Source organism: Lissotriton helveticus, chromosome 5_1 (genome assembly GCF_964261635.1).
Source record: "Lissotriton helveticus chromosome 5_1, aLisHel1.1, whole genome shotgun sequence".
NCBI lineage: Eukaryota > Metazoa > Chordata > Amphibia > Caudata > Salamandridae > Lissotriton > Lissotriton helveticus.
Genome location: NC_136065.1, coordinates 1,874,400,575 through 1,874,472,663, shown reverse-complemented (window position 1 = coordinate 1,874,472,663; position 72,089 = coordinate 1,874,400,575).

The following is a 72,089-nucleotide window of genomic DNA, read 5'->3' as shown; positions in this document are numbered from 1 at the left end:
TGAAGAAAAAAAACAACATTAAGCACTACATTAGCATAGCAGTTGACACCAGAACTGTTTTCAAACTGAAATCCAACAACATCTTCAACAGAATCCTTTTTCTTTCTACTTACAATTACAGTTTCATCTACTTTTTGTCTTTTTGCTACTACCTCACTGCAATTATTCTCATTTCTTCTTTTTCGGCCTACCACACGTTTTTCAAACAGAGGATATTGAGGCAAATGTGGAGCATACTCTCTTCTTAACTTATTGTATTCTTTAACACAATCTAGATCAGCACAAATCTTTGTTTCATCACACTCAATCAAGTACAATCCTGATAAAGTTCTGACTCGTGATAATGCCACATATGCCATACCCTCTTTAAACACAGAACTTCCAATGTTCACCAAAGCACTATCTACACTTAAACCTTGAGATTTATGAATTGTCACCGCATGTGCCAAACAAACAGGAAACTGTTTTCGGCGAACATATAAGTCTTTCATAAGCAAAAATCTAGCTGAACAATGACAAATTTGTTCTATTTCGTCAATGCCATCAAATTTAATTTTTAAAATTTCAATTCCATCTCTATTTTTGTAATTCACAAAATCAACAACAGGACCCATTGCTCCATTTACCAGACCTCTTTCAACATTTAAATTCCTTCTCAAAATGATACGACAATTTAAACACACATTCAGAGTCTTTTCAAAACCAGCAGTTTTCGATATACTCTTCTCTAATGAATCCAATTTTGATTTCAAATTTTCAGACAAAATAATTGTTGCTCCCATATGCTCTATTTTATCTATAGCTTCCAGTTTCACAATCTCTTCATTTTCTAACTTTAACATTTTGTTATTGAAAATGGAACATTCTTTCAGAGTTGGCATCAAACATATTCCAGATTTGTTCTCGTTAATTTTCTTTAAAATATTCTCTGGAAGAATGTTTTCATTTGGATACAAATTTGAAATTAATCGTGCATGTAAAGTTTCTTTCCCATGCTCACTTACTTTTCCGATTCTTACATCTTGTAGAATATTTTTATAATCTTCATCCTTCGCCTGTCGCATATTTTGAAGTAGTTCTGCATATTTTAAATTTAACCATATATTAACGTTTCCAATGCTTCCTAGGCACTTCCTGGTATCTTCATGCGCGACCATTTTAAACACTGGCTGTCCTTTCACTGGAGTCAACTGCAGTAGATCTCCAAAAACAATAATGTGTTTTCCTCCGAATAAGACATCATAGTCTGTTCTAAGAATTTCTTGCATTCTCAAATGCACAAAAGCAAGCATTAAATTTGAGACCATGCTTACCTCATCAATGATAAGAAGTTTCATTTTCTTCAGGACTCTTGAAACTTCAGAACAAGCATCTCCAGATCGCTTGTGGTATTGTAATTTGTTATCATGCTCAACTGGTAGCATCAGTAAACGATGTAAAGTAATCCCTTTAATGTTATGTGCTGCAAGCCCAATTGGAGCAGTAACAACACAAGACAACGCTGATTCAGTCCTTTTCTGCAAATAAGTTGCAATTGCTTTAATCAGAAAACTTTTTCCAGTTCCCGCTTCTCCACTCACATACAGTCGGACAGGCTTAAATGATGTACATGAGCACTCTTTTTTCTCATGACTGAATCCATGTTCAACCTGTTCTGTGACTTCGTCATATATCTGTTTCTGCTCAATGTTTAGTTGTTTCACCAAATCTTCTAAGTTAACTACATCCTCTTCAGCTTGTTCCATAGCTCTTTCCACCTCATCCATGTCAGTGGCAGCCTCATTTTGAATAATTGGTCCCCCTAGTGGATCCTGACTCAATGAAGTAGAACTCTGCCTGTCTTGAGAACTGTCTCTCGCAATCTCTGCAGCAATTGTTGCTTCTTGCTCTATTTCTTCGTTCAACATTTGCAGATAATTTGGAAAAACAGGACATTCTATGGTATCCTTGGTTGCATTAAAAGAGTCTTCATAACAGAGAAAATCTCCAAGTAGTTCATCTTCTGTACGCCATGGTTTAAAGAGTTGCAAAAGACCCAAATAGTAGAATTCCCTTTTGTCTGGATTTTTGCAACTCAATTTTCGATGATTAATCAAATGACCTTTTCTCTGTTTCACTAGACATCCTTCACATCCAATGACAGCATGTATTCCATTATTGATATCTTCTCGGATGTTCCTCTTATAAATATATCTTTGCAGAACTTCATAGAGACAAGCGTTCTCAAGGTAAGGACTTCTATTTGGATAGTATGTATCCAACATGTTTGTCTTCAAAATATCTGTACTTTCTGGTTCTTTCTCTGCCAAATACTCTATATCTTGTACAGATTTCAAAACTCGGTTTCGTGTTGCAGCAAGACCTAGACTCACCCAAATGATGGTTCTAGATTTGGCATGTAGACTTGCTGATGACAATCGATCAGAACATTCATATGCTCCAATTTCTCGATGTGACAACATCTTCAGACTGTAACTGTATAATTTCTTGCTTAGACTCTTTTCATGTGAAATATCCTCCCACATTTCCTTCAGTTCTGTCTTTTCTTTTTTTGTGATGTAAGACGTCACATATCGAGCCACAGCAATAGAGTTGTCAGCAATGAATTGAATATCCATGTTAGCATTCCACATGGACAAAATCACTGGGTTGTAGTCGTTGATGTACTTGGATTCTTCGTTTCTTTTTAAATTGTATGTATTTTTGGGTGATTTCCTCGTCACAGTATGTCGTAGAGAAGACATCAAATTATTTACTCTTCCTTTAGAAATCACTGGTCGTGGAAAGCTGAAACGACATTTTGTGTAGAACTTTTCCTTGTTTTTGAATTTTCTACGACAATACTTCCCACAACGATGGGATTGAAAGCGTAAAACTTGTTGCCTTAAACTGTTTTCCTCTGTAGTTTTCGGAACAGCACATGTTGAATACTCTTCAATGAAACTCATCACTGTTTCATCCGAATCTGTTCCAAATTTGGGTGCATCTTTAATCCATAACAACATATGTATGTGAGGAGCACCTCTCGCTTAATACTCCTTTCTCCAAAAGAAATCCAAAACCTCTCCAAGGGGAGGATTTTTTTTGTTGGTAATGAAAGACATGATAGCTTCAAATCTATGATTGAAATATCTGCATACATTCACTGGATCCAAAGAACACAGTACTCCAGGTGTTTTGAATTCTATATTTTGTATGTTTGCTTTTGCCTCTCGTAGAAATTGAAGTAAGTCATTCCATGCATACTCAGCACAGCGAAGAGTGAGGAACCATGTAGGAGTTCCTAAGTTTCTTAGCATACATTTCAATTCCCCATGACGACGGTACCAACACTCGTTTGTACCACGCTGACATGCCATGAGATTGATTAGATGAGATTCCAAAATATTGTCTTGCAGATTGACTTTCTCCATAAAGTCCCTCGCCGAAACATTTTGCAGATGTGCTCCACTTTTCAGTATATGGTTTACTGCATAAGAAAGCCCAGACAAGTCACTTTCATACAGTAGATGAAACAAATATGGGATGCATTGACGAAACCTTGGATCTTCAGCATATAATCTTAAAGTCCGATATTCAGATGCTGGAATTTGAAGTGGTCGATCGTCATATCGTCCACCTCGACCTGTTGGAAATAGCTGTGGAAAACAACGAGCTTCCAAATTTTCTTCCCATACACTAATGGGACTTCCTTTTGCTGATTTCATTTGAAACAAGTCAATTGCATTCCCCATTACTTCTTTGGAATGCAAAGGATGAACAGTATAATGTTCATATATTTCTTCACTTCTAGACACATCAACTTTTTCAATTTGGCCAGCTGAACAATCACTGTCTTCATCTGCAGCTGTTTCCTCTGCTCCAACACATACATGTTTGTAGTACTCATTGTTTTTGACCAAATACAACGTTGCCTTTTTGACTTTCCTAACATCCACTAAATCTTGCCAGATTTTCTTACTCTTTGTCGGAACCCCATTAACTAGAATAACCAGAGGTTCCTCTTCCACTTTCTCTACACCAATTGTATCAATATTTTTCTTGAAATCTAGAGGCAAATAAACAACTCTTCCCTTTAATCTTCTCTGTAAATCTGAAGGAGGCAATTTCCCTATCTTAGGCTCCATGCGAACAATTGCCTGAAAAGGATGGACACATTGAATCAAAATAGACTCATATGTATTTAAATCCATCAATTCAGGAGGAATGTCTACCAACTCCAGATTATTATGAACAGCTCTAGCAGGCATTCTGTTTTGATTTAATTTATCATAACAATATTTACAAATACGCTGATCAGAACTCAAATCAAAAGAATTCTCCACCCACAAATAAGTTGCAAAATCCTTCCACTCATAATTATTTATCTTTTCACTTTTTACGTATAAATCAACTAATCTAGTTTGATGTTATAATGAGTTTGTCGACAACACACACAAGTATAATTCGGCCTTTCACTTGATTTCACCTTAAACCTGATAATTTCCTGGTCAAACTTTTCTGTACTTGAAATCTGTACATTGTCTTCCACATTACCTTGAATTTCTGTGTCAATTTCTACACTGTCCTCTTTTTCACCAAAATAACAAATCTCAATTTCTTCACAAATCTTCTTCACATCTAATTCAGTTCCATGCAAAAGAACACTGTTTAATTGTTTAAGCTTAAGTGCTGGACTTTTTGCATAATACAACCTTCTCACTAATTTCCTCATTTTGTTATGATGCACTGCTAACATCCTAAAATGATGAAAAACACTCTGACAGACTTTTCTAGAAAGACAAGCCAGTGAATGCCCTTGCAAACCTGTGTTTTCTCTCACTCTGCAAGGATCTAAGTCTTGCAACATCTTCATTTTCTGTTTTAGAGTTTTCTTACTATATGTACGTAAGAAATTACAAAACAAATCGATTGATTCCTGTCGCACACTACAAATACTACTACACTTCTAAGTGTACACTGGACCCTTAGTACGTCTCCCTAAAACTTCATCAGTTAACACCTCTTCTGGTTCTCTAGGCACAAGTTTCTCTTTTTCAATCGGACAACCGTCTTTCACCTCATATGCTCGACCACTGGTGTCAACTGCATGCACTAAATCATTCTCCTGAAAGTAACTCTCCTCATTAAAAAATGGCTCACAACTTGAACTGTGCATCCATTTTCCAGAAAAAACTTTACAAAAATTAGTCCGATTAATTACTCTTTTCCATTTACTGTTTGATTTGAAAACATCAATTGTCTTGTTAAGTGTCCTAATTCTATTGATTATTAAAATAAATAATTTTTTCTTAACTTCAAAAGCCTGGTCAACAATCTTCTCTACACTTTTCTTTGTCTTATAAAAAGCAGATCTCTGTTTACTTTTTTAATATTTTTTAACAAATTTAAAACCACCCTATTGCGAAACATTCGTTTACGAATGTCCCTAAATTGATTTTGCCTTCTATTCCTATACATATTATTGTCTCCTGCTGCATTAGTAACATTTTTTGGGAATCTCTCCTTCCTCTTCAAATTTGCTCTCTCCTTCTCTCTTTCTACATTCTGTCCAACATTTTTTTTTGATCTACATAGTGGAGTGGTGTGGCTCACTGGTAAGAGGCGGCAGACCCGGAAGCAGAGGACGGCCCGGGACCAGGGTTCAATTCCCAACGCGGCAGGGTCGTGGACCAGGGTCAGCGGACTCGATAATTCTCGCTTCGGTGCCTACTCTAACTAGGGATCACACTCTGCAACTCTGTGCATTAGCTTGCCTCATCTCCACAACGGCCCCCCACATACACCGGGGATGCCTGGTTTCACCTTGGAGATACCCAGCAGGGATCATCTCACAGGGAAAGCCAGGACGGGTTTCCCAGTGATCTACAGCGCTGGGACGCCCCATTGCTGGGGTAGCCATGCGCTTTACAAGACAACATAACAAAACATATGTTCCGTAAGAAAGACTTAGTTGTCTTACCAGGAGATTTTTTCCTGTTTTTTGAAGTATTTGTTGTAGGAGACTGCTTTAATTCCATTGCTGTTTTTTATTTTTTCCGCTTAGCATCTTTTCGTCTCCTTTGCCTTGAGGGCATATTTCCTTACCATTGAAATCTTGATTTTAATCTGTGGAAAACAAAAAAATAAAATAAAAAAATCATTATAGACCACTATTACCAAACAACAAAACAATGACAATAAGCAAACAATATAAACACTATAATACTTATACATATGACCTTATCTCTGTTTTTTAAATATAATTCTAAAAAAATATTTCGGGCACATGAATTGGTTTTACATTATTGACAAGGATTAGATAGTATCTGCATGATTAAAAAAATATATTTGCACATTTCACAATCATATCACCTGTGTTTCCTCAGATTAGTAAACAGATTGTACACATGAGGTAAGGACTGTCCTGGGGAGCATAGGTGGTGAGGCCGGTGTCTAAGAGTGCACTGGACAGCACTTCATGAAGCCTATCCCCCACTGCACTCTTAGACACAGCCCTCACCTCCTTTCCACCCCTGGACAGACCTCTCTTCCACTACACTCTTCAACACAGGCATCACTTCCTATGCACCTCATGACAATCCTCACCTCATCTGCAACCCTGAATAGACCTCAACACATCTGCACCATTAGACAGGCCTCAGTTCATCTACACCCCTGGACACGCCTCATCTCATCTGCACCCTGTTACCATCAATTATACTCAATGTATTGAGGCCTGTCCAAGGTGCACAGATTAGATAATGCTTGTCTAAGAGTCAGAGGAGGTAAGTCCTCTCAATTGCACTCATGGACACAGGCCTCAACTCCTTTGCGCCCCTGGACATGCCTCATCTCATCTGCACAATCCACTTCCTAATTTGAGGAAACACAGGTAACATACATTTCCTCTCTCTTGCAAACATTCCTACCAAGCATTACCAAAAAAATGACACAAACCAACAGCAAAGAAGCTCAGTCTGCTTCCTAATCTGAGGTAACACAGGTGACATGATTGTGAAAGGTTCAAATATTTTTATGTAATCATGCACACACTATTTATTCCTTCTCAAAAATGTAAAAGCCATTGATTTGCCCCAAAATCGTTTTTTGAATAACATTTTAGAAACAGCGCGCAGGTCCTATGTACAAGCATTCCATTTCAGTACTGAAAACGCAGTATTTTACAAAATACATTTCCTCTCTCTTGCAAACATTCCTACCAAGCTTTACCAAAAAAATGACACAAACCAACAGCAAACAAGCTCAGTCTGCTTCCTAATCTGAGGTAACACAGCTGACCTGATTGTGAAAGGTTCAAATATTTTTATGTAATCGTGCACACACTATTTATTCCTTCTCAAAAACGTAAAAGCCATTAATTTGCCCCAAAATCGTTTTTGAATAACATTTTAGAAACAGAGCGCAGGTCCTATGTACAAGCATTCCATTTCAGTACTGAAAACTCACTATTTTACAAAATACATTTCCTCTCTCTTGCAAACATTCCTACCAAGCATTACCAAAAAAATGACACAAACCAACAGCAAAGAAGCTCAGTCTGCTTCCTAATCTGAGGTAACACAGGTGACATGATTGTTCAAGGTTCAAATATTTTTATGTAATCATGCACACACTATTTATTCCTTCTCAAAAATGCAAAAGCCATTCATTTGCCCCAAAATCGTTTTTTGAATAACATTTTAGAAACGGAGCACAGGTCCTATGTACAAGCATTCATTTTCACTACTTAAACCCATTGATTTGCCCTAAAATCGTTTTTTAAATAACATTTTAGAAACAGAGCACAGGTCCTATGTACAAACATTCAATTTCACTACTGAAACCCATTGATTTGCCTCAAAATCGTGTTTGAAATAACATTTTAGAAACAGAGCGCAGGTCCTATGTACAACCATTCAACTTCACTACTGAAACCTCACTATTTCACAAAATAAAAATCCTCTATCTTGCAAATGTAGATACCAAGCATGATCAAAAAGCATGACACAAACCAACAGCAAAGAAGCTCAGAGCCTCATTTATGAGGCCCTGAGTCAGTTTTGCGCTGGTGATGCGTCACTTTTTGTGACGCATCGGCGGCATAAAACATGTGCCTTGTTGCGCCATATTTAAAAAATGACGCATCTAGGTAGATGCGTCACTTTTTAAACCCCTGCGCCACATTATACCTGTGTCAGGTATAATGTATGCAGAGGGGGCGTTCCCCCGTAAAAAAACCCTCGTAATAGTGACGCAGTGAAATCTATGAGATTTCACTGCGTCACTTTTAGGACGCTGTTACGTCAAAATCTTGTGCCTGCCTCACAGCAGGCGTAAGACTGACGCAAGCCCTTTCACATGGGGCTTTCCCCATTTGAAAGGACGCATTGCTGGAGTTGCGTCACTTTTGTGACACAATCCAGCAATGCGTCACTTTTGCGCTTACAGATATGTCAGAAATACTGACTTATCTGTAACTCCTTGCAACATGATGCGTCATACATTAAATATGATGCATCATTGGTGTCGCAAGGAGTACGCAGTGAAAACTGACGCATCGCTGTTTTCATAAATAAGGCCCTCAGTGTGCTTCCTAATCTGAGGTAACACAGGTGACATGATTGTGCAAGGTTCAAATATTTTTATGTAATCATGCACACACTATTTATTCCTTCTCAAAACTGTAAAAGCCATTGATTTGCCCCAAAATCGTTTTTTGAATAACATTTTATAAACAGAGCGCAGGTCCTATGTACAAGCATTCCATTTCAGTACTGAAAACTCACTATTTTACAAAATACATTTCCTCTCTATTGCAAACATTCCTACCAAGCATTACCAAAAAAATGACACAAACCAACAGCAAAGAAGCTCAGTCTGCTTCCTAATCTGAGGTAACACAGGTGACATGATTGTGAAAGGTTCAAATATTTTTATGTAATCATGCACACACTATTTATTCCTTCTCAAAAATGTAAAAGCCATTGATTTGCCCCAAAATCGTTTTTTGAATAACATTTTAGAAACAGAGCGCAGGTCCTATGTACAAGCATTCCATTTCAGTTCTGAAAACTCACTATTTTACAAAATACATTTCTTCTCTATTGCAAACATTCCTACCAAGCATTACCCAAAAAATGACACAAACCAACAGCAAAGAAGCTCAGTCTGCTTCCTAATCTGAGGTAACACAGGTGACATGATTGTGAAAGCTTCAAATATTTTTATGTAATCATGCACACACTATTTATTCCTTCTCAAAAATGTAAAAACCATTGATTTGCCCCAAAATCGTTTTTACAATAACATTTTAGAAACAGAGCGCAGGTCATATGTACAAGCATTCCATTTCAGTACTGAAAACTCACTATTTTACAAAATACATTTCCTCTCTCTTGCAAACATTCCTACCAAGCTTTACCAAAAAAATGACACAAACCAACAGCAAAGAACCTCAGTCTGCTTCCTAATCTGAGGTAACACAGGTGACATGATTGTGAAAGGTTCAAATATTTTTATGTAATCATGCACACACTATTTATTCCTTCTCAAAAATGTAAAAGCCATTGATTTGCCCCAAAATCGTTTTTTGAATAACATTTTAGAAACAGAGCGCAGGCCATATGTACAAGCATTCCATTTCAGTACTGAAAACTCACTATTTTACAAAATACATTTCCTCTCTCTTGCAAACATTCCTACCAAGCATTACCAAAAAAATTACACAAACCAACAGCAAAGCTCAGTCTGCTTCCTAATCTGAAGTAACACAGGTGACATGATTGTGAAAGGTTCAAATATTTTTATGTAATCATGCACACACTATTTATTCCTTCTCAAAAATGTAAAAGCCATTGATTTACCCCAAAATCGTTTTTTGAATAACATTTTAGAAACAGAGCGCAGGTCCTATGTACAAGCATTCAATTTCACTACTAAAACCTCACTATTTTACAAAATACAAATCCTCTATCTTGCAAATATTGATACCATGCATTTTCAAAAAGCATCACACAAACCAACAGCAAAGAAGCTCAATGTGCTTCCTAATCTGAACTCTCTATCTATATTGAATGAATCATAACTCACCTTTACAAATGGTTTGGGAGATTAAGAACAGTGTCAGATACACACACCAATATTTCTTTAGCAGAGCAAAAGGTATGTACTCCAGGCACTGCAACCATGAATGGCACAGAAAACCTCTAATTCTACACACATATCCCTCATGTTAACCAATTAAAACTCTTCCCTCTCTATTTTCAAATCAACACCCTTCCCACCCTCAACCCTTTCTACCTGTTACCATAGCAACTCCCTCCTCACTGAGCTCTCAGGGTTAAAAGTTTATTCTACAATGTTGCAAATGAACTCAGCAAGGATGTTTGACCTCTCAATACACCAGCTTATCAGGTGCAATCTTTCTTTTAATGACTTTTTCTTAACCATTCAAATTACTTCTTTCACAGAACAGAACCATGCACCCTAACTTTCAGTTTTCAACTATCTGAATCCACCAATCATTGCTTGTGATTCAAGAGCACTGAAACTCCACATTTGTTTTTGTTGCAAACTCCTACTGTTCCAACTGCCATTTCATTCCTACACTTCATCTGACTGCACCAGAACCTCCTCTCACCATGTACTCTGTCTGGATTATTGGACATAGCTACATTCACTGGGCTCAAAGGTATGCAGCTATCAGAAATTTTCACAACCTTGATTTACCAAATGTGCACATAAAGTGGATTGACCAAAAAGGATTGAGATGTCATCAATTGATACCATTGGTGAAAACCTTTTACCATCTGCCACACCCTGACCTCATAATTTTGCACTGTGGTGGAAATGACCTAGGCACTTTGACTGGGGTAGGTCTGGAGATGGTTTTAAAGGACACCTTTGGGCAATTGATGATACTTTTTCCACAAACTGCCTTGATATATTCCAATATATGCCAAAGACAGAAATGGAAGTGGTCCAACCAATTTTGTCCACAATTTGAGAAAGCACGGAAACATGTGAATAAATCTGTTTCTGCTTACATGAGAGACTATGGAATGGGTTCAATATGCAACAATAACTTGCGTTACAACATGCAAGATATCTACAGAGGAGATGGTGTGTACTTCTCAGATGAGAGGAATAGAATATTCCTCCTAAATTTAAGACTGTGCATTGGAACCTACTTGTAGGTACCTAAATCAGCCACAGAACCCAAAAGCTCTTTTCAGGGCTACCCTACATCTGATCACTCAAAATGATTATTTTACTCTAACTTTTTTCACTAATTTTCACCAAAGTACGCTCCCGGTACGCTCCCCGGTGCGCATACCGGGCGCTCCCCCCGCGAAAAATTTTAAAAAAATTGTTTTTTTTGGCCTATATGGGCCTCCTAAGCCTCCCTCAGAAAACCTAGGGGGTCAGGGGTGTCTACCGTGTCCCCTTTTACCCATTCCCAACGTTGTTTGTCCTCCATCTTGTGTCTCAAATCTACCGAAACACAAGATGGAGGACTCCCGTTGCGCTGCCGGTACGCTTACCGGGGCGCGCACCGGTAAGCGCTCCCAAATTTTTTTAAAAGTTCATTTACATAAAAACCACTGGAGACACTTTCACCAAATATAGAATAGGCCCTACTACATACCAGTCCCTACCATTTTCCCAAATTTGGTGGAATTCCATTGAGCCATTTGGGCTGTAGCCCTGTCTAAATATCCTGAGGTAAATTACATGACAAAAACACACATGAAGTGTTAGGATTTACAACCAATTAAAATGTTACTTTCATTTTCTACTTTTTTTTCCTGACATTTGATTGGTTATGTACATGAATATAAATGAAAAATGAGAGGGAAACACGGCCATTTTGACTACACCTACCTGAGGTACATCTTGACATTTTTTTCTCCATTTATCTTCATAGTTCAAGTTCAAGTTCAGGAATTTATATAGCGCACTACTCACCCAGAGGGTCTCAAGGCGCTTGGGGAGGGGATTCATTATTTATCGAATAGCCAGGTTTTAAGTTCTTTTCTGAAGGAGATGTGGTTCTGTGTAAGGCGGAGGTGAGTGGGGAGTGAGTTCCAGGTCTTGGCCGCCAAGTAGGAAAAGGATCTACCTCCCATGGTGGATCTTTGGATACGCGGAACTGCGGCGAGGCATTGATTGGAGGATCTTAGTTGGCGGGTGGGTGTGTAGAAGGATAGTCGAGTGTTGAGGCATTCGGGCCCTAGTTTGTAGAGGGCCTTGTGTGCGTGGGTGAGGAGACGGAATGTTATTCTCTTGTTGACGGGAAGCCAGTGTAGGTCTTTCAGGTGGCCGGTAATGTGATCTTGGCGAGGGATGTTCAAAATGAGTCTCGCTGATGCGTTTTGGATGCGTTGGAGTTTTTTCTGTAATTTGGCTGTAATTCCGGTGTAGAGGGTGTTTCCGTAGTCTAGTCGGCTCGTAACCAGTGCGTGGGTGACAGTCTTTCTTGTCTCGGCGGGGATCCAATGGAAGATTTTTTTGAGCATACGAAGTACGTTGAAGCAGGAGGATGAGACGGCGTTGACTTGCTTGGTCATCGAGAGTGAGGAGTCCAGGATGAAGCCAAGGTTACGTGCGTGGTCTGTGGGCATGGGGGCTGAGCCCAGATCCGAAGGCCACCATGAGTCGTCCCAGGCAGAGGGGGATGATCCTAGGATGAGCACTTCCGTTTTGTCTGAGTTAAGTTTCAGGCGGCTGTTTTTCATCCATACGGCTACTTCTTTCATGCCTTCGTGAAGATTGGTTTTGGCGGTGTTGGGGTCTTTGGTGAGGGAAAGGATCAGCTGGGTGTCGTCAGCGTAGGAGATGATGTTAAGGTTGTGTTGACGCGCGATGGAAGCGAGTGGACTCATGTAAACGTTGAAGAGGGTGGGACTGAGTGATGATCCTTGTGGTACACCGCAGATGACTTCAGTGGCCTCTGATTTGAATGGGGGAAGTCGGACTCTCTGAGTTCTCCCAGCTAGGAACGAGATGATCCAGTCCAGGGCTTTTCCTTTTATGCCGATGTTGCTGAGGCGTTGTATGATGGTGCTGTGACAGACAGTGTCGAAGGCGGCGGAGAGGTCGAGTAGAATGAGGGCCACTGTTTCTCCGTTGTCCAGTAGTGTTTGGATGTCGTCTGTTGCTGCGATGAGGGCGGTTTCGGTGCTGTGTTTGGCTCGAAAGCCGGACTGTGAGGGATTGAGGGAGTTGTTGGATTCGAGGAAGGCGGCGAGTTGGCTATTGACGGCTTTCTCAATGACTTTGGCCGGGAATGGGAGGAGGGATATGGGGCGGTAGTTTTTAAGTTCAGAGGGGTCTGCTGTGGGTTTCTTCAGGGGGGCGCTGATTTCGGCATGTTTCCAGCTTTCTGGGAAGGTAGCAGAGTTGAAGGAGCAGTTGATGACATCACGGAGATGGGGTGCGTCGATGGAGTATGCTTTGTTGAAGATGTGGTGGGGACATGGGTCGGTTGGCGAGCCAGAGTGGATGGAATTCATTAGGCGGATGGTGTCTTCAGTGGTGATTGGGTTCCAGGCGCTGAGGTTGTTAGAGGGCGGTTTAGGTTCTGAGGGGGGTGGAGAGGATTGTTCGTTGGAACTGTTTTCGAAGCTGTTATGTATGTTGGCAATTTTGTTGTAGAAGAAGGAGGATAACGAATCGCAGAGGTCTTGGGAGGGAGTGATGTCGTTTGAGGCTGCGGTGGGGTTGGTGAATTCTTTGACGATGTTGAATAGTTCCTTGCTGTTATGGGCGTTGTTGTCTAGTCGATTCTTGAATGCTGATTTCTTGGTGGATCGAATCAGCTGGTGGTGTTTGCGGGTGGCTGCCTTGAAGGTGGTCATGTTGTCGGTGGTTGGGTTTTTTCTCCATGTTTTCTCGAGAGTACGGCATAGCTTCTTGGATTTCTTAAGGTCATCGTTGAACCAGGGGGCCTTTTTGCTGTCTTGTTTGGTGTGATGGTTCTTCAAGGGTGCTAATTCGTCAGCGCTGTGAGTGATCCATTGTTTGAATTTAATGCCAGCTTTGTTTGGGTCCAATGAGAGGGCGGGTGGGTTTTGGTTGAGCGATGTGAGGAGTTGGTCGGTGGCGATTTTGTTCCATTTTCTTCGGGGAATAGGTTGTGGGGGGTTGTGGGTCGAGGTGGTTTTGTAGCTGAAGTGAACACAGCTGTGGTCCGTCCAATGGAGAGCTGTGGTGTGATCGAAGGAGATGTGTTTGCTGGAGGTGAAGATTGGGTCGAGCGTATGTCCGGCTACATGGGTGGGGGTGTCAACAAGTTGTTTGAGGCCGAGATTGGCCAGGTTGTCAAGAAGGGTGGTGGTGTTGCTGTCCTTTTTCTTTTCCAGGTGGAAGTTGAGGTCTCCTAGAAGAATGTAGTTCTCGGAGGCGAGGGCATGTGGATTGATGAAGTCAGTGATGTCTTTGCTGAATTGTTTACGGGTTCCTGGAGGCCTGTAGATGAGGGTGCCTCTGAGTGTGGTCCTAGGGTCGGTGTGGATCTGGAAGTGAAGGTGTTCGGCGGTTGTAAGGTTATCGTCGGAGCTGGTCGTGATTTTGATGGTGTTCTTATGGACGATGGCGATGCCTCCTCCTGTTTGGACGGTGCGTTCTTTTCGGATGATCTTGTAATTGTCCGGGATGGCTATGGCGATGTCGGTGTTGATGATGCGTTCATCCATGTTTCAGTAAGGAAGGCGACGTCCGGTGATGTAGTGTCGAGTAGATCCCAGAGTTCGGTGGCGTGTCTGTGGATTGGAGTCGGAGCTGTGTTTGGGGTTAGTGGAAGTGGTATGGGTCTTGATGCTGGTAAATTTGCAGGAGTGGCAGGCGAAGGGTCCATGGGTGTGGCCTGGGGAAGCTACGCAGCATAGAGGGGAGCGTCCGGGGTTAAGGGCTAGGAGGGTGGCGGCGTCATACGTTATGCGGGAGGAGAACGGTTTGCGAGGGCCAGGGTGTCTGGCACTGGGCGCGGTCCAGGCGTGGACGGGCGTAGACGGGCTTACCTTTGGCGCACCTTCGGCGCGCATGGGGCACGATCGCTGCGCGTGAACGCTGCACGAAAAGGCATCTGTCATATGTGGATAGTGGAGGGGGAGGGGCGAGGGAGGGTCAGCTGGGAAGGCGGGAGCGGGGTGGAGACCTGGGCAGGGCGACACAACAACAACAACAAAATGGCCGGCGGCGTAAAACCGAACAAGCAGCCAATATAGTGCAAAAAGGCAGTGTCCCCGGTCTACTCGGTCACGCCTCGATGTCACAAACACATAAATTAAATGGCAGCAGCCCAGCGACGACACAGAGCTTCATGCAGTCAATTAGCAGGCGAGGTGGTTCATCGCTATTCGGCAAATTAATACAATTGATTCAGCATAAAATGGTTTAGCAGTATGACACAGTGCAATACAGCAATTACAATATAAGGCAGCAATTAAAATCAGCAATTTCTGTCAGAGCAGCGGAGATGCGCAACAATACCAGGCTGTGAGGCGAGGCAGGTCAGGGAGCAGCGTGGGGGAGCGACCGCGTCTGTAGTGAACAGGACGGTCACCTTTTATCACCTTTCATCACCTTTTAATAAGGTAAGTTGTTAATTTGTAAGGGGCACTTTAAGTTAATTTGTAAAAACGTTTTCTCATAGTTATTTACTGTCCCTCTGTTATAGTTATAGATTGAGATAGGCTTCTCTGTTATAATTATGGATTGAGTTAGGCTTCTCTGTTATAATTATGAAATTACTTAGGCTTCTTCACATACACTTTTTTGATATTTCTACTTCCTGCCTGATACCATACACTGCCCAAAGATAACTTCACTGTTAAAAACTCAGAAGTACCTGTCTAAACTTAAACCCAACACTGCCCTAACTCTACTGATATATTTATTTTTAATGCAATTTACAGCAAGAAAATGGAAGGAGAAGCAAATATTTCTTTCGAAATAGTTCTTCAAAACAATCCTGAGGAAGACTTTGACTTTATGGATCAGTCTCTAGACGAAGAGTTAGTTAATTGTGTGGAAGAAATTGAATCATGGACTGAAAATGAGGACATTCCTGACGATATAATGTTAGAAGTGTTATTAAATTTTGAAAAATCACAGCAATAAATTATTATTTAATAATTAAAAATTGTTCCAGACATTATTCTTTTTTATATGTAATTCATGAAATAGTACCAAAATGAATATAATATAATGTGAGACTTATAGTATACTGTGCAACTTTTTTATGTTACATAGTAATTTTGCTCATAGTTACTTCCTTTCTCCCACTATATTATCTTCAATGTGCATTTGACATCTCTTTTTCATCTCCTGCCTCCATGTTGTTTCTACTTTCCTGACAAACTATGGTATGGATTCCATATACCACAATAACTCCTGTAACAACATGCAAATTATCTACAGAGGAGACAATCTACATTGAATTTAAAACTCTGCATTGGTACCTACATGCTGGTACTTATATCACCCACACAACACAACAACTCTATGCAGAGCTACTCTACCTCTAAGCACTTTAAATTATTATTTTACTGTTTCACTGGGTTTGCCTCTTGGTACGCTCCCCAGTAAGCTCTCCGGTGCGCATACCGGACGCTCCCCCCGCGAAAATCGAAAAACAATTACATTTTTTTTTGTCCCACGGGACCCTTTTATGGCCCCCACATCAAACCTAGGGGGTCAGGGGGGGTCTACCCTGCCCCCTTTTGGTCATTTCCCCCTTTGTTTTTGCCACCTCTTGTGTCTCAATCCTACCGAGACACAAGATGGCGGCCGCTCCGGACTGTTTGGAATGTTTACAGACACCAGAGAGCCAATCAGCTTTCCGCGTGCGAACTCGCGTTGCGCGCTGGTACGCTGCCCGGTGCGCGTACCGGGGTGCGCTAATAGATATATATATTTTTTTTAACCTAAATTATTCAAAATCCTCTGGAGCGCATATCTTGAGACATAGCAAATGCACATCGGGCTACCAGTCCCTACAATTTTGCCAAGTTTGGTGAAAATCCATTCAGCCGTTCGAGTCCAACCGCCCTATGGAAATTAACATGGGGAAAACACACTTCGGGACCCCCCTTTTATCTCGGCCCCCGCTTGACGAATCCCCCCCAAACTTTCAGGAAAGGAGCGGAGCGCAGCGAGGCAAATTTGAGGAAAATTACAGGCAGATCCCTCAATCTGCGCCAAAGTTATTCTCAATAGAATGTTGCGGATTTCCTATGGAAAACAATCCTAACTATAACTACCTACTGGCGACCGCCAGTAGGTAATATATATATATATATATATATATATATATATATATATATATATATATATATATATATATATATATATACATACTTCTCCCAACGCTGCAAATTGACATAGGGGCATTTTCCGCAAATATAAAGCTGGTTTCGTTTGTTACAATGTCTAGAATGTATGACATTATTCACTGTACCTGTGAAAATAAGAGGGATTCCACATATGGTCACCGAGAAAAAAGAGTGGAACAGCACATTAAGCGATATGTTTTATGCTGTTTTTTGCCGTTTTTTTTGCTGCTTTTTAATAATAATCCTTCAATTGCATACAGTAATGATCCAATTGCTAGCAACAACTTGTGGAGACTCAAGGGACCTGCCAAAAAATTCCAGCAATAGACAATGTGATTCGTAATTGTATTATAGCAAGGTATTAGATTTGATGAAATGTCATGATTCAGTTGCCAGAAATATCCTATGCAGATTTAAGGAATTTTACATGTTGACATTTCGGCAATAGACAATAGAATTATTGCAAGGTACTTGATTTCATTTGATGAAATGTCATGCAGGTCTATTTATGCCTAGCCGCTACATATCTTAATTGATGCAATCAACATATGTTATCATGCGTATTTGTTTGTAGCCGTATTGAGTGGCAAAACATGAAACCGGCTTCATGCAGCGATTATTTCTTAATTGTTTTGTTTGTATCCGAAATGAGAAATTGAATTAAAAAACTTTATTGATACAAGTTGGGATCCTTCTAAAACTACATGGACATGATTTAAAAATGATAAATTTATGAAATCAGATATCCATTGATAATCACAATCAGAAGTATATGAAGGAATATGCCACTTTCTTCTTCTCTCATTATCGGAATATATGTGTAAACAAAAGATTGCGGAAATTCTTCTATGTCTATGTACTATTGAACCTATTTCTAGAGGAAATAGATATACGGAAAAACGCTTGACAAAGGCTGACGCCAAAACGTGCCATCCTTCACTTGGTGCACAATAAATAATTGTGCTGTCTTCTGGTGTGCCACCTCTTACTTTATCGTCGATTGGAGTGATTCCCAGGAAATCCTACAAATATATATATATACATATATATATATGTATATATATATATTTACATATATACAAATGGGGGATGGCATCTCCGAACTCCCCTATAGCCAGGTCGGCGCTCGTAGAAGCGGACACCGCCACTTATTAGATTTGTAAAAATCCTCACCCAACTGATGGTAAAGAAGATGAGCCACTATAAGTTGTAGACATCAATACATCTGATTTATTGAGCATAAAGACGAATTTCAACTCCTCTCTGGGTCTTGGTCACATGACCATACGTAGAGTTCCCAAACATTAAATAATCATTACGTCCCACATAACGTGGGAACAACATAAAGAAAAGACTTTGGTTAGTGTAAATACAAAATGAGCCAGTTCACTTCACATCAGTGCAAATTAAATTTAAACATAATACAACATTACCAATCAATTATTCACCATAACATTGCGTATTGCATTGCAGCCCTAGAGTAAATAATTTAAGTTGGGGAATTAAGTCCCCTTGATTACTGAGGGTCCCTGGGGGCCAACTTGCCCACCAGGTACCACCAGTAAGCGCCAAACAGCTGGATTGCAGACATGTGGTCTGATGCCATTCCCCTTTTTACACCACTCTGCCAAAACGCCTCTTGGTGCACTGCTGGTGGGGCGATGAGGTCCACTTGTGTCCTGAGGACCACAGGACACAAGTGGACTTCATCCTTTGGGCAGCAGTGCACCGGGAGACGTGTTTGCAGAGTGGTGTAAACAGGGGGAGTGGACTCAGACCACTCTCAGCAATTTAGGTGTGTGGCGTTTTCTGGAGGTACCTGGTAGGCTAGTTGACCCTCACGGACCTCCAGGAATGAAGGGGACTTAATACCCCTACTTAGAATGCGCCAGGAGGTGCGTTTACAGAGTGGTGGGGAAAGGGGCACTGGCATTTGTCCACCTCTCAGCCATCCCACTGTGTGGGGCTTACTGGAGGTAAGAGGTAGGCTAATTGGCCCCTAAAGGACCCCCAGCAGTGAAGGGGACTTCAATCCCCATTCAAGAGCGCGCCAGGGAGCGCGTTTGCAGAGTGGTGGGCAAAGGGGGCATGGCCTGCTAGGAGAACTTAGCATTCCTGCTCTGTGGGACTTACTGGAGATAATAGGAGGGGTAGTTGGCTCCCAAGGATGTCCTTGGGGGTAAACTACCCCTCTTGTTACCTCCAGTAAGTCCCACACAGTGGGATTGCTAAGACGTCTTCAGAGGCAATGCCCCCCTTTCTCCACCACTCTGCAAACGCCCCTCTTGGCAGACTACGGGACGGGGGATGAAGTCCAAATTACCCCGGAGGGACTTTGGGGGCCACGAAGCCCTCCTGGTACCTCCTGTAAATCCTATGCAGTGGAATTCCTGAGCGCTGGTGGGAGGCCCAGCACCCTTTCTCCACCACTCTGCAAACGCGACTACTAGTTAAAGAAGTGTTTGCAACATAATAGGTTGGATGTACGTTGTTACAACGCAGGTTGTAACAACGCATACCTTTACCACGCGGCCGCTACAACGCAAGTCGTTACCACGACTTGCTTTGGAGGGCGCGGATTTAGGATTTTTATAATTTTATATTCCAACACCAGTCCCCGTAACAGTAGGGAAGGTGTTGGAATATAAATTTATAAAATTCCTTATCCCACAGCGCCCTCCAGCGCAAGTCGTGGTAACGACTTGCGTTGTAACGGCCGCGTGGTAAAGGTACCGCGTGGTAAAAACTTCGTGGTAAAGGTTGTTTACCAATAGGTTTTGCATATGCGAGAATTAGAGCTGTTGCTGTTGTAAATGCTAAAGTTTTTACTTATGTTTTTTGGAGTGGGGTGGATGTACATTGTGTATAGTGGAATTATGTGGTATGTTGTGCAGTGAAATTATGTGGATAGAAAGTATGTTGAATTTAGTGTATAGGAATTATGTAGAGTGGGATTATGTGTTATGGAGAGTAATTATGTGGTATGGTAGTCTGTGTTGTGGAGTGGAAACCTCAGGTTTAGTCTTCCTCGTTTCCATAGAAGCTCAACTATGAACTCAATGAGAGAAAAAAAGAAGGAATCACTGAGGAGCACTTGTGGACCTAGTCAGAGGTATGAGCAGGGCCACTGGAATTATGTGACTCTTATTACCATTTCAAGCTGGTTTTCGTCCCTGTAATAGTTCTATCGATCAAGTCTTCTATTTTATTGCACTTTATTGGAGGAATGTTGTTTTAACTAAAGGGTCACTCTATGCAGTCTTTGTTGACCTGAAATCGGCTTTCGATTTAGTCCCCCGTTCTAAACTCTGGAAAGTTCTTGCTGATTTGGGTATGTCCCCTGAGCTATTGACCTTCCTTGTCCGCTTACATGAGAACAACTTCGCTAGAATTAGATGGGGGGTACAGGGTGAGGTTACCAACTCATTCCCTGTCGAGCGTGGCGTTCGGCAGGGGTGTGTTTTGGCCCCCACCCTGTTTTCCTTATATATAAATGGAATAGTGGACCATCTTTGTAGTTCCCCCACAGATGCCCCTGTTCTAGCTGGGGTTCGTGTACCCGTCCTCATGTTCGCGGACGATACCCTGATTGTCTCTCGGACTCCGAGTGGGCTGCAGAAGGCTGTCAATGCCTTCGGGGAATTTTGCCAACTGCGTGGACTTGAGATTAACACCTCAAAAACCAAGTTCATGTCCCTGAATCAGCACAAATCTTTTAAGTTAAAATCCTCCTCAATGACATACCCTTAGAGCAGGTGGAGGCCTTTACCTATTTAGGTATTTTACTCCAGAGTAACATGGGTTGGAAAGGTCACAGAGACATGGCCATTTTAAAATTCCAAAACAACAGTTGATGGACAGAATGCAGAACAATGTCATACATTCACCCCAGTACAGAGATCTGGGCCTAAATCCATCGCTTTTTTGCACTCCACACCACCCCAGTTCAGACATGGCCATATGCAAATCAGCCTTGACCCTGTGCCTCATGGGAACAGTCCAGCCCGAACTGCCAAGCCATGTCTTTCCTGGACCGGAATCAAGCATCCTAGGACCGGTTTCTGGCTATCAGCCGTCTTCAGCCAGGATAGCGTGACTCCAGTGGTGTGGAGAGCATGGGACTCACTTCTGAGCATACCCATCCCACTCGGGGTAACAAATGCAAAACAACAGTTGATGGACAGAATGCAGAACAATGTCATACATTCACCCCAGTACATAGATCTGGGCCTAAATCCATCGTTTTTTTGCACTCCACACCACCCCAGTTCAGACATGGCCATATGCAAATCAGCCTTGACCCTGTGCCTCATGGGAACAGTCCAGCCCGAACTGCCAAGCCATGTCTTTCCTGGACCGGAATCAAGCATCCTAGGACCGGTTTCTGGCTATCAGCCGTCTTCAGCCAGGATAGCTTGACTCCAGTGCATTTTAAAATTCCATTAGCTTGCAGGTGCCCAATCCTCCAAACACAAATCTTCTCTCACAAAGCTAATTACACCTGCTTTGGAGATTTATAATATGAAAGTAATAAGTGCTACCCTGTATGGATCAGAGCTTTGGGGATTTTCAAACCTGAGCCACCTAGCAAAATCGGAGAATAAATTCTTACGTAGTTTAGTTGGTGTCCCCCAAAGCACTCCTACTGTTCCGCTCCTACTCGATCTAGGCAGGAAAAATGTGATAGACATAGTAAGGCTACGGCCACTATTGTACTGGAGACGCATTTAGACCACGCCTGAACTTGCTCATTACGCCCATGCATTGAAGGACATGCTCTCGGTAGATGGCTTCCACACAATCCAGTGGCTCTAAGAGCTTAGGTCACTTTTAAAAAAGCTGGATCCTAGTCATTTATGGGACGAACCGGATATATCATCTTTCCCATCTAAAAAACAACTGAAAGAAAAATATTGGGAAATAGCCCTGGTAACATCCCATAGTGCTAGTAATATCAACAACTTAACTGGCCGTTTCTTAGATCATAAATCATGCCCTTTTTGGGAAGCGTACTGGGATATCACTGAGAGCCCTTTAGATCGCAAACTGTACTTTCAATTCAGGGTAGGGACCCTTTCAGTTAAAGCTTTTACCTACAAATCGGCGCCATCCGGAGATGAGAAATGTCATAACTGTTTAAACTCGGTAGAGACTATAGCACATTTATTTTTTGTATGCCCCATTTATGTTGCCCCCCGACGCAAATGGCTTAAACCCATTTGCTTAAATCTGGGCACCCGGAGGCACACAGAAGCCCTAAGGATATTAGAGTCAGACTGTTCACCCTGTATAATGGTTGCTGTAGCTAAATTCTATAAGTGGGCTTGGATTATACGCACACGCACTTTTCAGCCACTTGATGCTAGCTAGTACATTGTATGATGTAATTAAAGCTGTTTTTAATTCATGAAATAACTTTTATTAGTTTATAAATTATTTTTTAACTTGCTTCTTAAACGACAGTAACCAAGGAATTTAATAACTTTTTACTATGTGTTTTGTTATGTACTATTTATTGTGTTTTGTGTTTGATGTATTGTATGTTGCTTTTATGACTTTCTGTCGAATAAAGCTTTTGAAAACAAAATTGTGACTGTTTGGCTGCACCGACTTACGCACAATTATACATTTTCTGCATTAGCCACATTATTCATCATCTGCACCCTAATCTGCAGATTTGAACAAAAAAAGCCTGGTTTCTAGTTCAAACATTACCAAAAATTCAGCGACAAGTGTTACAGCGTGGTGAGAATCCCTTTGCAAACCTAGAATGGTCACCTGTTACTTATTGCTAAATGTGGGTGTTAAATTGGTACTAATGGTGTGCAAGCCGTCTTTGCATCCCTCTGCACCTCTTTTGCCTCTTTCTGTCTTTCTGTTGCTTCTTTCTGCACGTTTCTTTCTTTTTCTGCACTTCTCTTGCCTCATTCTGTAAATCTCTTGTACTTTCTGCACCTCTCTTCCCTCTTTCTGCACGTCTGTTTCCTATTTCTGCACTTCATTTGCTTCTTTCTGTACCCCTCTTATTTCTTTCTGCAGCCTTTTTGCCTTTTTCTGCACCGCTCTTGCCTCTCTCTCCATCCCTCTCCCCTCTTTCTGCACTTCTGTAGCTTCTTTCTGTACTTATCTTGTTTCTTTCTGCACCTCACTTGCCTCTTTCTGCACCTCTGTTGCCTCTTTCTGCAGTTCTCTTGCCTCCTTCTGCACTTCACTAGTCTCTTTCTGTAACTCTCTTGCCTCTTTGTGTACCTCTCTTGGCTCTTTTTGCATCTCCCTTGCTTTTTCTGCACCCCTTTTGCCTGTTTCTGCACCCTTCTTCCCTCTTTCTATACCTCTCTTCCCTCTTTCTGTACCACTCTTGCCTCTTCTATACTTCTGTTCCTTCTTTCTTCGTCTGTCTTGTCTCTTTCTGCACCCTTCATGCCTCTTTCAGCACCTCTGTTGCTTCTTTCTGCAGTTCTCTTCCTCTTTCTTCACCCTTCCTGCCTCTTTCTGTATCCCTCTTGCCTCTTTGTCCACCTCTCCTACCCCTTTCTGCACCCCTCTTGCCTCTTTTCCGACCTGACTGGCTCAGAAGCGGTCGCTCCTTGCACTGGTATCGTAGCACTTCACTGCGTGTGCTCCACATACCTCGTAGCGCTTCCCTGCTCCTGATTTGAATTTTTAGACTATCAGTAATTGTAGCACTTCTCTGCTCGTGCATTTAAAATTGTGATTGTAGCCTGATTATCATCGTAGCGCTTCACTGCTCCTAGCTGCCCACTTTGCTTAATTGGATTAGTAACTGTATTTGATCGTAGCGCTGTCTGTAAAGCTTTCATTGTTTACTGCTGCATAGCCCTGCTTGTGTTGTTCTCGTGCTCGATTATTTGCTGCCACCATTTTGCTGTCCTGCCTCCCAGCCCCTCTTCCCACCTCGCTCCCGCCTCCCAGGTGACCCCACATCGCCCCTCCCCACTCCCCATCATCCTTATATGACAGACACCTTAGCGCGCAGCGTTCACGCGCAGTGGTCGCGCGCCGAAGGTGCGCCAAAGGTAAGCCCGTCTACGCCCGTCCACGCCTGGACTGCGCCCAGCGCCAGACCCCCTGGTCCCCGCCGTACCCAGCTCACTAGACTCACATACTCTGCCACAACCCTCCTTGCCCTCAACCCGGACGCACACCACACTGCTGCAAAGCCTCCCCAGGACGCACCCACGGCCCATTCGCCTGCTACACCTGTAAGTTCTCCTGCTTCAGAACCCTCACCAAATCCACTTCCTCCATACACAGCTCCGACTCTAATCACCTGAAATGCATCCTGCTGAACACCCGCTCGGTTCACAGACACGCCACTGAACTCTGGGACCTACTCGTCACTGCGTCACCGGACATCGCCTTCCTTACAGAAACATGGATGAACACATCATCAGCACCCGACATCGCCATAGCCATACCGGACGCTTACAAGATTACCCGTAAAGACCGCACCAATCAAACAGGAGGAGGCATCGCCATCATCCATAAGAACAACATCAAAATCACGACCAGCTCCGACGATAATCTTGCATCCGCCGAACACCTCCACTTTCAGATCCACACCGACCCTAGGACCACACTCAGAGGCACCCTCATCTACAGGCCTCCAGGTACCCGCACTCAATTCAGCGATGACATCACGGACTTCGTCAGCCCACATGCCCTCGCCTCCGAGAACTACATTCTTTTAGGAGACTTCAACTACCACCTTGAAAACAGACACGACAGCAACACCTCCACCCTTCTGGACAACCTGGCCAACCTCGGACTCAAACAACTCGTGGACACCCCCACCCATGTAGCCGGTCACACGCTCGACCCTATCTTCACCTCCAGCAAGCACATCTCCTTCGTTCGTACCACAGGTCTCCACTGGACGGACCACAGCTGTGTTCACTTCAGCTACAAAACCACCCGGACCCACAACCGCCAACAACCTATTCCTCGGAGAAAGTGGAACAAAATCACCTCCGACCAACTCCTCACATCACTCAACCAAAACCCTCCCACCCTCTCATTAGACCCAAACCAAGCGGCCACCAATCTCAAGCAATGGATCACCCACAGTGCCGACGAATTAGCACCCCTGAAAAAGTTCCAGATCAAATCAGCCAGCAAAAAGGCTCCCTGGTTCAATGTTGACCTTAAAAAATCCAAGAAGCTATGCCGCACCCTGGAGAAAACATGGAGAAAATACCCAACCACCGACAACATGTCCACCCTCAAGGCAGCCACCCGCAAACACCACCAACTGATTCGATCCACCAAGAAATCAGCATTCAAGGATCGTCTCGACAACAACACTCACAATAGCAAGGAACTTTTCAACATCGTCAAAGAATTCACCAACCCCACCGCAGCATCTAACGACATCACTCCCTCCCAAGAACTCTGCGATGCGTTATCCTCCTTCTTCTACAACAAAATTGCCGACATCCACAACAGCTTCGACAATGCTCCCAGCGCTCAACCCTCCCCATCCCCCTCAGATCCTACTCCACCAACTAACTACCTCAACGCATGGAACCCAATCACCACTGAAGACACCATCCGCCTAATGAACTCAATCCACTCTGGCTCGCCAACCGACCCCTGCCCCCACCACATCTTCAACAAAGTGGACTCCATCATCGCACCCCATCTCCGTGATGTCATCAACTGCTCGTTCAACTCTGCCACCTTTCCAGAAAGCTGGAAACACGCCGAACTCAGCGCCCTTCTGAAGAAACCCACAGCAGACCCCTCTGAACTTAAAAACTACCGACCCATATCCCTCCTCCCATTCCCGGCCAAAGTCATCGAGAAAGCCGTCAACAGCCAGCTCGCCGCCTTCCTTGAATCCAACAACTCCCTCGACCCATCTCAATCCGGGTTTCGAGCCAAACACAGCACCGAGACCGCCCTCATCGCAGCAACAGACGACATCCGAACACTACTGGACAACGGTGAAACAGTTGCCCTCATCCTACTCGACCTCTCCGCCGCTTTTGACACAGTCTGCCACAGTACCCTTATACAACGACTCAGCAACATCGGCATACAAGGAAAAGCCTTGGACTTGATCATCTCATTCCTCGCTGGGAGAACTCAAAGAGTCCGACTTCCCCCATTCAACTCTGAGGCCACTGAAGTCATCTGTGGCGTACCACAAGGATCTTCACTCAGTCCCACCCTCTTCAACGTTTACATGAGTCCACTCGCCTCCATCGCACGTCAACTCAACCTTAACATCATCTCTTACGCCGACGACACCCAGCTTATCCTTTCCCTCACCAAAGACCCTAACACCGCCAAAACCAATCTTCACGAAGGCATGAAAGAAGTAGCCGAATGGATGAAATATATCCGCCTAAAACTCAACTCAGACAAAACGGAGGTGCTCATCCTAGGATCTTCCCCCTCTGCCTGGGACGACTCTTGGTGGCCTTCCGCCCTGGGCACAGCACCCACACCCACAGACCATGCACGCAACCTCGGCTTCATCCTAGACTCCTCTCTCTCGATGTCCAGACAAGTCAACGCAGTCTCATCCTCCTGCTTCAACGTACTTCGCATTCTCAAAAAGATCTTCAGTTGGATCCCCCTCGATACAAGAAAGACTGTCACCCACGCACTGGTCACGAGTCGACTGGATTATGGTAACACACTATACGCCGGAATCACAGCAAAATTACAGAAAAAACTCCAAGGCATCCAAAACGCTTCAGCGAGACTCATATTAGACATCCCTCGCCAAGATCACATCACCGGACACCTAAAAGACCTCCACTGGCTTCCCGTCAACAAAAGAATTACATTCCGCCTTCTCACCCACGCACACAAGGCCCTCTACAATCTAGGACCCGAATGCCTCAACACTCGACTGTCTTTCTACAAACCCACCCGCCAACTAAGATCATCCAATCAAGCCCTCGCCGCTGTCCCGCGCATCCAAAAATCCACCATGCGTGGCAGATCCTTCTCCTTCCTTGCTGCCAGGACCTAGAACTCACTCCCCATTCACCTCCGCCTTACTCAAAACCACATCTCCTTCAGAAAAGAACTCAAAACCTGGCTATTCAAAAAATAATGAACCCTTCCCCAAGCGCCTTGAGACCATCTGGGTGAGCAGTGCGCTATACAAATGCCTGAACTTGAACTTGAACTTGAACTTTTTCCGCCTCTGTTGGTTCTTTCTGCACCTCTTTTGCTTTGTTCTGCACTTCATTTCCCTCTTGCCTCTTTCTGCACCTCTGTTTATGATTGTGCACTGCTCTGGCTTCTTCCTGCACCAGTGTTCCAAATATCTGCATCCCTCTTGCATTTTTCTGCATTCCTCTTCCCTCTTTCTGCACCTCTCTTGCCTCGGTCTGCCTACCCGTTCCCTCTTTCTGTACCTCTTTTGCCTGTTTCTGCAACTCTCTTGCCTCTTTCTGCAGTTCTCTTGTCTCCTTCTGTACCTCACTTGCCTCTTTTTGCACCTCTGTTGGTTCTTTTGCACTGCTCTTGTTCTTTTTGCACCTCTCTTGCAAATTTCTGCACACCTTTTACCTGTTCCTGCACCTCTCTTGCCTCTGTCTGCACCACTGTTCCCTCTTTCTGTACCTCTTTTGCCTGTTTCTGCAACTTTCTTGCCTCTTTCTGCAGTCCTCTTGCCTCCTTCTGCCCCTCTGTTGCTTCTTTCTGCACTTCTCTTGCCTCTTTCTGTACCCATGTTGCTTCATTCTGCACTTTGGTGTTTCTTTCTGCACCTGACTTGCTTCTTTCTGCACCCCCGTTGGCTCTTTCTGCACTTGTCTTTCCTCTTTCTGTACCTTTCTTGTCTGTGTCTGCATCTCACTTGCCTCTTTCTGCACTCTTCTTGCATCTTTCTACACCTCTGTTTCTTCTTTCAGCAATTCTCTCGCTTCTTCCTGAAATTCTCTTACTTGTTTCTGCACCCCTCTTGCCTCTCTCTGCACCCATCTTCCCTCTTTGTGCAGCTCTCTAGCCTCTTTCTACACCTTTCTTCCCTATTTCTGGACCACTCTTGCCTCTTTTTATACCTCTGTTGCTTCTTTCTGCACTTCTCTTGCCTTTTTCTGCACCCTTCATGCAGCTTTCAGCACCTCTGTTGCTTCTTTCTGCACTTTTCTTCCTTCTTTCTGCACTCCTCATGCCTCTTTCTGCACCTCTGTTGCTTCTTTCTGAACTTCTCTTGGTTCTTTCTGCACTGCTGTTGCCTCGTTCTGGATTCCTCTTGCCTCTTTGAGAACCACTTTTGCTTCATTCTACACTTCTCTCCTCTTTCTGCACCCCTCTTGCCTCTTTGTGTACCTCTGTTGATTCTTTCTACAGTTTTAATGCTTCTTTTTGCACCTGCCTTGCTTCTTTCTGCAGTTGACTTGCCTGTTTCAGCACCTCTGTTGCTTTTTGCTGCAGATCTCTTGCTTCTTTCTGCATCTCACTTGCCTGTTTCAGCACCTCTGTTGCTTTTTCTGCAGATTGCTTGCCTCTTTCTACACACCTCTTTTCTCTTTCTGTACCTCTCTTGCCTCTTTCTGCACCCCTGCACCCACTTTCTGCACCACTCTCACCTCTTTCTGTATCTCTGTTGCCTCTTTCTGCACTTCTCTTATTCTTTCTGTCCCCTTGGCACCTCTTTCAGCACCTCTGTTACCTGTTTCTGCACTTCTCTTCCTTCTTTCTGCACCCATTGTTCCTCTTTCCGCACCTCTGTTGCTTCTTTCTGCACTCCTCTTCCTTTTTTATGCACCTCTCGTGACTCCTTCTGTACCTCTGTTGCCTCTTTCAGCACCTCTTTTGGTTCTTTCTGCACTCCTCTTTCTTCTTTCTGCACCTCACTTGCTTCTTTCTGCACTTCTCTTGCTTCTTTATAAACCTCTGTTGCTTCTTTCAGCAATTTTCTTGCCTCTTTCTGTATTTCTCTTGCTTATTTCTGCACCTCTCTTGTGTCTTTCTGCACCTCTGTTACCTCTTTCTGCACTTCACTTGCTTCTTTCTGTACCTCTTTTGGCAGCTCTGTTACTTCTTTCTACACTCCTCTTCCCTATTTCTCTAACTCTTTTGCCTCTTTTTACACCTTTCTTCCCTCTTTCTGTACCACTCTTGCCTTTTTCTGTACCTCCGTTTCTTCTTTCTGCACTTCTCTTGCCTCTTTCTGCACCCTTCGTGCCTCTTTCAGCACCTCTGTTGCTTCTTTCTGCACTTCTCTTCCTTCTTTCTGTACCCCTTGTGCCTCTTTCTGTACCTCTGTTGTCTCTTTCAGCACCTCTGTTGGTTCTTTCTGCACTGCTCTTTCTTCTTTCTACACCTCACTTGCCTCTTTCTGCACTTCTCTTGTTTCTTTCTAAACCTCTGTTGCTTCTTTCTGTACTTCTCTTCCTTCTTTCTTCACACCTCAAGTCTCTTTCAGCGCCTCTGTTGCTTCTTTCTGCACTCCTCTTCCTTCTTTCTGCACTGGTCTTGCTTCTTTCTGTACCTCACTTGCCTCTTTCTGCACTTCTCTTGCTTCATTCTTGTTAGATTTAGGGGTCTCTAGTTGGCACAGGTAGGGACCTTTTGCCTCTAGTCAGGGTAAAGGGTACACTCCTAAAATAACCCCTGCTCACCCCCTTGGTAGCTTGGCATGAGCAGACAGGCTTATCTCAGAGGCAGTGTGTAAAGCATTTGTGACCACATACTGTAACCCAGTGACAACACTACAATTGGACACCACACAAGGTTTTATATCAAAAATAAGTATACTTTTTATAGATTTACCACAAGACCATAAACAACAAAAATACACAATACTGTTACTTTAAAATGGTAGTTTCAGCTTAGTTCAGTTCAGTTCTTAAGATGCAACACTTTGCGTCAATGTACCTTACGATGCGTTGCACTTCCACAACAAGTAATGTTGCAGCGATGGAAATGCAGCAAAGTTCCGGTGCAAAGAAATAAAGACGTGAAGATCTTCCAGATGCGGCACGCTTCTCCGGAGATGCGAGAAGTTCTCGGTTCGATGCGTGGACTGCAGCCGCAACACCTTTGTTCAGCGATGTGACAGCAACAGCTTCAGCTGCGACACTCTTCTTCCACATTCGCGTGAAGCTTCCGCACGATGCGACAACTACAGTGGCGACATCCTTGTTCAGAAATGCGACGGCAGCAGCTCCGAGCAGCTGCTCTTCTCTTAGGATGCTAGGCGCTTTCCTCGAGGCGGTGCAATATGACAGTTCCAGCGGCGACACCCTTGTTCAGAAGTGCGATGGCAGCAACAGCGACGGCGACACCCTTATTCCTCGTTGCGAAACCCTTCTCTCGATGTGGGGCAATGCGACAGCTCCAGCGGTGACACCCTTGTTCAGAAGTGCGACGGCAGCAGCAGCGACACGCTTCCTCTCCATTGCGAGACGCTTCTCTCGATGTGGTGCAATATGACAGCTCCAGCGGCGACACCCTTGTTCACAGATGCGACGGCAGCAGCAGCGACGGCGGCACGCTTCTTCCTCGTTGAGTCGCGCTTCCAGCTCCTTGCGACACGCAGTCCCTCAGAAGGCCCAAAACAGTAGCAGGCACTTCCAAAGAACTCTGGGGAGCTGGGGGTTGATGTCTGTTGTCCCTGAGACTTCAGCAGGAGGCAAGCTCTTTTCCAAGCCCTTGGAGATCCTTCACAAGTTGAAAATAAAGCACACAAAGTTCTTTCTCCTCTCTTTGGAAGTCAGGCAACTACTGCAGGCTGATCCCCTAAGCAGCACTTCAACTTAGGAATAGTCTCTCCTCAGTTTCTTCAGGTTCCTGTCCTCAGCAGAGGTTTCTTCTTGTAGTCCAAAAGTGATCTCATTTCTTGGGATCAGGGTCCCAATATTTATACCCCAAAATCCTTTGTCCTATGAGGGCAGATGGGCCTTTGCCTAGTCCAAACCAGTTCTGGAGCACTCTGTTTACATGACTCCTTCTTTCCTTTTGCAGGGCAGAAACATCAGACTCCCCACAGGAGGTGAAACCAGCATTGTGGAGGAAAAGCACTGCCCTGGAGCACTCTATTGACATGATTCCTTCTCTCCTTTCACAGTGCAGGGCAGAGACATCAGACGCACCACAGGGGGTGGAGCCAGCACTGTGGGGGGCAGGCACAGTCCTATTCAGGTCCCAGATGCAACTCTTCCCTCCCATCTACATGCAAATCTCTATATTCACCAGGTTATAGTTAGAAATTAGCATTTAAAAAACCATAGAAATTCATTGAAAAACCATAGGTTTCTGGGACGTTATAGTTAGTTGGATATTTCACTCATACAAAACCAAAGAAATTCGGCTGTTATAGTTGATTGAGCTAACTATAACTCGCACCCCCGCAATGCACTGCTGATGACATCACATATTACATCATTCATGACATGGGCAATGACATCACTGATGACATCACTGATGATATCATCCATGTTATATTCTGATGCACCTCCTCACACCCTAATATAACCTTTGATACATTCCACTCTAAAATACAGACTACCAAAACCACAGACTATCGAAACCATAGACACACCAATACCAGTTACTACATACCCATTCACTGATTCCTAGGTCTACATACACGTCCACTCATTCACCCATACAGTCATTCATACATGCAGTCCCTTATCAATACAGCACTATAGTTTCTACTCATATACCTATAAAGACACTCACACATCTCCACTCATCCATAGTTACTCACACATCTGGTCAATCATGCAAAGAATCATTCACACTCCCATTTACTCACCTATACAGTTATACACACACTACCTCAGTTATTCATACAGATACTAACACATACTTACTCTCTTTTACAATCACTGATACAAGCACACACTCATCCATACATCTTCTCTCACAATCACTCACTCCACATATAGTGATTTCTATACTTCAACACTCACATATACTGCCTTTCACATATGTAGTTACTCACACATGTACCACTGAGACACCCATTCACTCACCAACACACCCATACACACACTCACCCACCCATGCAGCCCTTCACAGATGCACTCTTGAACCCATTACTCACTCACACATCTTTTCACAGAGTCATACCCCCCACCCACCCGCACAGACACTCAGGCACCCATACAGATACTCAGACAACCAATCAATAACCCATGTAGACACATATGTAGGTACTCACCAACCCATGCAGATGCTTACACACCAACTGACAGACTGATATAGACATTTACACAGTTTACTGACTAACCCATGCATTCAGTAAGACATGTTTAATCACTCACTTATAGTCAGTCACGCTGCTACTAAATGATCTATTCAGGCACTCATACACCCACTCATACTTTAATACACCTCGACATATATATATATATATATATATATATATATATATATATATATATATATCTATATATAAACATATTTAAACTATATGTAAACACACAGTCACTGAATGATGTCATCAGTGATGTAATTTGAGATGTCATTTGAGAAGTCATCATTGAGGAGCTTCGGAAAGTACCGTCACGCTCAAGTCCACCCGTCGAAGGCTACCCGCAGCCGGCCCTTATCAAGGAGGCCCATGCATGAATTTCATTGCTGACCACAGGTTTGGGTTGATTGGACGTTACTGTTATCCTCATGTGAAAGTTGCTACATATACTTTCATTTCTATGAACGAAACGCGTTGGCTGATGTCGGTTTTCTATTGATTTGGATCTATTTTGAATAAAGACAATATGAATGAAGTTACTGCTCACACAGTGGTAAGGCGCAAGATCTATCCTTTTTTTGTGGTGGATACCATCCCCAAAAACCCTAGGGGAGGCAACACACAGCTTGCCCTTAGAAGGCTCGAATCACGTTATATTATCCTCTTCAATTCCAAAAGCCCAAATGGAATGAATGCGGATGAAGATCTAACTGTACACCTATAAGTTATCCTTTGCTACCTGTCCTGCTCCAGATCCAGTCTCTGTAACGTGAGGTCGCAATCACTTTTAGTTTACCTTATGTTTATTTATTTTTTTCAGCGTTTTCCACTCACAACAGAGCCTGCTTTTTAGTGACATTATATTTAACACTGCGTATATAGCACCCGCACACTCGAGTAATTGTTTTTGATTCACAGTCAGGGGAGTGTAAAGCCGTAAATATCCACAGCCGACTGGGGCACCACAGTCTGTTTTTATGGCTACCGTGCACGCTCATTTCTGCCACACACATATGTTTACAAATATGCCTGCGAATCACTTGCGCATTATATACATTGACCCTGGCAGGGAGTAGCAAGCCGCTAGCGACCACAGCCCACATGGGCTTCACAGTCTGCTTATGAGGCCAACAAGCACACCCAGTCCCGTCATATGGGTAATTTGCCCACCTGTGTCAATACAGACATGTACACATTACCGCAGTAACACCACCAAGCACGCACACTTAGTTGCCATTACTATTATATTGTTTATAGTCGGTAACGCACCTTCACGTCTAACCTCCCAGACACTCTCCATCCAATCTTGCATTTGCCACGGGAAACATGGGCCCAGCCATTTATTCCATGTCTATACATGAGGATAGGTATGATGTCACATATGCTCTTTTAAATCTTTAAATTCACATGCTGCTTATATTTTTGTAATGTGCATGAAATGTCAGAACACATTTACAACAATTGTAATCAAATTTGTTTTGAAATCATGTTTCAAACAGTAAGAAAAATGCACTGTCGTGTAGGAATAGGCATAGGAAATCTCTATGTCTATCACTAGGCCGATGGGTGCTGTGACAACCATGTGGAAAGAGGTGCATATAACCCTGTAATTGAGAGTGTACCTGACGTAGTGACCAAGGCGTTACGCCGTTGAAACGCGTCTAGGTTGTTGTTTGGATTAAAACTTCTTTGGCATCATATCACGGAGTCAGTGCCTGTCTGATCGCCGCCGTCAGCATTGGATTGTAATATATATATATAAATATACATGTATGAATAATATAAAATTAAGCAAATAAAAAAATAGTAGTATTAGATATATTTAACCCCATCACCGTGGAGCGAATTTCGCTGCGGTGCCGGGGGTGGGGGGTGAGTGCGGCGCTACTGTGCTCGTGACAGAACCACGTCGTCATGAGTCACGGGCAGCACGTGCTCATGCCGGCGTGGTCCCGTCATGGCCCCGCCCGCTCTTTAAGTCGCGCGCACAGGCGGGGAATTAATGCAGCGTGGGCGGAGCGGCAGCCGCATGACAGAACCACGCCGTCATGAGCACACGCCGGCCATGGCTCATTAAGGCGTGGTTCCGTCATGCGAACGTAAGGGGTTAAACAATCATTTTGAAAGTATTGAAGTCTGGGAAAAATAAATATACTGCTCTCAATCCAGTCTCTACAACAACAGGAAAAGCATTGGACTTCGGAGTGGTAAGATTTTCTATTCCCACTCCAGTGTGTGCAACAGTAGGGAAAGCTTTGGACTTAAGAGGGGGTAAAATTTACTTTTCCAACACCAGTGTGGGCAACAGTAGGGACAGCGTTGGACTGCAGAGGGGTAAGATTTATTATTCCTACTCCAGGCTGTGTAGGGAAAGTACTCCACTTCAGACATATATGAAACATAACCTTAATAATTTATAACAAATATAAAACTCTTAATATAAACTTTATGAATTCACAAAAACCAAATTATATACATAAAAAAACTATGAACATGATTATTAAACAATTAAATAATTATCGAGTAAAATAAAAAAGTTATTTATTTATCACTTAAATAACTTATCACTCTATACCCCCATAAACCTAGCAGATCCCACTTAAAATATAACTGAATTAAATAAATAACACATTTAACATAATTATTAATCAACTAAACATTAATTAATTAATGTATACTCAATTATTAATTAAAAAATTAACTATCCACCCTATACCTATACGAATGCAGCAGCTCGCACCTAATTTTAAATTAAAAAAATATAATTATTACACAATTTATAACATTAATAATCAAACACGAATGAATAAAACATTATTAATTATGTGTTCATTTATTATACTTAATTAACTTCCCACCCTCCAAAGCTAGCAAGCCGGGTGGATACACATTCATGCGCACATTCAGCAGGGCTAGATTGGGAATCAAACGCAGCCCTGCTAGCCTCATACTGCGCAGAGTGAGCGAGCAAGCCTGACAACTGCAAGGGGGGCTTTGGGTACAATACATGGTTCAACATATACTATCTACACATAAGCAGCTAGCACACGAGGATCCCACATTGCCCCACGAACCAAGGAACATAGTGAAGCAAACAAGATGCCAAGCTGCGTAATATGGACACTGCTGATTGGGAATGGGTGCTCCACGGCTCGCTGGTGGGCCTGTTAGTTGTAAACAGGGCCAGCCGTATCCACTTGTATCATATGAGTTTTATGGGTACTGGACCGTGTGCAGTCTGCACTCGCACTGGACCGCGTGCACCCAGCACTGGCACTGGACACGTGCCCCTGCACTGGCACTGGGCCGCGTGCACCCTGAACTGGCACTGGGCCGCGTCCACCCCACAGTGGCACAGGACCATCTGCAGCCTGCACTGCACCGCGTGCAGCCTACACTAGCACTGGACCACATGCAGCCTGCACTAGCACTGTACCGGGTGCACCCTACACTGGACTGTGTGCACCCTGCTGCACTGGCACTGGACCGCGTTCACCCTACACTGGCACTGGGCAGCATGCACCATGCACTGGTACTGGCCCACGTGCAGCCTGCGCTGACACTGGACTGCGTGCACCCGGCACTGGACTACATGCACCCTGCTCTGGACTACATGCACCCTGCACTGGGCAGCCTGCACCCTGCACTGGCATCAGTGACACCATCAGAGTCATAGCTTGCTGCCCCTCAGTGTGCAGAGCCCCGGGAGGCGAAGGCTTTGGACAGGAGTTAGTTTATGACGCAAACAGCAGCTATTTCCTTAAAGCTGCTTATAATTAATTAAGGGCTAAAGGGGTCATTTAAGAACAGCATCTCACTAAAATGGCATTTATTGACGAGCTTAAAATGCCCCTGCAACTACACACAATGCCCCATTGTTTTTATTAGAATTTTCAACTACTCTCCTCGTACAGCCTTTCATCAATATACATTCACCCGGCCATGCGAAAGGTGGTTGCAGATGGGCGCACCTGACTCCAGTTCTACAAATCACATGCATTAATCAACCCTACTTATCACAGTTAGCTCTAGATTGGAAGGTAGAATAAGGGGGTTCGGAAATCCGTTCATCGATCGTGCCCAGTGTTATGAAGCTTCGTATGGTTTATCTGTGCATAGAGCTGGTCAAATAAATGGATGGCGCATCTTCCATCTTTATTTTCTGTTTTGCAGGTTGTACAACTAACTAATGCCTGCAACCTTATGTTGCAGAAAGATTGCTTCAACGGAGGATGCATGTCCATTCGTGTTTCTATTTATGTCCAAATGTTCTGCGGATGTTCTGGAATTCTGGTGTCCATCAGCCTGATTTTATCATTCTCCCGTTTTGCGAGCCCTTAATAGCGATTCATAACGAATCGCTATTAAGGACTTGCAAAACGGGATTCATGTAGGAATTGCAATAAATATTGCGATTCCTACATGTTCCTTATTTGCGAGTAGCAAATTGCTAATCGCAAATAAGGAATAACTCCCCATTCATTCCTATGGGCCAAAAGGCCCATAGGAATGAATGGGGAGTTATTCCTTATTTGCGATTAGCAATTAGCTAATCGCAAATAAGATAGCGATTTAAAGGGTGCCTGGGGTGTCCAAAGGACACCCTGTAGCACCCCTTAAATGCAAATTGAAACAGGTGTTGCGCACACACATGTCCAAAGGACATGTGTGTGTGCAACATGCAACTTAGAAAAATGCTTTTAAAAGCATTTTTCTAAGTTTTCGCTATTTACCACGAGGTTTGACCTCGCGATAAATAGCGGGCCGAAATTGCGAATTCGCAATTTTTAAATGGATGATGAATTGCATTTAAGGAATCTCAAATAGAGATTCCTTAAATGTAATTCCTCGCAAAATAGCGAAATCGCTATTACCGATTTTTGCATTTGGGATGATGAATCCCGAATGCAAAAATAGCGCTCGCAAAGGGCCAGATTCTCAGAATCTGGCCCTTTGCGAGCCGATTTCAGCTTGATGAATCAGGCTGCATGTTTCCACAGAGCTGTTTTTCGTAACACATCGCATGCAACATACAGAACAAAAACACAGCAAAATCCATTTAGCCCCATGCTTGCTGCTTGTATAACATGGATGGTGAAGAAGAATTTGCTCCTTTCCCACCAAGGCAAAAGAGCAAGCTATGATTGAACAAGTGATGCTGCTTTTGTAAAAATGGATGGACAACGTAAAATAGGAAATGTTGTTGCAAATTTATTAGTAAACTCCATTTCATTTTGTTTATGCAGCCAACACCGTGCCCTATAAAGTCGTTCAATTTTCCCAGCCATAATAATTTTATTTTATATGACACTTCAGCAACCTCCAATTTGCATTATGCAGCTAGCACAAATAGGGCAAATTAAGTTTTCTCAATTGCTTTACTTGTGTAAGCTTTACATAAATTGTCCCTAAGAATCAGTACTTAACACTTACTTATAATCCTTCTATATTCTAAGAACTACTGGGACTTCTTGTCTTTCTATACAGTACGTACCTTTAACATTAGACATTTCCTGCCAGACTCTAATTCATATGATAGTTGCCCCACTTGACTTAAGCTATATTTAAGTAAATTACTTATTCGGATCACTGACATAATATCAATCACAACAATATCATGATACAGACATTCCGTGTCAAATATTGATTACAAAAATATTGTTTTCCTATACTAATATCATATCATTAAAAAACATACAAAAATATAGTTTTTTTAATTCATATATATATATTTAAAATAATACATTTTAAGGGGCAGATTTACAAGCCCCTTGCGACACCTTTGCACCCCCGTTACATCACTTTTAGTGACGCAGCTGTGGCATAAACAATGTGCCACATTGCGGCCCATTAACAATGTGACGCATCTAGGGAGAAGCGTCACCTTGTAAAGCCCTGTGCCACATTATACCTGTGTCAATTATAATATATGCAGGGTGGGCGTTCCCATGCTGGTAAGCCTTGTAGAAGTGATGGAATGAAATCTACAAGATTTCACTGCGCAACTTCATGGAGGCCACTGCGTCAAAACCCTACGCCTTCTTGGAGCAGGCATAAGGAGTGGCACATTGTATTAGGAATTGGCCTCCCATGCATTGCTGGAGTTTGGTTATGCTTGCGACACGACTCCAGCAATGGGCGACTTTTGCGCCAACAGATGCGTCCAAATTTCAGATGCATCTGTCAATCCTTGTGCCATAGTGCGCCGTTTTGTTAATACACTGCATCCCTGGTGGCGCAAGGGTTTTGCAGGCAGGCGCAGGGAAACTGACGCATCTATACAGATGTGTCAGTTTCTTGTAAATAAGCCTCTAGATATTTTAATATATAATAATAACATAATGTAAATTAAAAAAAGTAATATTTAATGCTATACACATATATATCCTTATATAAATACACACACAAATACATATGTATGCTTATATATACATTTAATATAACACTATTATTAGAAAAAATATTTTATATTATATTACAATGTTAGTTTTTTTTAACTTACTTTATATAAAAAGCATATGTGTTTGTGTACATATATATATATATATTTATACCATAGGTTTCAGGGATGTTATAGTTAGTTGGAGATTTCACTCGTACAAAATCATAGAAATTCCGACTTTATAGTTAGTTCAGCTAACTATAACTCACGCCCTTGCAATGCACTGCTGATGACGTCACATATTACATTATTCCTGACATGGTCAGTGACATCACTGATGACATCTCAAATGACATCACTGATGACGTCATCCACATGATAATACGATGCACCTCCTCACACCCTAATATAACCTTTGATACACACATTCTAAAATACAGACTACCATGTTTGAAACCATACACACACCAATACCAGTTACTGCACACCCACTCACTGATTCTTAGGTCTACACACACATCTACTCATTCACCCATACAATCACTCATACATTTAGTCACTCATCAATACAACACTATCATATGCACTCATATACCTATACAGACACTCACACACCGCTACTCATCTATGGAGTTACTCACACCTCTAGTCAATCATGCAAAGAATCAATCACACTCCCATTTCTTCACCTATACAGTTATACACACACCACCTCACTTATCAAACATATACTAACATATACTTACTCTCTTGTACAATCACTGACACAAGTACACACTCATCCATACAGTTACTCTCACCGTCACTGACTCTTGTGTATAATCATTTATATACTCCAAGTCTCACATACACAGCCTTTTACATATGTAGTTACTTGGACATGTACAACTGAGGCATCCAATCTCTCACCAACACACCCATACATACACTCACCCGCCCATACAGCTGTTTCCACATGCACTCTTGAACCCATACACCCAGTGAATCAACCACTTACACATCTATGCACAGAGTCACACACCTCCCACCCACCCACAGACACAGTCTCCCATACAAACCCTCAGGCAACCAATCAATAACCCATAAAGACACTCATGTAGCTACTGACCAACACATGCAGCAGATTACACAACAACAGACATACTGATACACACATTCAGACAGTTTAGTCACTAACCCATACATTCAGTAAGACACATTTAATCACTCACTTACAGAGTCAGTCATGCACATACTAAATCCTCCATCCAGACAGTTATTCACCCACTCATTCTTACACCTTGGCATATATATAAAATATATTTAAACTTTAGAGAAACACACAGTTACTGGATGATGTCATCAGTGATGTCATTTGAGATGTCATGAGTAATGTCATCAGTGATGTCACTGGCCATGTCATGAATGATGTAATAGTGACGTCATCAGCAGTGCATTGCGGGGGTGTGAGTTATAGTTAGCTCAACTAACTATAAAGGCCGAATTTCTCTGGAGTGAAATGTCCAACTAACTATAACGTCCCTGAAACCAATGTTTTTTTCAGTGAATTTCTAAGGTTTTTTTAATGCTAATTTCTAACTATACCGTGCCTGAAACCTATGGTTTTTTATGTGAATTTCAAAGGTATGTGCGTGCCGCCGGCGGAGCGCAACGCTAAACAATATTTCACTAATTTCAAAGTACAACACACACTCAGGGATAGATTCGCTCAAAAGATGGCTTTACTTCTCAGTTATGCATTTCGCCTACAAGAGTCTCGATCACACACCGATTTATAAGCCTGCTTCACTTACATTAACAATGCCAGAAACCGACAAAGATCAACACAGGTCCTAGAGGTGGTATCGTGAATTCACATGACAGAAATCTTGAAATATGTTAGTACACATATAAATTGTCCTTGAAAACATTACAAAACATACATACAGCCTCAATTTGTAATAATATTAACACAAGACATTAGTGAGTACGATAAGTGTTACTGTGCAATAATTTATATACACCTGTATTGACGTAATATTAGTTCTGTGCGCTCCTCAAAGGTGTGAGTATATAGAACTATATGCGTTCTGTTCACCTTTTGTTCCTCACTGTCAGAATAGCCGATAGTGAGTGTTCCACATACCGTAACAGTGGTATCTGACTCCCAAAATGGGTAATGTGTCCCAAATAATACTACAATCAGTGTAAGCGCCATAGTGGCTTAAAAATCTTGTGTCATGTCGCTTCAGGCACCTTGTAATATCTGGAACGGGTTGGCACACAAACCTAAATTATAAACTCGCCCTAGAAGGAAACATATATAGATATGTACCCCAATCGGGGAAATATGCTGGACATTTCACTCGTACAAAACAATTGAAATTCCTCCTTCATAGTTAGTTCTGCTAACCATAACTCGCATGCCCGCAATCCACTGCCGCTGATGTCACATATTTGAGATGTCATCAGTGATGTCATCAGTGATGTCACTGACCATGTCATGAATTACGTAATATGTGACATCATCAGCAGTGGATTGCTGGCGTGCGAGTTATAGTTAGCAGAACTAACTGTAACGGAGGAATTTCAATGGTTTTGTACAAGTTATATGTCCAGATAACTATAACACCCTTAAAACCTATGGTTTTTTCAGTGAATTTCAAAGGTTTTTTAACCACTTGGATGCTAAGCTACTTGCGCTGCTTCCATGTAATTTCCATTGAAATCAATGGAAACTCCATGACGAGCTGAGCTCGTCATGAGCGTCCAAGGGGTTAAATGCTAATTCCTAACTATAACATGTCTGAAACCTATGGTTTTTTCAGTGAATTTCAAAGGTTTTTTAAATGCTAATTCCTAACTATAAGATGTCTGAAACCTATAGGTTTTTCATTGAATTTCAAAGGTTTTGTAAATGACAATGTATTAATTGTTATATTTATTTTTTTGATCCTGATTTACTACATTTTTTAAAACTATTTATTTTTAGATATTTTATTTTTTTAATTACATTATACATTTACATTAAACATTACATTATAAAATATACTTTCTCAGAATATATTCCTTTAGTTTAAATACTCTGCAAATAGGCAATAGACTTTTAAGTACAGCAGTTACAGTTGTTGCAATGGGCAACACAATTTCAAACACTATGCAACATTGAGCTCTATATGGAATTCTAGTTAAATGCAATTAGTTACTTTATGGATTACTTTTTTAACCAGATTCAGTCCTGTGACATCTCCTGTAAACAATTGAGTAAAAGCGTTTCGGGTACAGTAGTGATTTTTAAGGAATATTATTGTATTTTAAAAGTTGACACTTAGAAACTTTTTCACATAGAATCACCAATGTTATCCTTTGGGAGGAAATTCACTTTGCAGGTAAGTAGTGTTATCGTTACTTTTTCTTACTTAGTGGTGGATTCTGGATTCAGCATTGGTGCATCTCCTGTAAACAGTTGAAAGAATGTGTTTAAGTCATACAGGCAATTTTTAAGGAATATTTGTAGTTTGTGAAAACCGAAACTTGGAAACTTTTCTGGTGAAAAACCACACAATGGATTCCTATGGAAGGAAGTACAAGTTACTGGTAAGTACGCTTAGAATTGCTTTTCAGGGTCAGTGCTGGGCTAAAAGATGCAGCACTACCTTCTCTCCTGATAGCAGGTGAGTAAATCGGAATTCGTTGTTCGGATGATTTTAGGTGAATATTTGTAAGTTCCAAAACTCCACACGTAGAAGAATTTCCAAGTGAAACGAGTTAGTGTTAGCCTATGGAAGGAAATTCAAGTTACTGGTAAGTACGGTTAAAATTACTTTTCAGGATCAGTACTGGGCTCAAAGATGCAGCACTGAGGTCTCTCCTGATAACAGGTGAGTAAACCGGAATTCGTAGTTCGGCTGATTTTAGAGGAATAGTTGTAAGTTCCAAAACTCCACACTTAGAAGAATTTCCAAGTGAAACTACTCAATGTTAGCTTATGGAAGGAAATTCAAGTTACTGGTAAGTACAGTTAAAATTACTTTTAAGGATCAGTACTGGGCTCAAAGATGCAGCACTGAGGTCTCTCCTGATAACAGGTGAGTAAATCGTAATTCATAGTTTGGCTGATTTTTCTTTAGCCCACTATATATAGAGCCACTTTCCTACACCATCCCCTCCCTTCACCACTGTCTAAACGAGCCCTGTGTCCGTTTTAATTTGGGAAATGAAGTCCCCTTGAATACTGAGGGTCCCTGGGATCCAAGTAGCCCGCTAGGTACCTCCAGTAAGCGCCACAGAGCTGCGTTGCAGAGAGGTGTAAAAAGGGGCACGGCCTAGGCCACCTCTCTGCAATGCAGCGCAGTGCCACTTACTGGAAGCACCTGGTGGGCTAGTTAGCCCCCAGGCACCCTCAGGATTGAAGGGGTATTATTTCCCCAACTTAAAACACGCCACAGGGCTTGTTTGTACACGCCACCTCAGGCCCCGTCCCCTCCCTTCACCCCGTGGAAACGCGTCCTGTGTCTGTTTTAAGTAGGGATATTAAGTCCCCTTGAATCCTGAGGGTCCTTAGGGTCCAACTAGCCCACTAGGTACCTCCAGTAAGCGCCACAGGGCTGCATTGCAAAGTGGTGTAAAAAGTGGCGTGGCCCCTGAACACCTCTCTGCAATGCAGCTCCCTGGCGCATACTGGAGGTACTTGGTGGGCTAGTTGGCCCCAGGGACCCTCAAGATTGAAGAGGAATTAATTCCTCAACCTAAAACGCACAACAGGGCATGTTTGCACAATGGTGAAGGAAGGGGGCGGAGCCTCTGGTGACATGTATGCAAACACGCCCTGTGGCGCATTTGCACACATGCTTTGTTTTTTTTTTGATCGGCAGGATCCACGCTTCCTGCGTAGATTTTGACGATTTAAAAAAAAAAAAATTGGGCCTATCGGGTCCTTGTGGGACGTATAGCAAAAGAAGGAGGGTGCAGCTCCCAAAGGGGGTTTGAAGGGAGAAGGGGCAAAGACAAAAATTTTGTCATGTTGCCCTCACAAACCCCGAAAGGTGTCATGCTTCATCATTGGGCCATGCTCCTCGTCGGGCCGGCGCTGCAATGCTCGAGGGGCTCACCGCCCTATGGGAATGTAATGTTCTGGTGACCCCACTTTAGAGACTACCCACCAGGAACATTACATTCCCATAGGGTGTCCTTACTTTTAACTAGGCAGGATCTAACTGCACCATTAAAATGATTAAGTTTGGGCGAAATTTGCGAATTTGCGGTACGCGAATTAGTGCAAAAGCGAATTTGCGGTCCGCATAATCCGCGAATTTGTGCGGAATTTTTTTTTGCATGTTCGCGGGGCGCTTTGCCTGTTCGCGGGGTTTTTTCAGCGCGCCGAACGCAAAATTATCCGTGCGGTCGGACATGGGCGCAGCCATCTTGTTTTCAGTGTTCGCGTTGCGTATTTCCATTTCCGGGTGCCAGTTGCATGCTCGTGTTGTCCATTTCCTACGTGCGGGCCGTAATTACGTGCTCGCGTCCGTTTTTGCATGTTCGCTGGGGAAATATCGCGCAAACTTACCCAGACGGTCCTCAATGGGCACGGCCATCTTGTTTTTCATTCATTGCTATGGTTCTGGGCATGCTTTTTCTATCCTGCTTTGATCTTTGCAATCCTTTGTTTGTTTGAACTTTTTTTTGATCTTTTTTACTCATTATCTATCCCTCTCTTTTTCTACATCTATATTTTGTGTTTTTTTCAACGTTTTGTTACTTTAATAACTACTTTTTTTGTTCAGCTCTCTCTTTTCTTTTACTTACTTTTTCCCCCTATTCTTTTCTTCTCTCACCCAGGACCATGGCAAAGGGAGCCGGCAAGTCTAAGGGGAAGGGTCCCGCCCCCCGTAGACTGCTCCCTTGCGGGCGCTTAAGGGCGGAGGATACCCAAGCCAGGGAGATCTTTAGTGCGGTGGAGGTGGCCTCACTTATCTTTTATGTGCAGCGCCACCTCCCGAAGACACTCGCAGAAGGGGGCAGGCCCGGTTCAGGGAATGGCCTCCGGGAGCGTCGAAAGCTCTGGGCTAAGGTGTGCCGGGCCATGTTTAGGGAGTCGGGGGTCCGGCGCACCTACAACCAAGCGACGCACCGGTGGTCGGACGTCCTTGACCGGGAGCAGGACCTGCTCCACCTGCTAGGCGTAGAGATCCCTGGCCTCGGTGAGTAGCTATTTAATAACTACTTTGTTTTCTTCTCCTCTGTGTTATATTGCTAATATATGTGTTTTTCAAAGAGCAAGAATGCTGCCGATTCGATTACATTGCAGGTAAATTAATGTTTAAATAGCTTCTGTGATTGCAGGTTCTCGCTTGCTCAGTGGTGTTGCTACTAAGCTTACTTGTTTGCAACTTTGTGCTCATTTGGCCTGATTGATTATGTATGAGTGTAGTACTTTACAGAACTGCGTAATGCTAGAGAGACTAGAGACTCAAGTCTAGTCCTTCCTGCTGCCACTAAGAAGAGATAGTGGTGGATTGATAGGTTGAGTATATTATGACTTGTTATTTAGTAGTAGAACATTTTTAAGTGGTCTGCAATCATGGGGACGCTGTGCTTTTACACTTGCTGCTGCTGGCTGGAGCTCTCTGGGACACGGACCTGCTCGCCCCTAACTGTTGGAGGGCGCACTTACCCGGATTTCTTCCCGCAATTCTACCCGCTTGTGCCAGTTCCCGGGACTACATATCCCAGGTTTCCCTGAGGGGCACACACCATTGACGTCACTTTTAAATCATCTCGCCGCCTCCCGTGGAGCCGGACGCTGTGCTGTGACACTTGCTGCTGCTGGCTGGAGCTCTCTGGGACACGGACCTGCTCACCCCTAACTGCTGGAGGGCGCACTTACCTGGATTTCTTCCCGCAATTCTACCCACTTGTGCCGGTTCCCGGGACTACATATCCCAGGTTTCCCTGAGGGGCATACACCATTGATGTCACTTTAAGCGCCGGAGTCGCTTAAATCATCTCGGCGCCTTCCGCGGCACGGGACGCTGTGCTTTGACACTTGCTGCTGCTGGCTGGAGCTCTCTGGGACACAGACCTGCTCACCCCTAACTGCTGGCAGGCGCACTTACCCGGATTTCTTCCCGCAATTCTAACCGCTTGTGCAGGTTCCCGGGACTACATATCCCAGGTTTCCCTGAGGGGCACACACCATTGACGTCATCTCGGCGCCTCCCGCTGTGCGGGCGTGCCCGTCCCGTGCCCGTGAATGGCCGGAAGAGGCTGGGCTGGGCCACCCCCCTAACGCTACACAAAGGACACTAAGTAAGACTTTGAGTAGATTTGTATGTTCCATTTTCCATTGGCATTGTGTATTATTCATAAGTTATTATTGCATAGATATGAATAAGAATATACGTAAAGGGGGTAGGAGTGGTTGAGACCTTGGATGCCTTTCTCAACCATGCAGAAAGTGTTCTCATGCATGAAATAGAGATAACTGAAAGGAGGCTTTCTTTAGACCCCTTAAGCCTACCCCCTGGACAAGCTGCCATCGAGGATCCTATTTCTGGACCTAGATTGTGCTCTCAATCTTCAATACTGTTAAGTGGTACATCCCAGATAGACTCCCCCCATCGGGCCAATGATTCGCGGACTTCTAGCAATACCGTTGCACCTGTTAGTAACGCTCGAACAAGGCACAGCAGTACAGACAAGGAAAAGAAAAGCATGTAATGCCCCGAGAACGAGTGCCCAGGTTGCTAAAGTTGCTAAAAATAGGAGCACGGGTCCCACAAGGGGTGGGTCTACTCTGTCTTCCGCTGAGTTAGCTTCAAATGAGGATGATGCATCAGGTATGGATCGAACACCGCATGGTCGGCCACTTTTAAATTCCAAGCAGCTTAATGAAGATTCAATGGAACAACTTAAAAATTTACTTACAGCTTTACTGGACCCTCTATTGTGTAGATTAAATCTTATAGATCAAAGGCTAGCTAAAATAGAAGATCATTTATTTAAAGCATCTGCCAGCACCAAAGGGAGCAGTACTAGTGAAGCTCTGGGTAACTCTGTGAATCCCCAAGCTCAAATTATGGCCCGTACAGATCCTCCAAACCCTACCTGTCCCTTGGTGTGTCCAAATAATCCTCCTGTCCCGGTGTTAACAACATCTAACGCTCCACATCCATGTAAACAATCGTCTAACAGCCCTGTGATGAGGCCTAGGGTGGAGGGCAGTGGCGAGAAAATTCAAAGGGTCTTTTTAGATCTACCCCCAGAGGCAACACCTCATACCATAGTGCTGGCAAATGCACCGCTTTTGGGACCACGTGAGGAGGAACACTTTTTGGATGCAAAAACGGGGCTAGGGAATCACCTATTTGATGAATTTCTGGTGGTCAGAAGGGTGGCTTGGGTGGGCAAATCTGTAAAAGGTATGGTCGGGGACAGCATAGTCATCAGTTTTAGGTCTCCTAAGTTAGTCAGGTGTATCCCGGAAAGGGCAACATCACCCTTTATTAGGGAAGACGCTATAAATGTCCTTCCGTTGGGGTTTTTCTACCGAGCAAGCTTACCTAACAGAGGGGGTTCCCATAGGTATCAGGGTCAAATGTTACGACCAATCAACTATGCTGTCCCAATTCGTAATAGATATGAGGCTCGGAGTTCTTCAGAAGAAAATGATTGACTGGGGCACTTACCTCACGAGTGTGATTGTGCGCAATCAATTAAAAGGGACTCAGGAAAGATGGGTCTCATCAAACATAGTGAGCAACAGAGGGGTTTTCAACTGGACATAGACACTGCCTTGGAAGGCCAACCTACAACGAGATAACTACAGAAGCTGATGAAAGTTCCCTAGTATTATATCAAGATGCAATTGGCTCACAAATAGCCAGGGGTGGTATGTGTGGTGAGAAAAGATCTAGTGTGGTGCAAAGTGGAGGATATACTCAAAATGAGGAACGTAACTTCTGTCTTATCTCATGGAACATAGCTGGCTTGAAAAATAAATTGCAGTCAATGGACTGGTGCTCCTTCATTGATACAAACGATGTTGTGGTTCTTCAGGAGACTTGGTTAGTGGACCCGGTGTATAGATCTGTTTATATTAATTTTTATAAACCCGCTATTGCTGCGTAAAGGGGAGACCGATGGGGGGGCCTTATTATTTGGTTATGGCAGAGTGATAGGTACTCAGTCCAGCTGCTGGACACGGAAGGAAATGATATATTGGTAATAAAGTTAAGAAGAAATGGTGCAAAGGACCTTATTATTATCAATGTATATGCAAGAGGATTACCAGGAGGGAAAGGCTCTGGTACCATCACACTCTTAGATACTTATCTTACAATGTATAAAGGAGCAAATGACATAGTGGTCGTTGGCGACTTCAATTGCACCTTCGAGCCATTAGATTTAAATGACATTGATTTAGGATATGAGGAAGATCTGTTATGGGAAATTCCCCTATTATCCTTGGCCCCGATTAAGAAATGGTCTGAGGCAGCTATACAACTTAAAGTCCTATGCCTGGAGCATGGCCTCAAAACGACCAATGGGAGGACCTTGTGGGACAAGAATGGGTCCGCAACCTATAGCTGCGGGACAAGAAGTAGCCGCATAGACTACATCTTTGTCAATAAGGAATCCTGGCTTAATATAATTGACATGATCATTGTGGAGAGGGTGGAGAGCGATCATAACCCCTTGGCGTTGAAAATGGTATGTGTGGGTAAAAACCCAGACTTTGGGCCCCCACCGGTAGTAGAAATTCATTTAAGTAATGACACCAGAAGAGTCAAATGGTCAAAAATTATACTAAAACCTGACCAATTGGAGGCCATAAATGCCCTGGTGTCCAAAGCTACGACAGATCTCATAAACTGTCAAGATAATCCAGGAAATGAGTCCAAGGTTACACTGGTACATAATATTTTATTTAATAAGCTGAAAGGCTATTTTACTCAGAAAATATTACATAAGAAAGAGCACCCAAAGGTATCTGTAGATTCATGGTATGGGAATACATGTAGGGTAGCCTACAAAGCATTAGCTTTGGAAATCAGATCAAAGAATAGGGATAGTATTTACCCTCGAGCAGAGTACAAGCTGGCCCAATTCAAAGCCAATAAAGATTGGGATGAAGATTACTGGGAAGAGTTGTATGTGGCCAGCTCCGAAAGAAATATGGCTGGATTTTGGCATTTGTTGAAGTGGTGTAAGGGTAGAACCTGCCAACCACCTACAAATCATGTAGTGCCCGAGCAATGGGTTTCGCATTTTAAAAATCGATTTGCTGTGGAACCTGGAGACTGTGAATTACAACAGGGGTCCTTGGTTATACAAGCTGATATTCCGGTATTGTGTTTTACAAAACTGGATGTAGAAGCCTCCCTTAATAGTGTACGGAATGGCAGAGTTCCTGGGCTTGATTGTGTTCCTGCAGATCTGTTTTTGCACAATAAGGTACTTTGGGTAACCTATATACAGATTCTTGTAAATGCGATTGCAAAGGGCTCCCCAATCCCTGAGTCATGGAAAGGTGCGGAGATTTTACCTATTTTTAAAAAAGGGGATAGAACAGATTCGAGTAGTTACAGGCCCATCAGTTTAATTGACTGTTTTCAAAAGGTGACAGCCAGGCTTGTGTTGAGTCGTATTCAAGATTGGATCGATGATTGTAATATCCTCTCCCCGTTACAGGCGGGGTTTCGTTCACACCAGAGTACAATTGACCAGGTTTTTAGATTTGTTTTAATTAATTGGTGCGTCGCGATTCTTAATGGAGGGAGATTGTATGCCGCTTTTGTAGACCTAAAGTCGGCTTTTGACTTGGTCCCTAGAGCCAGGTTGTGGGATGCTTTAGCCGAACAGGGCTTGCCCAGGGACTTGTTGGCTTTTTTGATTAGATTACATGAAGCAAATTTTGCCCAAGTCCGTTGGGGCCAGCATGGCCAAGTGACTGATAGTTTTAAAGTCGAAAGAGGTTTCAGGCAGGGGTGTGTATTGGCACCGACCTTATTTTCACTGTACATCAATAGTGTGACAAAGTATTTTGACAATCACCCTACCGATGCCCCGATCTTAAATGGTAGTAAAATTCCTTTGTTGATGTTCGCCGACAATACCCTGCTATTATCTAAAACTCAGCAAGGACTGCAGATGGCTATATCAAGGTTTGCACTATTTTGGTAAGGATTATGGTCTCATAATAAATGTAGACAAGACTAAGTTCATGGTCCTCCATAAGCATAAAATAGTAAAAGGGACAGTTACTATGAACAATGCTATACTTGAGCAGGCAAATGTTTTCGCTTACCTTGGTATTACACTAAGTCCTAAACTTAAGTGGAATCTACATCTGGACACGTTACTGCTTAGACATGCACAATTGTCTGGTGCTTTGTTAAAAGAACACAGGCTATCCGACACCAAGCCGATTGCCCCAATAATGAAAATTTATAATGCAAAAATTACAGCATCAATATTGTATGGGGCAGAATTATGGGGATTCAGTAATTTATCTGCACTCTCGACCTCGCAAAACAAATTTATGAGGGCCATTACGGGCTTACCTCAATCCACCCCTCTACTGCCGCTTTAATAGGATCTGGGAAGCCAGTATTTGGAGGAGGTGGCTCGCTTTAGACCTGTGGCCTGCTGGAGGAGGCTTTGGATTTCCCCAGAGCTTTCTGAGTATGCCTATGCTCTCCTGGAGGTCAGGGATGCAGCAGGAGTGGGAACAATTCTGTGGTTGAAGCAGGTTAAGACAATACTTTATGACCTGGGGCTGAGTGTGTTGTAGCAAAATCCACAAAATGTTACATTCCCGTCCCGCAAAGAACTAAAGGGGCTATACTGGAATATGGTTATGACAAAACGTTTTTCGTCTATGACGATTATGTCCCTGTCAAGGGTTTTTTAAGAGACCAAACATGTACCTGTTTACGAAAAGTATTGGGACCTAATAACGGTTCCTTGTGATAGGAAATGGTACCACCAATTTAGGATAGGCACCCTTCCTATCGAATCATTTACAGGTAAATGGGGTACAGGATCCAGCATGGAATGTCCGTTTTGCCTAACACAGCGAGAATCTATTGTCCATGTCTTTTTCATTTGCCCAGTGTATAGGAATTTGAGACATAAATGGTTAAAACCGATTTGTCACATGATGGGGTTTACTACCGGCACAGAAGCTTTAAGGATTTTTAAAATAGACAGTAATGAATCATGTATAATCGCTATTGCCAAATTTTTACATGGCATGTGGATAATCCATGCCCACGCCTTGCAAAATCAATGAATTTTTGAGGTATGACTGTATTAATTGGTTTTATTGAACTTGGTATATAGATGGTGGCTGTCTATGGATATTACTCCTTTTATATGCATTTTATATTGTCCGGAATATGTAACTTTGGAACATTCTATGGAGATCTTGTATTTTGTATGTATGAATTTCAATGTTTTTATGTTTATTGTTTTAAAAATGTAAATGTCTTTTATGATTATGTAATCGAATAAAGACTATTTGAATTGGAATTGGTCTGCAATCATGTTGAGGGACTGTGTCTGTGACGTCGCGTGCTGCTGAGTGCTGGCAGTCGTAGTAGAACCTTTTTGTTGTTGGTTTAGTTAGTGATTTATATAACTTTCCAACTAGACGGTCTGCGAATCCAGCAATACTGTACTATCTATCCTAGTTGACCAGATCAGATAGGTCAATACATGTAGTGCAATTGTTGGTAATTTGTTTCCCCAAGATAATTTTAGATTGTGATCAAAGAAATCAAATATTTCAAAAAAACAATCATTCATGTTTGTGTTTATTTCATGATCATCAGTACCTCCCAGGGGCAAGAAGACCACGACAGAGACGCCGGTGGAACAAGGTGGGCAGGATCGGTCCTCTGCGGTCTCTTCTGCTGGCCCCAGTAAGTTGTTCTGTTGTTAATATTAATAATTATACTTCCCTAACTTTTACAGCACCTATTCATTCCAAACTGTTTCCTAATTCTATTTTTTACAAAATAGTCTTTGATCTTCTTGTAGACTGTTTCTACATTCTTATCCTGCCTCTACAATCACTCTCTGTGCTACTAATATTTACTATTATTATGAGTCTGTCTGTGAAGGTAGCTAAGCTTGCCCAGTCGGCAAACGGTGTTAAACAAAACTCTGATCCAGCAATAGCTAGTGCAGTCCTCTGGGTTGCCCTTGCTGTCTATTCCAGTCTTCTTAATGTAAGTGCTTTGACAATTCCCAACAACAAAATGTCAATGTCCACCAAGAATAAGCCAGTAGTTGGCTTTTTGATTTGATAGGAGCACATACCATACTGCTAGTGTTTCAGTGACTATTCTGCACATACAGAAGTATGAACAAGAGAAATAGGACATTGTTGATGATAGGTGCAGTTCGACTTTCCATATACCTCAGTCAGAAAAGAAGTTGAACCCCCAATCCCCTGACCGACTATCAAGTGTGTCTGACCAATGATTATACGACCCAGAAGAACAGAAGAAGACTACCGAGTCCCGACCTATCAGAGTCACGGAAGCATGCTTGCAAAGTGCAGTAGTGCAACTGCAAACCCTTCCGCTCACTCCCTCGTGAACAAAAACCACACAGTGTTTTTTAGTTTTAAAGTTTTATTTTCAAATAAGAAATAAAAAAACAATTTCTTTATTTTTAATAGTGCAGTATTCCCAGTGAGCAATGGTGATAGAGGACGTTAAAGGTTAAACATCCTTCCCTAGAATATACTTCAACTTAACACATCTAATTATTATAGTAACTGTGCGGGAGCCCTCACCTTGTTTGAACTTCAAGTACTGATGAGTAGGTGGTGAAAACTGAAAAGCTCTTGTTGGCAGAAGGGCAATGGAATCTTCTGTCTGTAATTAGAAAATGGTGCACGTTAAAAAGCAAGCATTCATCAGTTGTGCCAAAAAGTGTTGCATGTTATGGCTAAGCATATAAAAAGTTAACACCCTCCCCAAAACCGTGACTTTTTTTCAGTCCCAATAATTAAAAATTGTTTATGTATTAACATTTTCTTCCATTACGAGACGAAATAGGGGGTGGTGTATGGCATCTAAAAATATGACATGTTTTTTCTAGGAGTCATCACAACATCGGATGCGGCACCTCCCACCACCAGTGCCGGGGCCAGCAGCGCGGAGGCGTCCACTCCAGGGGCTGATGCGGTGGCGCCACAAGTGCCACCAGGAGGATCTGCTGTGGGGGATTGCTCAGCAGCGGAGGACGGTGGTAAGTTATTATACTCCTTACTTATTGACATTTTAGAGTAGGCTTACAAAGGGGTGTATGATGTACTGTACAGTAGACAGTACACTAGTACAATACACTGTACTGTTAAGAACAGTTACTAATTTAGAACTACATTTTGGCCAATCACGGAGAACACAGTCACCCTTGACTTAGCAATAGCATTAGCGGCGGTAGTTCTCGAGTAAGCAATGGCCCCCTCTATTTCAACTCAGCTGTGAAACTTTTATCGTGAAGCCAAGTCAGATCAGATGAACTTGAGGGATGTGATGAACTAAAAGGGAAAGAAGGGTATAAGGAAGGACGAGCGAGTCGTAACATTTATGACTGTAAAGAATGATATGTGTTTTTGAATGCATGCAGAGATGGCTGATAGGAAGGAATCAGATGCATGGCTGCTTGAAGCCAGGATGGTTGGAGGAGAAAGAAAAGATGACTGCCTGTGTGGGTGAATCAGAAAATGCATGTGTGGTGTGCATTGCAATCTATCATTTGGGTAAAACTCAAATGCAAGTCAAGACGGTGGTTTACCAAATATAATAAAAAGGGTGTTAGTTGGTTGTTGAAAAAAAGTAAAGTTGGTACAGTTGAGACATTAAGAATGATAGATGTTTACTTTGGAAGCCTGGATGGTATCTTCTTCCTCATAGATAGCAGAGGTGTATGTAGAGCAGATGCTCAGTGGTTAAAGAGTGTTACTTTGAACAGCATGTCTGTGCCAGAGTAGCAAAGCAGAGGAAATCCAAATACTAGAAGTTGTGATTGTTCAGAAATACTCCCTTGACTAATAGTACAGTAGTTTACTTTGCAAGTACAGCATATATTGTGTATGTATTTTGTAGTTCACATTATATCAAGTCAAGTCCCTTCCTCCGGCAATTATGGGTACCACGCTCACTCCCTATGTTAATAATTTTCTTTCAGCTGTGTCAATCATGGGTGGACTATCGCTGTTGTTCACTCAATCTATCAAAACAAAGCACCTAAAGTCATCCATCATATAAGCAAAGATCATGTGATCGGCTGGATATATGATCAGAAATGAATGATCTTCATTTTCCTTTTGTAGTAGTGAAGGCCCGGGGGGCAGTGCGAAATATAAATTACATAGAGCAGTAGCCCTTGATGTAACCGAGTATGGCCAGTGCCACCCCTATAGAAAAGTAAGAGCTTCCCTAACCTCACCTGCATGTACTGCTTAAAGTAATTCGAGTCTGCGTCATCATGGCTTGTGTCTGTTTTTCTTGGGTGCAAGCTGACTGAGCTGGCATTATGCCGGCTACCACAAGTTCACGTACAAATAATTTATTTCGCAAAACAAGAGAAAAAAAGAAGAAGACTGGTGTACTCTCTGACTCTCTGACTATGTAGTGAGTCCATAGTGCTGCTAGTAGAATTCCTGAAACTCCCACTAATGTTACAGGCCTACAAAGATGGTGGGAAGATACATGCCAAAATGTTATACTGTGCTTGCAAGCTGCTAGTGTTACTGTGAGACAACTTTCTGTTGAATTATTTTGTGTTAATGTTAAAGAGTATTGGTTACAGTATTATTCTTTCTTTCTTCATATAGATGCTCCACAAAAGCTCACCAGGAAGGAGATGGCTGTCCGGGCCAGGGCCCGGAAGCTGGAGGCCATTTGTGCTGAATGTCGGCGGCTGTGGGCTCGGGAACAGGAGGAGGAGGCGGCAACAACTGCATCCTCCCCCAGTGCCCCCGGGACCACCAGCCAGCAGCCTCCAGTGGTACGGCACCGTGGTCCGACAGCCTCCTGCCGCGGAGCTGCAACAAAAACAGCAGCTGCTCCCCCCAGAGCCTGGATGGCACGTCAGCGCCATCTCCGCCGGAGAGTGAACTACCTGAAGCGCACGGTGGAGAAGCTGAAGCGTCAGCTCCAGGACATCTGCAAAGAGATGCGGGACCACCTGTCCACCGCCGGAAGTGACTGTCCCTTGCCCCTTTTTTAAAGACTGTTGGGGGGGAATTGGGCGTTGGGGATTCAGAGGGACTTTTTGAGGGACATTCATATGGACATTTGTTGGGGTTAGGGAGGGGGGTGGGTTGGGTCTTTTGAATAGTTTATTTTAGTTAGGGGAAATATAAATATTTATTTTAAATATTTCAACATAGTGTACGTGTTGATATTATTTTGTTGGGTGGTGGGCGGGGGTTACTGCTCGTTTGGCTTCCTCAAACTTACCAGCATGAATTATCTAAAACGTCCAAAAATATGCCACGAACAGAGTTAGTGAATTCAATTGCCCTACTAGTACTTTACTAGTACTACTGTCAGTCTCTCCTCTCCTTCGAGTCCTAGCCCATTATTCTACCTCCCCAAAATGCTTTTCTTGCCTGTGATTCGTGTTTCAGAATAGAGCTAGGCACAGAGCTGGCTGCATAACAAATGGCTATTATGGTTGCCCATGAAATCCATCCAGGACAGGGCATTGTTGTGGTGGTAGTAGGAGTGGTACCACACTAGCAGTAGCAGCATATGAAAAAAAAAGGAAATGAGATAATGAGTGGCCTGAGAGGAGTATTAGAAGGAAAATTATGTAGCCTAAGCAATGCTGAAGATAAGTATGGGAAAAAAATATTTGCATGGATGATTATGGCTACAACATGAACAGTGACACAGCAGCGTAACATTTCTTGAAGTGTATGAGGATGCTGTTGACGTTGGATCCAATCGATGGTGGGCATGAAATTCAGAATTGATTTAAAAATACTCATTGGTGTTTTTTTAAGCAGAATTACAATATGCTAGGATTCATCTAGCTGCCTTAAAATTGATTTGAGGAGGTTGCTTGAACCTTATCCTCCCCAGCAAGTGTGTGGAATTATTGTTGTCATTTAGTCACACCTCAATGAAAACCACACAGCCCAGGGGAAGAGGGTTAGGGTTTGAAAATTGGATGGGAATGGGGTTTTTTGGGAAAGGTTTGTGGAGAGAGGAAAAAAAACACAGCATGGACAAACAACAAATGAAGAACAACAAATCTTTGGATACAAAGATATCCATACATCTTTTAAGGGACATAAAGGAAGTGCATGCACTACTGCATGCATGAAGTTGTTTGCTAAATGGATGGTTAGGTTACTGAAAAGTAGTACTTACTACAACTTACTAACTATGAAGAAACAATGTGACAGTACAGGGCTGCAGTAATTACGCAATTTTGCCTATCTGCCCTCAGAGAGAATTAACACTTATTAGTACATTAAATTAGTTTGAAAAATTGCAAAGAAACTTATCAAATAGCTGGAGGGATGAATTTCAAGCAGAGAGTAAACAAACGCACAGAGTCACACTCATAGAAGTTCGTCACAACATTAACATTATTTAAAAGATAAGGGGAAGTGAAGAGGATACTGCAACTGTATGTTGTAGTTGTCCTGTTCAATTTGGGAAGTTGCATGCATCCAGCCATTCCTCTTCTTCGCGGTACTTCTCCATTCCATCTGACGCTCCGTCGATCAATCTTGGTGACCAGACACACTGTCCACTGCCTGCCTGGCGGATGCGGAATTGCGGATCGCTAATGATAAGCCTGAGTTAATCCTTTTTCCCATCGCACAGGGTAAAAGCCGGCCTGTAATTGTTGATGGAAAAACAGGAAGTGAAAAATAAAACACCACGGAGAAATAAATATAAGGTACGGTGTGTAGTGCAAAAATAACACTTTCAGTTTCAGAGGCAACAGTATTACACACAAGCATCATTTCTAAAGTGCGTACTCTGAGTCTCCTTTTCAAGGATAGTAATTAGCACACAGCAGGCCAGGGCCATGCAGACGGTCAAGGCAGGCACCACTGAGTGAAGCAACCTGATGTTGCATAGCTCTTTGACACAGACAGACAAAGCATATCTAATTGTATGCAGCAAGCCACATAGCCGCAATTTTACATGAACTGCTGTCTGGACTCTGGCATAACAACACTACACTGGCTCGACCACTCCATACTACGACTAGACAGACATGTAGTTCTGCTGTAGTTGTTGTTGACTGATTTACCTGTTTGCCACTCACAAAATTGCCATAGTTCTTCCGTAAACCGATGATGATGATCCATCCATCCCAGTGAGTAACTGTAAAGAAAAAAGATATTATGTAACTTTGATCATCAAGACTCATCATCATCATGGTATATTGGCAAACTCAATGTTGTTCATGCAGTCGCAGTCTACACACACAGTGAGTCCAAAGACATTTTGCATATTAAAAAATGCAACGTAGTGGCCCCTGCAGTAGAAGTAGAATTTGAATTAAACAAGGTAAAAAAACAGAGTCTACTTGAGTTACATTTAGTGTGTAAAATATTAAATAATAACAGACATATGATGATTCATTTCATGCACAACAAACAAACAGCAATTGCTTTTATCAGAGCCAGACAGCCAGTGCTGTCCACTGCATGCCATCTCATTATTCATTACCTGGTCCACTTTTTGACCGCATCTTGTTTTTAAAGTGGAGGCCCACAGGGCAGCCTCTCGTGTCAATTTCAGAAGTAACTGTCAGCAATCAGCATATAGTCAGTAATTCAAGTCCCACTTCTTTTTAGGGGACTCATCTACGAAGCGACAGTTTCTTCATTCTGCGTAATCCAGCCATCTGCCTTGAGGGAAATGGATAGGCAGAGTCTGGAGGAGGAGGATAGAGGAGCATGACTGAGTTGTGAACTTGTGAAATTCAGGATTGCAGACAGCGGCACCTTCAATCAGGAAATAAGACGGAGACAGTGCTGCTGATGGATTTGTTGTGATTAGAGTTTTGTTGTGGTAAAAGTTGCAAAACAAAGAAAGACACACAGGAGTAAAAGTGAATAAGGAGTCAGGACGGAAAAAAATAGGGAGTCAGTTTTTTCAGGCCTAGGTGTCAGGGAAATAGAGCTCGTCCTCAAACTCTGAATTGAGACGGGAGTAGGTCAGCTAACAGAGAAGAACTTCCGTCACCTAAGTCGGTGTCCTCTTCTTCCTGCGTGGATTCATGTATTTTGTAATCTGGTGGTATGAAGTGCTGATTCATCTTGATCATTGTTTACCTCTCAACATTTTTGTGCGAGAGGCGGGTCCTTTTTGAAGTTACAATGGCACCAGCAGCACTGAAAACACGTTCAGAAGACACACTTGCGAGTGGGCAAGACAAATAATTTAGAGCCAGGTTGGCGATCAGTGACCATTGACCCCTTTTCCCATACCAATACAGCAATGGGTTCTGATTAAAGAAGATCTCTGTTGGGTCATCCAGATAGGCCTGCACCATCCACTCAAGGTTCTCCAGGGGTGCTCCACTTTGCGTACCATCTGTGGCCTTTGCAGCAACGCTGGAACGAGCAAACCCTTGATGAGTTAGCCAATCCGCTTCCGACAATATTATGGCTGGGCCTGGTGTAGGTGAGGATGATGATACGGTTGCTGGTGTCGGTAACAGCTGTGAGGGAAAGTGACTGCCTTCGGCCACAGAAGTGGACCTTGACGCCGGATGGCCTGCTGATTCAGTAGTACTTCTGCCGGTTCCTTCATTTTCCTGCCGCTCTTTTTCGAACCGAGTGGCTGACAGAGCTAGCCAATGTTTGTACTTGAAAACATCTGCTTCATTAAAAGGAAGGAATGCTTTGCTGGCCACTGCCTTTTTGTACCGTGGATCCAGAATAGTGGCACAAATGTGATGTTGTTCTGTATGTATTTTCTTAAGCCTTTCATTGTCAACTAGGCGGGTTAATAAGCTCACAGCCAACTGATATTCGTCTTGCTTGTCAGTATCACCTTTGAACGTTGAAAACACCGCCTTCAGTTGGTGCTCTAGCATGCGCAACAATGGCATAACTTTGCCCAAAGTACAGTCCTCCCTGCTGACTTCACGCGTGAAGACCTCAAAAGGACGAAGCATGTCTGTCAGGCTTTTAACTAGGTCCCATTCCTCCAACTCTAGCCTCATGTCTTTCATAGTAGAACCCAGTGCAAAGACATACTCATTGATTACCAAGCCCTGCTCAGACAGACGCTCAAGCATGTAGAAGGTTGAGTTCCAACGTGTTACCACCTCCTGGATGAGTCCTCTGACTGGCAGACTACGTTCACGTTGCATGTTCCACAGGTGCTTCCGGGCCTTAAAAGAATGGCTGAAATGTGTGCAGATTCTTCAGCAGGTGGTCAGTAACTTGCTGACTTTGTTTTCTTTTTTCAAGAAATCTTGAACAACTAGGTTAATACAGTGCGCCAAACACGGCACTCTGAAATAGCCACCATCACCCCTGCCCTAACTATATTACTGCCATTATCCGGGGAAACATAACCAAACATGCGGTTTCACGGATGCAGCCATTGAAAGACCTTACTGTTAAACTCCTCCAAAATGTTTAATGCAGTATGAGATTCCTCCATGGCAAACATGGCTACTGTTGCATGTTTCCGAGTAGCTTGAAAAATTGTGTCTGTGTCAACACATGCAGATAGCTTCTCTCTAACCCAGAGAAAGAGACCCAGTGTGCAGTGATGCACATGTAATCAAGGGCTTGGCAACTGGTCCATATGTCTGTTGTCAGGTGGATAGTGTGGATAGTGTGAACAGCACTCTTCTGCAAAACTGCCCCAATCGCCTCCAGCACATCTTGATGTAGTGCTGGAACCGCAACTCTGGCAAAATAGGACCGGCTAGGAACCTTCCATTTAGGGCAGACTGTTGCCACAAATTGTAGAAAACCCACCCCTTCTACGAAAGAAAAAGGGAGAAGGTCCAGCGCTAACATTTTAGCCAGCATTGCATTAACAAGCATAAACTACCGTTGGGTGGTTGCATTCAAATGGCGCCTCCGACCAAAACATGCTTTTAATGGTGGTCTGGACCGTTTTACGTGATGATGATGATCCAGACTTCTTCAACCCAGTTAGGCTCATTGATGTACTTTTTCACATTGGTGTCTCTCCCAGATTCTTAGTGTGCCTCATAGATGTTGCTGGGGTAGAGGGTGTGGGCGCTACCACTGCAGTGCGGCTGCCAGGGGTACTGTGTGTACCACAAAAAATGGCTGTCGCTTCTTCACCTCCCCCTGCACGATCAGCCCCTCGTCATCATCAGATGCAATGTCAATGGATACATTTGGATTTCTTGTACTTTTGGCTTCCCGGATCTTACTTAGGTGCGCCTCCCAAGGGATAGTGTGGTGTTTTTGGAGATGACCTCTCTGGCCTCCGTTACCATAGTTGGTACCAAGTTACTAACTACAGCTTTACAAATCGAACAAATGACTAGGTTTTCCGCCTTTTTGCTAACACTAAAGAAGTCCCAAACTGGGGAGTTGAGATTTCTGGTGGTGGTGGAGGTGCTACTTTCAGTTTCAATGCCAGATGAAGTGGAGGATGGGCGTGGCCGAATTTGACCCTGTTGTGCACTTACAGTTACAGCACCACTACTTGAGGTAACGGAGGTCGAGCTGGATGGAGGTCCCTGCCGGCCCTTCTGAAGAGAAAATATGGCAGCTGTAGGTCGTGTTGGTGTAGTGGTTACCTATGTTGGTGGTGGTACCAGTGCCACGCCGCTCACATCCCCCTCAGCAGCAATTCGGTATAGGGTAAAAATGTCTATTTGCTGTATGCCCGCTGGGGCTGGAGTGACGACTGTGATGATTGGGTTATCGTCATCGTCAGACTGTTCATCAGCAGCAGAATACACCACTTCTACTTCTTGTTAGTCGTCATCACCCATAAGTGGAAGCCTTGTGGGAACCTTCCTTTTAGGCGTGCCTCCCTCTCAGATGGTGGGTTCCAATCTTGTTCTAGATCATCAGAAGGAAGGGGGCTTGAAGAACTTGTACAAGCCCTCCATGACCTTTTTCTTGCTGGGGATCTGGAAGATAATGGTTCATCAGGAGGAGCGGCTTGCTCGGATGATACCTCCGCTTCAATCTCGATTTCCTGATGTGCCCCTACTTCTGGAAGAACAAGCATTGTGGGCAGTTGCGCCTCTCCATGCGCCTCTACTTGCGCCTCTCCTTGCACCACTCCTTGCGCCTCTCCTTGCGCCTCTTCTAGTGCCTCTACTTGCGTCTCTCCTTGCGCCTCTCCTTGCGCCTCTCCGTGCACCTCTCCTTGCACCTCTCCTTGCACCTCTCCTTCCACCACTCCTTGCACCACTCCTTGTTGCACCTGTGGTTGTCATTGCGGCTGCGGTTGAACACTCGTCAGCTGAGTTACACCGTGCGTTGATTGGATGCTACTTTATTGCGATGAGTCGATGCCAACATCACTGGTCAATGGTGATTGAGAAATTAAAGTGGCTGCCTCCGCGGCACTCATTGCCTTGGGCCTAACTTGGCGTGGTGGCACTGAGACCAATGAAGCTGAGGTGCTGCTCCCAGCTTGGACCCCGGCGGACACCGCTGCTGCAGGCGTAGTTTTTTTCCCCCAAAAAAGTGTCTGTGGGTACACCAGTCTCCTTGGTAAGTGGCGCCATTTGCTTCTACTGCTCCTTCTTACTGGCAGTGGCACTGGCAACTTTCTTGGTAGAGGAGCTACGGCGACCTTTCTTTGGGCCCATCTTCTTCAGATGTCAGAACAGCAGGCCGCAGTTGCACGAGTTGCAGAGTTGTCTGTGGCCACACGTGACGTCACGCGACGTTGTACTGCACACACCGCAGCAGGATTTCTTCCTGGCACTGATGATGAACGATGACTGATTTGCGGTTCTCTTGTGCACCTAAAAGCAAAGGAAGCCAGAGGAACATCAGTTAAATAAATGTTGCATGTGTCGTGCTTCAATTAATATTTGCAACTAGGCATTTATTTTTACAACACACCCAAAAAGGGAAAGACCCAAAATAAAAATTGCAATTCTAATCAAAAATGGATGTTTACATTAATAGAAGAGAGACCCCCCCAAAAAAAAACACACAAAAATCACCAGAATCCAATGCCATCCATGGCCTAAATGATGTTTAAATTCAAGACACCACCACAGAAAGACTTGGTCCATGCACCACTGACTACCCCTGGGCACATAATGGGTGAAAGCAAGGCAGACTGGGTGCAGGCCTATGGTACAAAACACACTGCCTGGTTTCAAAATGGCCGCTTGACCCCACCTACAGAACCAGGCCCTGCCTGTACCAGGCCTCAAAATGGCCCCCACCCACATGGCCAGGCCCCAACAACACCCAAAACAATCGAAAAACAAAATAATCACCACAATCCAATGCCGTCCATGCCCTAAATGATGTTTAAATTCAAGACACCACCACAGAAAAACTTGGTCCATGCACCACTGACTACCCTGGGCATATAATGGTTGAAAGCAAGGCAGGTTGGGTGCAGGCCTATGGCACAAAGCACACTGCCTGGCTTCAAAATGGCCCCTTGATCACCACACACATGGCCAGGCCTCAAAAGGGCCCCCACCCACATGGCCAGGCCCCAACAACACCCCAAACAAATCGAAAAACACACAGCAATACCCATAATCCAATGCCATCCATGGCCTAAATGGTGTTTAAATTCAAGACACCACCACAGAAAGACTTGGTCCATGCACCACTGACTACCCCATGGCATATAATGGGTGAAAGCAAGGCAGACTGGGTGCAGGCCTATGGCACACAACACACTGCCTGGCTTCAAAATGGCCCCTTGACCCCTACCCACATGGCCAGACCCTGCCTGTACCAGGCCTCAAAATGGCCCCCACCCACATGGCGGGCCCCAACAACACCCCAAAAAATCGAAAAACAGACAAAAATCACCACAATCCAATGCCATCCATGGCCTAAATTATGTTTAAATTCAAGACACCACCACAGAAAGACTTGGTCCATGCACTACTGAATACCCCTGGACATATAATGTGTGAAAGCAAGGCAGACTGAGTGCAGGCCTATGGCACAAAGCACACTGCCTGGCTTCAAAATGGCCCCTTGACCACCACCCACATGGCCAGGCCCTTCCTGCACCAGGCCTCAAAATGGCCCCCACCCACATGGCCAGGCCCCAACAACACCCCAGAAAATCGAAAAACACACAAAAATCACCAGAATCCAATGACATCCATGCCCTAAATGATGTTTAAATTCAAGACACCCCACAGAAAGACTTGGTTCATGCACCACTGAGTGACTACCCCTGGGCCTACTGGCTAGTGTGGCTTTACACGCACCCCAAAATTAAAAAAATAAAATTCCACATATAACAGTGAGCTATTCAATTCCATGACATAAATGATATTTAAGTTCAACATAACTCACAGAAACAGTTGTATCATGCACCCATGACTAACCCTGGGCCTACTGGATACTGTGCCTATCCACAATATATTTTTTTAAAGTTGTAAAAAAGTTTAAAAATTGTAGTTGCAGCAACTGCAATGCCCCAAACAAACAACACCAACTTACTTGTACAATCTCAAATCCAAAATGAATCCAAAAGTGATCCAAACAGAAAGTCCTCAAACACAAATATCCAGCAGCAGCCACAAAGAGTAATCCTTCCAGCTCCAGATCCAAATTAAAAGTGACCAGGACATGGACAAAGCACTGGGAGGAGCCTGCTGGACAGGAACAGGAAGTTGGAGACTCTGGGGCACTTCCTTCCTCCTACCCCCCCAAAAATGGACTCCTTGCACAAAAAGTGCAGCCAAATGTCAATCTGAGGAGTTATTCTGATCCAAATCATCATTTTTGGAAGGTTTATGCTGCCTGCGATAGATTTCTTGTGCAGAATTGCAATTTTTGCAAGGTCTGGAAAGCGAGCTGTTCAAATCTCCCGCCGGAAGTCAGCTGCGCATCGCATCTACGTGTTCGCAATTGTTTACTCCCGCGATGCGTGATTGTGGGCCCTTATGACGTAGTCGCATTCTCAAACTCTCGCAGTGCAAGATGGCGGGCTGCTATGACGTACTCGCGGTCGAAAAGTCTTGCGCGATCACGCAGCTAGATCCAAAATGGCGCAGTGCACGCAAACCGGGAGGAAAAACAACTCAGCAAACTCAGAATCACGGTAAATCAACGCCGTGCGCTCGATATTGTATTTTTGAAGCGCGACCAAGCAAAAAAATCCGCCAGCTTGCGAATTGCGAATTTTTTTACAAATTTGCGCAATTCGCGAAATGCGGATTTGCCAAAAATTCGCAAATTCCGCGAGCGGAACGAATTTTACGCCCATACTTAAAAATTATTGAGTATAGGACTGACCCTGACTATTTTAAACCACTACCCACGTGCACAAAACCCCCCACGGCCCCCACACCCGCACGCACCCGATGGCTTCCTTTAAAATATCTCTGAAAAAGAGACCCGGAAACGGTGAGCCCATCGAGCATTGCAGCGGCGGCCGACGGGGAGCAAGGCCCAATGATGAAGCATGACACCTTTCGGAGTGTGTGAGGGCAACATGACAAAAGTTTTGTCTTTCCCCTTCTCCCTTCAAACCCCCTTTAGGAACTGCACCCTTCTTCATTTGCTTCACGTTCTCCACGGAGCCATGTGTGCAGGACCTGCTTAAAAATCGGCTCCCGGTCCCACCCCTCTCTCTTTCAAGGTCCATGTGGGACCCCCTGAACAGGCCTAGGGGATCAGGGTGTTTCTACCCTGCCCCCTTTTCGCGTTTTGCGTGTTTTTTAAAATACGTTTCTTGTGCCTCGGTTCTACCGAGGCACAAGATGGCTACCAACACTTCCTGATTTGGAGTGTTGACAGGGAATTAGAATACAGCTCATGCACGGCAGGGTGCGCGGATCCACCTCGGCCTTAGATATATATGTACTTTTAATTGTGATTTTCTCAGGAACTACTGAACGAATTTACACCATTTAAGCAAAGGGTACGAGTCTGACCCAAGGGCTACCTCTTTGCCAAATTTGGTGAAATTCCGTTCAGCAGTTCGGACTGTAGCCGCGATGAAGGGTTCCTATGGAAAATTGCATGGGGAGAACACGTTTTGGGACCCCCATTTTTTCTCTGCCCCCACTTCACGAATCACCCGAGACTTTCAGGATAGGAGCGGACCGGAGCGCTCCACTAGTTTTGAAAATTTTGCAAAGATTCGTCAACCGGTGCCAAAGTTATTCCAAATAGAATGTTGTGGATTTCCTACGGAAAATAGGTCCTAACTATAACTATCTACAGACAACCGCCAGTAGATAATTTATATATGGATTATGGAGATCTCCGCACGGTATATATTTTTGTAGTAAACATGGGGTTGACAAGGCACAGTAGTTGCAATATGGAGATACATTTCTATTTAATGGTTGGAGTTAGGGAAATTGAAAGAATGGCTTAGGGAGGGACATGCACATACAAAAACTCACCCACAAAGAGAGTAAGGCAATTGCTGCTCACAAAATAGTCTCCTAATTCTACCACAGCCCTAATAGTAACTTTACAGTCTTGAATGCACTTCAGCCAAGCCTTGCAGAATGTCAAGCACCACACATAGCCAACCACTGGTACTACAACACACCCCATAGAAATTAAAGTAGGCACCAAATAACACTAGGGAAAACTAGGAAAATGAAAGAAAAAAATGTTTTAAGCCTTTACCATTTTTCCTTTTAAATTATAATGTAATATATTTTAATTATAAATATTTATTAAAACTTGTGACTTCTTTAAAACATATTGCAACAAGGCTTCCAATACATGGAACAAACCTGATGATGCAAGGGGGAGGGAGCAATGACTGAGGACTCAATCGCCAATCTACAGGTAAATCTCATTCAGATGATTGCATTAGGGAATATCTAATCCAGGGACAGAATATTGTTACAACAATATTGAGCATCACTGTATTGAAAGATAAGTGCACAGAGCAAGGTAAGGATTTACTATTCTTTACTATTTTTAACTCTTTATTTAATTAATTAAATTAAATTTAAATATATACTATTTTTAACTCCATATCTATGTATCTTGACTATATATAGATTTCCAAGGTTAAATATGTGTGGAGTTAGGTATAGAACACATACAGAAACATACCTTTTGATATTTTGTCCCTCAATATTGTTGTAACAATATCCTGTCCCATCAATATTTGGACTTGATGTTCCCAGCCTACACCCAGTACAACAGCAACACAGCACATACAGGCAGACCACAGAAGAAATAAACGCACACAGACCACTATTTCTTTGGATTCACTATGTCGGTGAATGTGTTTGCCACTTTTCCAGTCATTTTGAGAAATATTTATTTGAGGAGAGGAGAGAGGGTTTACAAGTGAAGGATAAACATCTTTTGCATATCTATGGCAGCAGTCATTGCCAGATGCTGCTTCTCCCCTGAAGTGACCCTTGACATGGTTTCAGACTGGGAGCAGGAATTTGGGAGCAGCCAGCTCCCAAGGCCAAACCTGCTGTGTCAAAAAGTGGCAGTACTTCATTTCATGGACCTTAGGTCACCTCATGGATTCAGTTCCGACAATGTAGCCATTGCACAGGCAAGCTAGTCTCAATGCTTGCATCTGTTTATCGCCATGCTATCTTGTCTTGAAGAAAGGCAAAGGGTGGTAAAGGAATTCTATGCCTTTGCCCACTTCCCTTGTTTATTAGGTGTCATTGATTGGACCACTTGGTACTTCAGCCACCTCACCAAGGGAACACCTCTTCCACAGCAGACAACACTGGCACTCTACTAATGTGCAAGCAATTTGCGAAGCCAGGGGCTACTTTTAGTATAGGGGCATTACCAGTATTGGATCAGGCAACTTCCCTGATGTTGTATGCTGGTTGACCATGTAAGTGCTTGTAGTGTTTGACCACAGATTTGACAACAAGGCCTGTCTCCTCCTCTGTGAAGTTTTCCTCCCTCCTGCGTGCTGCGTTCTTCATTCTGGAGGCTGGATTTGGTTCCTGTTATGTACAGGATAACATAGGTGAAGAGGCAAGAGTTTAGGGTGTGGACTGTACTGGTGTTTTTCAATGAATGGGAGTTAGGTGTGTGTGATCTGATTTGGGCCTTGTGTATAGACGTTTTCCATATCCTTCCATTCTAAGTTCTTCACCTAGGTGGCTTAGCCATTACCTCCATGGTGGACATGAACTCCAAACAGGTGGAACATAAAGTAAGGTGGTAAAGTTACTTTAAAAACATTCAGTAGTAGGAGACTCCACCCCCTAATTGGGAGGACTGCAGAAATGCACAACTACACCCAGGTGTAAATCTCCACTCTGAACTGGTGACTAGCAAAACAAGCATTAGAAATGCAATCGGGCTCGGATTTATTTGAGTTTGAGCTAATGGCATTATAAATGCCAATGTATTGTTGCTATGTGTTGTGGAGTGTGTTCATGTGGTGTGTACTGCCAGTGATCTCCTTGTGAGTGTGAGAATATTGCACCGTTACTGCCTGTGATGTCCTTGTTGTGAGTGTGAGAAGCTTGCACCTCTGCTGGCATGTCTCCTTGTGAGTGTAAGAACTTTGCACTGGTGCTGCCTGTGATGTCCTTCTTGTGAGTGTAAGAAGCTTGCACTGCTGCTGCCTGTGATGTCGTTCTTGTGAGTGTGAGAAGCTTGCACCGCTGCTGCCTGTGATGTCGTTCTTGTGAGTGGGAGAAGATTGCACCTCAGCTGCCTGTGGTCTCCTTGTGAGTGTAAGAAGCTTGCACAGCTGCTGCCTGTGATGTCCTACTCACTACTCTACTCTGCACTCACTACTCTACTCACTACTCTACTCACTACTCTACTCTGCACTCACTACTCACTACTCTACTCACTACTCTACTCACTACTCTGCACTCTCTACTCACTACTCTACTCACTACTCTACTCACTACTCTACTCACTACTCTACTCACTACTCTGCACTCACTAGTCTGCACTCACTAGTCTGCACTCACTAGTCTGCACTCACTACTCTGCACTCACTACTCTACTCACTACTCACTACTCTGCACTTACTACTCACTACTCTACTCACTACTCACTACTCTACTCACTACTCACTACTCACTACTCTACTCACTACTCACTACTCTACTCACTACTCTACTCACTACTCACTACTCACTACTCACTACTCTACTCACTACTCACTACTCTACTCACTACTCACTACTCTGCACTCACTACTCACTACTCTGCACTCACTACTCTACTCACTACTCACTACTCTCCACTCACTACTCTACTCACTACTCACTACTCTACTTTTTTACTCACTACTCTACTCACTACTCACTACTCTACTCACTACTCACTACTCTACTCACTACTCACTTCTCTACTCACTACTCTGCACTCACTACTTTACTCACTACTCTACTTACCTCACTACTCACCTCACTACTCTACTCACTACTCTACTCACTACTCTACTCACTACTCTACTCACTACTCACTGCTCACTACTCTACTCACTACTCACTACTCTGCACTCACTACTCACCACTCTACTCACTACTCTACTCACTACTCTACTCACTACTCACTACTCTGCACTCACTACTCACTACTCTGCACTCACTACTCACTACTCTGCACTCACTACTCACTACTCTACTCACTACTCACTACTCTGATCACTACTCTACTCACTACTCTACTCACTACTCTACTCACTACTCTACTCACTACTCACTACTCTACTCACTACTCTACTCACTACTCTACTCACTACTCACTACTCTGCACTCACTACTCACTACTCTACTCACTACTCACTACTCACTACTCTACTCACTACTCTACTCACTACTCACTACTCTACTCACTACTCACTTCTCTACTCACTACTCACTTCTCTACTCACTACTCTGCACTCACTACTTTACTCACTACTCTACTCTACTCACCTCACTACTCTACTCACTACTCTACTCACTACTCTACTCTACTCACCTCACTACTCTACTCACTACTCTACTCACTACTCTACTCACTACTCTACTCACTACTCACTACTCTGCACTCACTACTCACCACTCTACTCACTACTCTACTCACTACTCTACTCACTACTCACTACTCTGCACTCACTACTCACTAATCTACTCACTACTCTACTCACTACTCTACTCACTACTCACTACTCTACTCACTACTCTACTCACTACACTGCACCCACTACTCACTACTCTGCTCATTACTCACTACTCTACTCACTACTCACTACTCTCCACTCACTACTCTACTCACTACTTTCTACTCACTACTCTACTCACTACTCACTACTCTACTCACTACTCACTACTCTACTCACTACTCACTTCTCTACTCACTACTCACTTCTCTACTCACTACTCTGCACTCACTACTTTACTCACTACTCTACTCACCTCACTACTTTACTCACTACTCTACTCACTACTGACTACTCTACTCACTACTCTGCACTCACTACTCACCTCACCTCACTACTCTACTCACTACTCTACTCACTACTCTACGCACTACTCTACTCACTACTCTACTCACTACTCTACTCACTACTCACTACTCTGCACTCACTACTCACTACTCTACTCACTACTCTACTCACTACTCACTACTCACTTCTCTACTCACTACTCTGCACTCACTACTTTACTCACTACTCTACTCACTACTCTACTCACTACTCTACTCACTACTCACTACTCTACTCACTACTCACTACTCAGCACTCACTACTCACTACTCTACTCACTACTCTACTCACTACTCACTACTCTGCACTCACTACTCAGTACTCACTACTCAGTACTTTTACCGACACGGGAAAATGGGAAGCGACAAACAATATCTTTTATTGTCGAAATGAATATTTCTTCCCAAAATGAAGGCCTCCAAGTGCCGAATGTGGCGTAAAGGCGCCGGCTGATGTGTGGGGAGCGTTAAACCAGCGGTGTTTTCAGTAGTTCAGCTGTGGAGATAATTTTAAGTGTATCCTCAACCCACTTTCGTGTTCTCGGACAAACCGTGGTAATTTGTGACTTATTCACGTTGAACATGGATGAAAATTGTTTTGGGACACGCATTTGCCCGAGGGCTTGGCCCGACTCTGCAATGCGTCCTCGAAGCGTAAATATTTATTTTATTTTATTTTATGCGATTTTCTACAGCGCAAACATTACCCGAAGGTGTCAGAGCGTCCACATCCAGTTTCATTCTACTGCTTAATGACGCTGGGTGTCATCAAATGCTGGAAGCTGCGTTCCTAGTGAATTCACATTTGTTTAAACGAGTCAAAAAGTCGGAGTAAAGTGCAGAGCGCTGCACAATACAGCCTAATGGTGCGAATACATAAAACTCATCGTAAATGCTATAATGGCCCTGCAGGGGCCATCCACCCCTCAAAATCTCACTGGCATCACTGCCCACCGCTACATTTCTGTTATTTGAGGGACTATTTCCACTTCCTTCTTTCGAGATATTTAGTAAATAAACACAGATGCTAAATAAATGCATGCTTTGCCGCGTGCATAGGGTGTACGTAGTTCGTGGCAGTCTGGAAATGCCCCCTTGGCCCCTGTAATGTTCCGTGGTCTGGTGGCCTCCGAGGGTCGTTCGTCTTTCCGCGTTCACGTCAAATAAAGCTCCCGGCTTCAAAAACTAGGGAGACGCTGCTGACCGCCGGGGGATCGATGGGAAACAAAGGGCAGATTAATAGAAAACCGCGGCCTCTTTCGCAGTCATAAAATCATAAACAAATCATTAAAAAAAGCGACGACGCTTGCTTTGCACTTTGTTCGGCCGCATTAGTGTTGCGGAATCTGTGTACACTGTGTATAAATTACACCGCGGGATAAAGTAATTTACCGGCACTATAAATGCTTGACCCTACCGACCTCTCCAATTACAGACCCATTTCACTTCTCCCCTGGATAGGCAAAGTCGCCGAAAAATTAGTCAACAAAGAGTTGTCACAATACCTCGAGTCAAACCATCTCCTCAACGACTCGCAGACTGGCTTTAGACCTGGCCAAGGCACAGACACGGCACTCCTTGTGGCAGTGGAAAGAACCAGGGAAATTATCGACTCAGGAGGATCAGTGGCAGTGGTCCTCCTAGACCTGAGTGCGGCCTTTGATACGGTCAGCCACCAGGTTCTAATCCACCGCCTCGGGACTGTCGGGGTCAAGGGCAAAGCCCTGATGTGGCTCTCGTCCTTTCTCTCCCGACGCTCCTATCAGGTATGGGAAGGCGAAAGCCGTTCATCCTCCATCCCTCTCCAGTGCGGTGTGCCACAGGGCTCCTCTCTGAGCCCTACGTTATTTAACGTTTATATGGCCCCACTGGAGGAACTTGTCTCACCCTTCGGAGTCACTATCGTCAGCTACGCCGACGACACACAACTGGTGGTTACACTCTCCCACCCCAAACTCGAGCCCTCCAACCTCCACGACTGCCTCTCCAGCGTATACCAGTGGATGAGCGACTCCGCCTTGAAGCTTAATGGCTCCAAGACAGAGATCCTGGTCCTTGGACAAAAAACTGTCAACATCCCTTCCAACCTCTGGCCCGCCTGCATGGGCGCACCTCCTACTCCCAAAAAGGAGGTCAAGAGCCTCGGTGTGTGGCTGGAGACCGACCTTACCTTCCGGACCCAAGCCAGAAGGACTGCTGGAACCTGCTACGGGTTACTCAAATCTTGTAGGAAAGTAATCCCTCTCCTACCCCCCCAGTCGCGCCTTATGCTGATCCAGGGCTTAATCCTGTCCAGGCTGGATTATAGCAACGCCATCTACCTGGGCGCCCCGGAATCCACCTTCCAAATTCTGCAAAAGGCTCAAAACGCCGCCGCCAGACTCCTAACAAGCACCCCGGCCAGATCATCGGCCAAACCCGCTCTTAGGAAGCTACACTGGCTCCCGATCAAGGAGAGGGTCACGTTCAAGGCCCTCTGCCTGGCCCATAAGGCCCTCCATAACACCGGCCCCCCCATACTAAACAATTGGATCACCCCTTACAGACCCACGAGAGCGCTCCGCTCAGAGCACGGAAACCTTATCACGATCCCCAAGG